Genomic DNA, 69,830 nt, shown 5'->3' on the forward strand with positions numbered 1-69,830 from the left:
TAGAAATAAATTAAAAAAAAAAAAAACAACGTTCTAAATATTAATTGATTTTTTTAAAAAACAGCTATTGCTATAACTCAACCCACTCAACTTTATTTTGTATAATTTTATTAATTTCTGCTTTTATCTTAATGTTCAGGCTTTTTTGTTTGCTAGCGCATTCAAGGTGGTACATTTTCTTGAGAGCACTGCTTTGCATCGCACAAGATACGCAGTGTATTCATAGTGACCCTGTTAATAATTGAAGCAATGATGCATATAAGGAGCTTGGCGCAGTGCTCAGTAATGGCTGGCTGCTTTAACCTTATCCTGCACACTGAGGCCAGTCTATTTGACATTGGTAAGCAGTTGCTTAGCAAACCCACCTTCTGCGCCTTTCGTGTCACTCCTCCCAGCCCGTCACGGGGCGGGGCCAGATATTCACGCCCCTGACCCCACCCCCGCCACGTTCCCTTGACAGCGCGTGCGTGCTCCACGGGCTATAATCCTGTCTCCTTCCGCTTTCTAAAAGAGGCTCTGGAACTAGGATGAGAAAAATAGTCCCTTGACAACAATCTTCCTTCAACAAGGAGGCGGGAAGGGGGCGGGGCTTAAGAGCGGAAGGGACAGGAAGTCCGTGAGTCTTGTGGTGGGATTGGGTCCCGCGCGCTCAGGAGGCGGGTCATGTGGGCGGAGGGATCCATTTTACACGGCAGACTCCATTTAAGGCGGGGAGAGGAGCGCGGGCGGCAGTTGCTGTGGTTTCCCGGTTGCGGTTCTTGTGTCTTTTGGGAGCTGAGACTAGCGGACGTAGTGTCTTGCGACCAACTTTACCCGCAAGTGACTACAGATCAGGCGGTCGGGAGCTCAGCGTCTCTTCCTCCGACCAGGCTCGGCCCTTGTTTTCCCTTCACCACTTGGTGCCCATATCTAGGTCGGCTCCGGCGCGGCTGAGAAGGCCGCGGGCGAGATGTTCAAAAACACGTTCCAGAGCGGCTTCCTCTCCATCCTCTACAGCATTGGCAGCAAACCCCTGCAGATCTGGGACAAAAAGGTCAGGAGTTGAGGACAGCCGCTGGGCTGGGTGCAGGGGCCGCGCTTCCTCCTCGTCCGGGGTCTGGGGACGGGGTGGCGGGTAGTCCTGTAGAGTTGGGGGCCCAGGGGAGGCGGGGCGGGCGCTGCTGTGACTGTCCCCAGGCCGGCGTGACTGAGGTGCAAGGTAGGGGCATCGTGTAAGCAGATGGGGGTGCATGTGGGGTGGGCGTGGCTGGGGTTTAAGTGTCCAGCGGCCATGGTGTGGTAAGGACAGCGGCCCCTCTCCGCAGTCTTAACGCGCTCAGTCAATTCTTCAGGAGCCTCGCTCTCCCCATTTATATGGTGGGATTGATCCTACCCGTGTCCTAGCGTGAAATGCATACACTTACTTGAGGTTTCTTTGGGAACATGCAGATGAAAGAAGCAGCTGTTTACTGATGTCACAAATATTTACTGATACTCTGTTTTGTGCCAGGCACTGTGCTGGGCACAAGACACAGAGCTTTTGTTCCAGGCATGGTGATAGAGGCACAGCCAGAAGGCAGTTATGTTTGGGTTTCATTCATTTGCTCCTCTCCTTCCAGGAATCTCAATCAAGGCAGCGTCCGGTGGCCTTTGGCACCTGCTCCACATTCAGTGCTACTTGGGGTCTGTACTGTGCCTTCTGTGCTTGGTTTCTACATCAGGAAAACTGCAAAATGGTGACAAAATTTTGTTTGGATTAATAAGTTCAGAGCCAGGTACAAGCCCCATTATGTTTATTCAAGTATCCGCTGGATAATACTTTGACCCCAGGAGATGGTGACCCTGGCCATGTTTTGGAGATGTTGAGTAGGGGGCACGTGTGTCTAGCACGCTGTGCGTTGGTCACGTCTTATTACTTTGTTATTTCATTTCTCATGCCAGTTCCCAGTGAGTTGTACCCGTTTTCAGGGTAAGTTGAGGGAGGCACTCTTGTGGAAGACGGGTGATTCCTCGGGAGAGCGCAGAGAAGTGGTATGTTGGATGGGGTTTGATAGGGATGAAGGTGGAATAGTGTCAGTAAGCAGTTTATGGGGAAGGAAGCCAAGAGCCTTGGAGCTCATCTCAGAACAACTGTCTTCCTCATCCGCACGCATGCGTCAGGGGCCACACAGAGACTGGTAGGGACATCGATAGCCTTCTGCCTGTCACCACCAGGGAGTTCTGCATTTTGAAAGCAGCTCTGAGAGTGGTGTGTTCCTCATGTCACTTTTATAAGACCGTCGGGAGATCTGGATGTCAGGAGCTGTCTGGGCCTATGCGTGCGTGAAGCATCGGCGTCTCCTCTTCGACGCTGCATCTGACCACACGCTTAGGCTCCTACCGACTATTGCACAGGAGAGCATTTCCTTAGCTTTCTTCCCTACGTCATCGAGGGTCTCCGTTGCGTGGTTCTCTTCACATTGGAATAAACATTGAAAACTGAAACCGCAGCTGTGCAAAGAGAACCTGGCCTGAATGTACCTGGGGACTTTGTGAGGATGGCTTCCCAGCTGTGGCTGCACTGATGGGCTGTGTGCCCGTTGGACATGGAATTATAACACAAAGGTCAACATAAGGCACTTGAGGTAGAATATGGGACTTGATCTAGGAGACGTTTCTAGAGCAGGTCACAGACCTTAGTAACGCTGAAAGAATTGCAGCGGTAGGGAGGCCTCAGCATTTCCATTAGGTGAAACTTATCAGAGTTGTCCATTTTAACCCTCGAGGCTTGATCTTTTTGTGTGTGTGTTTTATTTTTCAAATGCAACTTTTTAACTAGTCAACATGTTTACATATGGAATATAAAAGCAAAGTAACCATGGTGCACTGTGTCCCTTAACAACGCCGCTAGAGGTGGATGGTACCCTAATGACATAACGTGTGTGAAAACATTATTAGAACGCCTGGCAGGGTTACTTGGAGTAAATTAAACAGTCATTTTGGCAAAGAAAATGAGAATAACCCTCATTTTAAGCAAAATTCTTATAATATTAAAAGTTAATTATGTTTCTACTTTTTTTGCATTTTTTTAAGGTTATTTGTTTTTGAGAGAGAGAGCGTGTGTGGGAAGGGCAGAAAGAGAAGGAGAGACAGAATACCAAGCAGACTATTCTGTCAGCATGGCTCCCTACATGGGGCTCGAACCCACGAACTTTGAGATCATGACCTGAGCCAAAATTGAGTCAGACGCTTAACCAACTGAGCCACCCAGGTGTCCTACTTTTTGTATTTAGACTCAAAAGGGTTTCGGGGTGAATCTTTTCCCTTGGAGCAAGGGAAGGAATGGGAGGAAAAAGACAAGTTTGGGGTCAGATCCATAGGCTTTGTTGCATATGTGCCTTTTCTTAACTGTATTACAAAGTCCTCAAGGAAGTGTTGGGAATCCGACCCAGTTGGAGAAATACTGGGAATTGATATACTTATCAAAGATTTATTGAGCAAGAGTTAAATCACAGGCATTGTGTAGATTTGGGGAGATAAAAAGTTAGAAGACATTTTTCCTGCTCTCAGGAAGTAAGGCAAAGTTGTAGTAAAGGTAAAGTCTGAGGGATGGGCCATCCACATTGATCTAGAAATGATCTTGAACTCTGCTGGTAGTACGTAAGGCTATTTTTATTACTATTTTGATTTCACAAACTTTACTGAGCTTATGGAGAAGAATTTCTATAATTTGTTTTCTGTAAAGAATAATCTTGGAAAAATTAGGTTTGGCTTCTGTTTGGGCTGTGTGTCTCCTAATGAACGTGAAGAGTGAATGCCATATTCATACTAGTGAATTGACAGACTCCATTTTTGTGGGTGTGCTTACTAACATCTGTAACACCTGCGTTTATCTGACACCCTCTGAAGTTCAGAGCTCCTGCCCCCCATCTCTTCCTTCAAATCTCAACTTAAACATTTCATTGGGAGCTTCAGTTAGGTCTCCTGTGTATTCCTGTGGTCCTCTACTTCACACTGTATGGTAGGTGCCTCTTTATTGTGTATTTCCCACTAGACTACAAATTCCTTTAGGGGAAGAAAAGTATTTTACCTTGAAACCCGAGGGCTGGGGTTGGGACAGTGTGGATGTGCACCCTGGCACTGTCCTATGTCCTGTGTTGTGTAACATTGGGCAAGCACTCACCTGCCCAGTTTTCTTACTTTGTAATGATGCGACCTCCTTCCATGATTATGGAGATTAAATGAAGGTTTATCTAAAATGTGTGGCAACAGAGTTATGGCAGACAGTATCAAATAGGGCAGAAAACGCAGGAATTTGCTCAGGAGTAAATAAGTTGACAGTTAGTGCCTAGGAATAGGAAATCCAGTAAAGCCAGACTTCCGAAATTAGAAGAATTTCGCCATTGTAACATGGCTTTCCCAGTCCAAAACCCTTAACGTGATTCTAAGGCCACACAGCGCAGGGCGGGGTGCCTGCCTCGCCAGCTCTGCAGGCTGGCCCTTGCCAGGCTCCCCTCGGAGCAGTGACCTCCTGCTGTGTTCTCTCACCTTTAGGCTGTACCTGTCTCTCTGCTGGGACCCACCCCGCCACTTCTTAGTCTCCAGGTTACAACCCAAAGGCACTTCCTCAGGTCAAGTTAGTTTATATCCACGTGCCCCTCCAGGTTAAGTTCATTTATACCCCCTTATAGAGCCTCTACTTCCTTTTCATCCGACTCCTCATTCTTGACATTTATTTTTGAAATTAGCTTCTTAGAATCTGTATTCCTTGCTAGACTACAGTCTTCCTGATAAAGGCCTCTGTGTTTATCAAACCAACGGCTTAGGATAAATTAGGGATTTCTTAATGTTGCCTTAACTTCTGGGACCGCAAATTACATTTATTAAAGGATTAGTATGTTTAATGTAGACATTACTTCTGGTTTGTAGAGGAAATACCAGAATGTTCTGTTCCCACTTATGCCTGTATAAAACATAAAATTTTCATATTTCAAAATATGTTTAATATCCTAAAAGTCTACTAGATGAATGTGAATTCATACACATTTCTGTCTTCCTCACCTCTCACCTATCTTTCAGCTGCTGCTGATCCTCACCTATTCTGAAACTATTAGAGCAGAACTTTTTGTGGTTGTTGCTGGATAGTATTAGATTCTCATTCCCTTTTCCTAATTTTAAAAATGAATAGTCTCTCTCCAGAAAAGTAGTTTCCACACCCTCGTTTTTAATTAGCAAACTTTACTGGTACATGTTAAACTACTGTGTTCCCAGTAGTAGAATCAAGGGCATTGGACGTGAAGGTAGTACAGCTGTTTGTTTTTTCCAGACTTTCCCTGGATCAGCCTAATGATGTTTATATTGTTCTGAGTAATAGCTTTTACTATAATTGGGCAGAGGCATGGGTTTAGTTGTATTTGCCCTTGCAAGACATCGCTAGGAAGAGACCAGTTAGCACTGCACTTATAATTGCCTTTACTGTAACCAACGGGTTGTTTGTATGTGCCCAGAGCTGCCCGGGTGCTAATCTGGAGAGTCCCTCTTAAGTGTAGCAAAGGGAGGGAAGCTTTTGACCCATTGGAGCCTGCAAGGCCTAGGCCTGGAGACAGAGCTATGCCCAGCTCTCCCCACAGAGGTCTCCCTCCGCCTGCTTTCTGACTTACATCCCAGCCCCTAGCTGCAGGCGAAACTTTCCTGCTGATATGGACAGCTCTAATGGCTTAATGTAAATTGGAACATGTGTCATTAAGACTAGGATGCCAGATGGCTGCAGGCTCAGCTGTCTGCCAGGATAAGTGGGTGGAGCCAGAAAAATGGAAGGTGGGGGTAGGGAATGCATACAACTCATGTGTTATTTTTAAAACACTTGAAGAAATATGGAGAATTGGCTAGCTTCCTCCCTATCCCAGTAGTACTTTTTTCCCCTCAGCCTGACCCTCCTCCCTGGAGCTTACATTGAAAAAAAAAAAAAATCAGTGTTCTTTATTAGTTGCCCCAGCGACCATGGAAAGCCTGGGAGAGTGATTGTAAGAAGAGCGTGAAGGTTCCTTTCCTGGTATGTGCAGAGGCTGAGAACCCTTCTGATTTGTAATAGCCAGCAACCTGGGTTCTGCAGCTCCCAGGGGACCTCCAGCTCATAGCTCTGAGGGTGGCAGGAGGGCGGGGATAGGGAGTTCATGAACAAAAATGTAAGACGGGCTCTGTTTATTTTCTGGAGGAATAAAACACGTGTAGCCTACACCTTGATAGCAGGACTGTGTCATGGAATAAAAAAGAAGTAAAAAGTCAAGAACAATTGGCACTTTCTCATTTAGAGAGGGAAGTAAGCTAAAACCTATTTCCACCGTAAGCAATCAATGCTGACCAGTTCATTTAATCTTCATTTCAAAGCCAAGCCTGCTTAGCGACCTCTGAACTGGAAGGCGCTAAGGAAAGGAAGTCGATGCTTTCTGAGGTCGTGTATCTTGTTATATGTGTTTGTCAGAAGCTGGACTGAGGAGGGGGTTGCTTCCTGCAAGACCTTTACAATTTAAGGCAGTGACAGCCAGACTGCCAAGGTGGTTGAAGGGCCTTGCCCCAATTGTCCACCTGCTTTTCCCTTGATCCTAGTTTTAGAGCCTATCTCTTTGGGGAGGTTTCCTTTAAGTGCTCATCTCTCTGATTAATTGTACCCCCACCCTCTTTCCCAATGAGTTTCAATTTGCAGCTCTGTGAACTTTAAATAAAGGAGAAAAATCATAATTCATAACAAATCAACTTAATTTGATTTCAGAGCTCTGGCAGTTGGTGATAGGAGAATACTTAAAACTCCAGAGAGACGGGTGGGCATTCCTTTGACAAAGCTGCCTTTTTTTCCCTGAGTTCTCCTGGTTTATGGACTACATTAATTAATTATGTAAGAATTAAGTCCGGGAGTGTGGTGGTTGATGTGTTGCGAGAGAGACTTCTCTTTAGGAAGTTTTTGAAAGTCTAGCTAAAAATGAGCTTGCCTCTGGGGTAGAGGCGGAAGAATACACAGTCTCTTTTGGCTTCCAGTCTGTAGGCTTCTGCGTGCTTTGTAAGGCATTGTTTTCTTCTGTAAAGGCTTGAATAGTCGCATTTGCTGGAGTGAAGTAATCGGCTAGAAACTTTGAGATGGGCAGAAGCAAGTTCCCTAACATTTCCTCCCTGTGAAAGCTTTCTGGAGCTGACAGAGTATTCTTGCTGGGCTCTGAGAGACGTTTGGGGATGTAAGATTTGAGCCCATGCTTTCAAGCAGTATTGGATAAATTGCAACACATTGCCTTTTAGAAATAATTAATTGATCCTTTCAGGTTAACCTTGTGTTTGATCGTTGTATTATGTATTCTTTAAAGAAAGAATGAAGGTACAAAGAATAATTAGCTGTACGTTATCAAATTAGTATTTGCGTCTTGTTGGAATACTGGCAGCTCTTAGCAACGTGACTGCATCACATTATTTGGAAATAATTTCTCATCTGACTCCTCCTTCACCAGCAAGTCAGTCTGATATTCCACAGCAGCTGTGGGCTAGCAAATCGAGGAGGAATATTGCCATTTGGTCCTAAGTGTTTATGTGGGGAATGAGGGGGGCAGCGTTGGCATGTGCTGCACAGGCCCAAGCCTTTGTGCGCTTAATCTCCCTGGGAAAGCGGCCCAGAGCGCGAAGCAGGAGGGCAGCGAGTGTCGCCAGCTTTGTTTGAGGAGCACTTCAATGTGACGCTTGTGTCTTAAGAACCCAAGAAACGCTGCATTGGCAGAGATCTGGGGCCCATCCGCCCTGCATTCTGTCTCTGATAATGGGCACCAGGGGCTGATTTGTGGGAAAGCATTCTTCGTGCTGGCAGCCTCCCTGGCTTTGTGATAGACCCCAGGCTCTCGGGCCTCCTTTAATAGTCCATGGTGGATATGTTATCCAGGAATTTTTTTTAAATCCTCCTTGAATCTATTCACCCTTGCCAACTCTCAGGGTGACAAATTCCAGAAGTCAGCAAATATTTGAATGCTTAGTTTATGCCTAGCATAGTACTAAGCTTTGTAGAAGATACAAATGATGCTTAATATTTGATCCCTACCCTTGAGCTTATAGTTTTGTGAGGAGACAAGACTCAGTTGCATCTGGAAGAAAACTATGGACAGTAATATCAAATGTCCCATGGGAACACGAAGCACACCAGAGGTAGACCACATTCACAGTACCGGAGGTCAGAGACTGATGCCTAAAAACAAAATGCCGTGTTATTAATAATAAAAAGACCACATGCTTTTGGTGCATCCTGTACTAAATCTGATTGATTTTTTTCATGTGTTAATACATTCAGCCCTAATAGTCCAGCCCTGTGTCAAAAATGCCTTTGCATATCTCTGCTCTGTCCATTTTAGGTGCTTAAACACTCACTGCTTGAAGGTAATTGTGCTTTCCTAAATATTTTGAGAGGGGAAATCCATAGTGAATATTGATCCCTCTTCATATTGTACCTCTTGCGTGTGCAGCAGACGATCCAGAGCCATGTAGGGTGAAGGGCTAACTTACGTAGTCTAGGCTACATGAGCCAGACGAACAAACCAGAAAGAAGAAAGGTCGGTGTGGGCTGAAATGCTGAAGAAGGCTTCTGTGTGTGGCACAGATGAGACTTGAATTCCTTAAAAATTTGAAATTTAGGGAAAAGAAGATAAGGAAACAAGAAGTAGGAGCATAGTAGTAGGTGCTGTAGAAGATAAAAATGATGCTTGATGCTGGGGGAATAGTGCTCTCGTTTTCTGGTTGCCGCCCTCCCAGTGGAGGTGCCCTTCTCAGTGGCACCCAACCTTGGGCCTTTTTGGCTGAAGAAGTATATGAGGCAGTGTGGAAAGCCTGGTCGTTAATCCTGACTCTCACTTAGAGTCCTCACTCGCACTGTCTAGGTGTCAGTGTCCACATGTGTAAAATACCACCTACCTTATGATTTTTGTTACGATTAAGTCAGAGAATGTATATGAATGTTCCTAGTACATCGTAGGCACTGAGTAATTGTTAGCTGAATCAAGTTGATTCCTTTTTTTTTTTTTTTAATGTTTATTTTTTGAGAGAGAGAGAAAGAGAGATTAACAAGTAGGCTCCATGCTGCCAGCACAGAGCCCAACATGGGGCTCGAACTCACGAACTGTGAGATCATGACCTGAGCCAAAACCGAGAGTCAGGCACTTAACCGGCTGAGCCACCCAAGTGCCCCTCGAGTAGATTTCTTTGGAAAGAAATTGATCCTAATTTATAGATGGCCAAGTCACCTGCAGTTCCTGTGGTGGTTGTGGGACCTCGTATGGAGGTAACATTGTGGCCTACTTACAGATAAGCTCAGTATACCGTGTCCCAGAGTTCTGCGTTGTGCCCCAAGGGCTGTTGTGGTTTTCTTTAAATGGTCCCATTCAGCCTTCAAAATCTTGACACAGTTGTTGCCAAATATTTCAGTCCTAATTGGTTTAATTTTCTTTGTTGTAGGTGCGGAATGGCCACATCAAAAGAATCACTGATAATGACATCCAGTCCCTGGTGCTAGAGATCGAAGGAACGAATGTGAGGTAGGTGGCCCCTCTGTTCACCCAGAGACACAGGACACCAGGGAGGCAGAAGGTCATAGAGGTTAATAAGCACAGACTGTGGGACCAGGCGCCTGGTGTGGTTCCAGCTCGCTGCTTCCAGCTTACCCTGGGCAAGTTACTTAACCCCGGGCCTTCATTTCCTCATCTGTAAAATAGGGATAATAACAGGACACCTTCCTTAGAGGGTTGTTGTGAAGATCAAGTAAGCGAATTGTGTACAAACTCCTTAAAACCTGCTCAGCACATAGTAAGTGCTGTGTGTTAGCTATATTATTATTAATAAGTACCCAAGGTGTGTGGGTGTGGGTGGAGGGATGGCACTGATCATCCAGTGGGTGGCGTGTGCCACTGTATGGTTCTCTGCGCCACGGTAGTCTTAGTTTGGGTTTTCAATCACTTGATGGTTCTCTTAGAGCAGAATTGAGTCTTCTCTCACTGGAGAAAATTCCTCAGGTCACTGGCCTGGCTTCGTTTTTCAGGTTATTTTGTTGTTGATGTCTAGCCATGTTCAGCTTTTGTTTCAGAGTCCAGTGTTGTGTTTTTTTTAAAGCATCAGCTGATTTAAGGATTGAGGATTGGGTGAGGTATCTGGATCTTTTAGATCTGCTTTCCAACTTACCTCTCGGACCAAGTGTTTTTGCCGCGTATACCACAAAGGAAGCACTTACAGTATCTCCTCTCTCTGCAGCACCACGTACATCACCTGTCCTGCAGACCCAAAAAAGACATTGGGGATTAAACTTCCCTTCTTCGTCATGATAATCAAAAATTTGAAGAAATACTTTACCTTTGAAGTACAGGTTAGTATATACATGTGAGTGTGCACATGGTCAGCTATACCATAGGGACAGCCTGTCAACTTGCAGGAAAAAAAGTGGCTCTAGGAAAGTATCTTTAGTCTTTTGTGTGTATTTTTTTTAAGTTTATTTATTTATTTTGAGAGAGAGAAAGCCTGAGTCAGGGAGAAGAGAGAGAGAATCCCAAGCAGGCACTGTGATGTCAGCACAGAGCCTGACGCAGGGCCCAACCCCACAAACTGTGAGAGCCTGACCAGAGCCAAAGTCCGACGCCTAACTGACTGAGCCACCCAGGCGCCCTCGTATGTATTCTTTTCTCCCTCTACTACACACTTGATGTGGCCGTTGTTATTACGACATAAATTTGGTATTCGTAGTCAAACTTTAATGCCACGTTTTTTTTAATTTTTTTTTTATGTTTTTTTATTTTTATTTCTAGGAGGGAGAGAGAGAGAGAGAGACAGACAGCGTGAGCAGGGGAGGGTCAGAGAGAGAGGGAGTCACAGACTGAAANCTCCAGGCTCTGAGCTGGCAGTCAGCACAGAGCCCGACGCGGGGCTCGAACCCACGAACCGCGAGATCATGACCTAAGCGAAAGTCGGACGCTTAACCGACTAAGCCACCCAGGCGCCCCAAATGCCACGTTTTTAAAGAAGCAGTAAACACCTAGGAAATCTGAAAACAGCTATAACGTTTCAAAGCTTAAAGGTTAGAGTAGTGTCCATTCAATAGTGGTTATTGTTGGCCTCTGTTCGAGTATTTTTGATTTTTCAAATGGAAGAATGTTTATGAAATCATTCTATGGTCTGTGGGCCCTCGGGTGTGTCACATGTCATAAGCAGCTGGCGTTGTCTTGGCAACGGACAAGATAAACTTGCTACTTCCGGGCCATCTGCATCCAGTATGACCTGTGTCTGGTCTGTTTATTCTCCCTTGGGTCTCAGCCTTGGGAAACTGGGCTGTGGGAGTTCAGGCCCTTGTCTTCTACCCAGGTTGCTTCTTCCAAGGTGGAGTTCACGTGATTCTTTTTCTATATGTCATAGGTACTGGATGACAAGAATGTGCGTCGGCGGTTTCGGGCAAGTAACTACCAGAGCACCACCCGAGTCAAACCCTTCATCTGTACCATGCCCATGCGGCTGGATGACGGCTGGAACCAGATTCAGTTCAACCTGGCCGACTTCACACGGCGGGCGTATGGCACCAATTACATCGAGACCCTGAGAGTGCAGGTACTGGCTCCTTTTCCAGTGGAACGCCGAATGGGAGAGGGGAGCGTGCCCTGCCTGATCCTGGCCTGTGGCCCCGGTGACAGAACAGTGTGGGGTTTTGGCTAAGGTGCCCAGGTCACGGCCCAGAGGGCTGAGAGAGGCCCGGGCCTTATTCAGGTGTCTGTTCAGATACAGTAGGAAAACACAGCGAGCAAAATATCCCTCTTGCCAGAGTCCACTCCCAAGCCGTGCTAAGGAGATGCCAAACTGAGGAAGCTTTGACAGCCTCGTGGGAGGGGCTCTCGGTGAATCGGGAAAAGAGGAAGGACAATCCTGTTTTGTCTCCTAAAATAAGTCTTGCACCCACAGATTCACGCAAACTGTCGCATCCGACGGGTTTACTTCTCAGACAGACTCTACTCAGAAGATGAGTTGCCAGCCGAGTTCAAATTGTATCTCCCAGTTCAGAACAAAGCCAAGGTAAGCCAGCCTCCTCAGGAAGGCCAGACGGTGAGTTGGGGGAGCTGGAAAGTGCTCTGTTCTAGCCTCTCAGTGCTGACCTGGGGTCTGGAGTACCTTTCGTTGTAAGATCCCGGGTCTTCTCCCAACACCAGCACTGAATCAGGATCGCTCCTGGGAAAGGCTCTGGGACCGTTGTCTCCACCTCCACAAGGTGGTCCTGCCTCACGCGGGATGGTGTCCTGCCACTCCGTGTCTTCCATCCGAACCTCTTTATCGGCCCCAAATTCCTGTCAGCCCACCGGTCTCCTCTGGCACGATGCTGGTGCTTCCTCCCTGCCTGCCCGCTGCTGACATTACTCATTTCTGCCCAGCCCAGCGTCCCCTCCAGTGTCCCCAGAAAGGGGAAGCGCCTCAGTGGCACCGACCATCTATTTTTCTGATAACTTAAACTGATGCCTCTTCTGTTTGTTTCTTTTTCTCCAGCAATAACTAGAATGCACCTTGAGGGATGTCAGACCCTGGACATGGCTCTTAGTTTGAAAAGGAAACTATCTGGAGGACAATGCAAAAAACAAATATTTCTATTAGTTTACTGTGCTGTGGTTCTTTTATCTACCACTTGGTGTCCCTTGTTGCAGACACCAGCGACCATGGCAGGATGCCGTCGTCACATTGCAGGTGCTGTGGGGGGTAGGCCGGGCTCTGGGGCACCAGTGCTGGACTTTACCCAGCAGCCTGCCCCAGTGTGTGGAGACACATTTACCGCCAGAACTACAGAACTAAAGATGTTCCCTAAAGCAATTTCAGACCAATATTTCTTCCTATGGTTTGTTCATTGTTTTATATATTATCTAAATATATGTATATGCTGTGTAATACTCATAATCTGGAAATGAATAAAATGCTATATTCTTGGTTTGTAAATTTGTTTTTCGTTTGTGTTTTTAGATGGAGAGAGAACATGAGTGGGGCTGGGGAGGGGCGAGTCGAGGAGGAGAGGGCATCTTAAGCAGCATGGCGCCCAACGTGGGGTATGATCCCATGACCCTGAGATCATAACCTGACCCGAAATCAAGGGTTGCACGTTCAACCGACTGAGCCACCCAGGCGCCCCAGTAAATTTGTTCTTAGTTTATTTTTTAAATGATATTTTCCTTTCCTTTTTGATAGGAACATAGAGCTCTTTCCAAAGAACATCCCATCCACTCATGCTGTGAAATACCTCACAGTAAGCACTTCTAGAACAAGACGTCTGTACAGATACTGATTTATAACAACTCCAGGCTACGCTAACTGGGAAAAAATGTGAACAGCATATGATCAGAAGAATCATCTTACTGGGAATTAGGGCCCAAGTGAAGCTTAAGACAAAATGACATCTAGACCAGATTGCTCTTAATTCCCTTAGGAAGTTGTCACATTGGAGCCCCACGTGCTCTTTTGTAACAGCACACCTACTGTTACTCAGCGTTGGAGCCCATCACCGTTTCCCTGTCCGAGCTCCAGATGAAGTCTTTCCTTGAATTTAGGGACTTCCAGGAAAAGCATTTCTTTAAACACTCGAATCACCCGAGGGAGATGAAAGCTTACCCTCACCACCACCCCCCATCCTGCTTCTTGGGCATATGCTCTGTTAGTGGGATGACAGACCCTGGTACAAACAGTTACATTCACAGAAGTTACACGCTTCCCTGAGGCACCTCTGCCCTGTGTGACATTGCTGGGGACAGAGAAGGACATGTGCAGACATGCCTGGGTCTTCAAGGATACAGATGAACCAGTAGAGTGGCTACATCTGGAGAGGATGGGTATTGTGTTATTTGTAGACTTTGTGTACTATAAATATTTTTTTTGGAAAGTAATATGTAAGAATCCCAAAGTCAAGAAAAAGCCGTCCTACATACAGGGCTCTCCCAGGAAACGCCCCCTGGGTCTGGTCCCATGCCCCAGGGATGACGCTGGGAGTGTGGGCACCCGCCATTTAGATTCCAGTGAGAGGTGAAAACTGCGCTGGATCCACTGTTGCCGTCGCGCCTTCTGTTAGGTTAAGTGGCGAGAAGCACTCCTCTCCCACGTGCTTACCGTCCAGGTGCGCTGCGTAAGCCCCGGACCGCTGGGGCGGCGGGGGCCAGGGTCTGGGGGGAAAGGTGCGCCACTGCCCCCTCGTGTGACTTGCGAGTTGGCTTTTCCCCCACAGTTGTCGAGTGCCTGACACTCAGGTGGGCTCCGTCAGGACAGCTCTGCCCTTTCTTTTCCTTCATCTGTGTCATGGATGCTGCCCCTCTGACGGAGTCAGCACGCAGAGGGCCGTCAGCCCAGGTGACAGGGCCAGCCCCCTTGTCCGTTCTTAAACATCTTAGCATTGCCGTTGTTAGAGGCCTTGGGCCTGTCCCCTGAACCTTCAGGGTTATAGTTGGAACCCTCAGAGGTGGGTGGCAGTGGGGTGGCCAGGGACGTCAGCAGAGCTCTGGTCACTGGACGCTGAAATCTTCCCTCCAACATGGTGTCTATTGTGGCATGAAAGAAAGATGCTTTTGTGGAGGCGAGAAAACCCGGTTAGCTTTTCATCTCTCTCCAGTGCCAGGCCATCAGTGAAGTGCTCCTGGAAGTCCAGAGAAACACAGTAACACACTCTCCTCCACACAGAGCCCCTTTCACCCCGAGGCACTTGTCGGACTATGTGTGGGGATTACCTCACCTCCCTCTTTGGGGTGGAAGGCGGCAGCTGTCGACTTCCCACATGCTTTGCATATTCATCCGAGGGGAAGTGAGGGGGCGTTGGGGGTGATGGGGTGTATTATCTAAGCTGGACCCAGGCCAGTGTGAATTGTGGCACCAATGAGTGCATACCCCTTTGCCCTCAGCTTTGCAGCTCACCAAGAAGATGGCGACAGCCAGTTAGGAGGCTGAGGGCAGGAAGAAGGACAGGCTGTGGGGGTTAGCGGCCTCCTCCTTGGAGCTGGGGCCAGAGTGACCTTACACTGGGGAAATTAAAGCTGTCAGAGTCACGTTATCAGGCTCCTTGGAAGTAGTCATGGTGTGTTTTAGAAGGAATTGCCTTCCAAGTGAGAGTATTAGTTAATTGTCATGAACTTGGGGGGAACAGGTGGTCCACCATTCCCAGCAGGATTCATCTTCGGTAAGAACAGATCCACTGTGGCCCTTTTTTGCCACTGGCCCACTGACTGATTTTCCTCTAGCCAGGCTGGCCTCCTCAGGAAAGTCAGGCATGCCAGAGGACACCAGGGGACAAGCCTCCAAGCCCATTTCCCCAGCACCTCAGCAGCTGTAGCCAAAAGCCTCACTGAGAAGTCACTGAAAAGATCTTGGTGCTCTCCTTGTCCGAGCCCTCTCTCCCCTTCCTCCATGTTACTGATGAGCACGCCACAGCCCAGGGAGAAGCAGGCCAGCCCCTCTAATAGTGGAAGGGTGGTTCGAGGACCCGGATCACCCGGATACCTGACCAGAGTCACATGCCGTCCCTGTCTTCCTTGCGTGGGTGCCCCCCCTTCCTGTGTATCTGGCTGTGCCCTTTTTATAGAGGGCAGTGAGAGGTGAGAGGATGTCCCCCTTGGTGGCTGGGCGAGGCCAGACCCTGCTGCTGGAGAGAGCTCAAGGCCAGGCTCAAGGCCAGGCTCGGATCCGCCTCTACAGTGAGGCCTGGCCTGCTCGTCCCCTCATGGCTGCGTGTTAGCTGACCTTCAGCGACCGAGGGAAGCGCGAAGAGCTTGTAGGGCAAAGGCTTGTGTTTCACTAATGGATCATAAAAGTAACCTATATTCATGGGACATGTAAACCACAAGAAGAATATAAAGTCAGACAGAAGCCCTGATTCCCACTAACGAACTGAAAGAACTTGAAGGGGCCAGGCCAAGTGCTACCCGCTTCACAGTATTTATCTTACTGGGTTATCGCAGCACTGAGACAGGGACCATTCTCGTTTTCCAGATGAGAACATCAAGGCACAGAGATGAGCACACCTGAGCGCCCCCAGTGATGCCCCCATTGGCGGAAGCGGATTCCAAACTCGGGCTGAGGAACCCACGCACTGGGCTCTTACATCACTTGACTTCTCTGACCTGCGGTTTCCTCCTCAGCAAAATCAGCCTGATGGGAAAACACCTGAAACGTGCGTCAGATCTGGGCCGGAAGAGATGCCCATGAACGAGGCGTGTTATTTTCACAAAACAAAAAACTATACAACAATGAAAAGGGACAAATCTCAGCTACGGGTGCAGCAGCAGCAGAGGCACGCCCCCGCCCCCCCAGCCCCCACATGCACAGTGAAGACAGCAAGGTACAGTTTATTAAGGGTGATTCCTTTCCTGTATGATCTTTAAAAAATTGTTTATTTTTGAGAGAGCAAGCATGAGCAGGGGAGGGTCAGAGAGAGAGGGAGATACAGAATCTGAAACAGACTCCAAGCTCTGAGCTGTCAGCACAGAGCCCGATGCAGGGCTCACACCACAAACTGTGAGATCATGACCTGAGCTGAAGTCGGACGTTTAACTGACTGAGCCACCCAGACGCCCCTCCATTTCTATATGACTTTTAGATAAGCAAAACAGTATTGTCCAGGATGCATTTATAAATGACAAGCCGTAGGGACAGCCAGGGGACTGGGTATCTCAGAACTCAGGACATTGTTTCACCCAGACATGGTGGGTGCAGGTGAGGGACTGGGAGCGGGAGTGACAGGAGAGGGGCTTCAGGGGACTTCCAAGGTCCACCAGTGCTTTATCTCCCAACCTGCGGGGTGTTTATACATGGATGTTTGCTTCATTACAATTTGAATTACATTGTGGAATATATTCTTCTGATTATATTTCTCAAAAAAAAAAACAAACCCGTCAAATTTCAATTACTTAGCCCTGGCCTATTAAAATGCAGACTCTTGGGGCCCAGCTCATTAAGATGCAGATTTTCTTTCAGGAGATCTAAATCTGGCAGACAAATCTGCATGTTAACACCTTCCCCTGGTGATTTGTGGTGCTTCTGGCACTTGAGAAGCTGCTCCAAGAGTAAGGATTGGTGCGGTACCTGCAGAGAGGCCAGGTGCTGGGAAGAAAGGAAAGCATAAAGCAAAGCCCCTCTCAGACTTCAAGTTCCTCTGATACAAAATTCTAGTCTGGAACTTCCATGTCTGCACCTTTTCCAGAACCTGCAAACACGGGGTCCTGTAATGCAGACCACGAGTGCCTCCGAGCTTGGTAGACACGCTCCAAATTGTAATTCCACAAGGCATCGAACATCTGGATGGCACGAGCCTTGGAAAAATTGTGCCTCTTGGTATCCATGGAGTCTGAAGCAAAGCAAAACAGTCTGTGAAGGGTGGGATACGGAAACACAGCGGCCGGAGCCCCTTATTACGGGGTGTCGAATGTCACCGAGAGTCGCTGCTCTTTTCCTGCATGAGGGTAATAACTGAGAACCGGGACTCTCACGAGTTCTCTCATCACTTGGGTCTCCCCCAGCTCTCTTCCATAAAGTCTTGGGTTGTGAGCCCACCCGGCCACTGGGAGGGAGTACAGTAAATTCAGTCAGTACTAGAATAGGCCTGCACACACCGTAGCCCCCAGGTTCCAAGGCCGCCTCCAAAGCTGCCCCGCTCCAAGGCTGCCCTCATGTGCACTTGAACTCTAAAAACAGAATCCTGGGGCGCCTGGGTGGCTCAGTCGGTTGAGCATCCAACTTCAGCTCAGGTCATGATCTCAGTTTGTGGGTTCGAGCCCCACATCGGGCTCTGTGCTGATGGCTCAGCCTGTTTCAGATTCTGTGTCTCCCTCTCTCTCCGCCCCTTCCCCACTCATTCTCTGTCTCTCAAAACTGAATAAATGCTAAAAAAAATTAAAAAATAAAATAAATAAAAAAATAATAAAAACAGAATCCTTCTGAGCCTCTCTTCTTGGGATTGGAAACCTACCTACGCCAGCATGTCAGGTTCTTGGTGACCGTCAGGAACTGCTACCTATGAGAGGTGGTGGGAAGCAGCAGTTCTTCCCCTCCGCGCTGGCTACCAGAAGGTGTGCTGCTGGGAAAGCACATCTCGGACCCCATGTGCGACATCCACTAGTGAACGTGTGAGACTCATGCCGCCAAAAGCTTGGTGGAGCCTCTCTGCAGTGGAGGCACTGCCATGGGGGACAGGGGGATGGGTGGCAGGGATTGCACAGGAATCCTCTGCTAAGCGTGTACGGGTGGGAGCAGCCTGAGTGTAGGCCATAGAGGAGTTCCAGACTCAAACATTCTGCAAATCTTAGGTGGCTGGGCCTGCTGGATTCTCATGCCCCATTCTACTGGGGACGGAGGTACCTGGATAACGTTTCTGGCCACTCACATATCTGGACTTGACTCATTTCACCAATGACTAGGTTATGATGACAGGGAGTAGAGATTCATTCCCGGAGGTTGTGCTCACTTGGGTCCGTGTGCAGGCAGAGGGGTGGGGGAGCAGAGATGCTCAACACAGGTTCCTTACCAGCCCTGTCCCAGCCCAGGGCACCCCAGCAAGCCCGAATAAGGGAAATGAAGAACCTTAAGCTTCTTTAGGCAGCTGAACCCCACGGGGCCCACCAGCCTTTGCTGTGGGAAAAGGGCATTAGCTGTCCCCTTGAGCCCCACTTGCTTGGGAAGCTGTTGAAGCCTGAACGGGGCTTCAGGGCACCTCCCGTTCCCCAGAAGGCTGAGCTCACATGGTGTGGGGAACCCAGGGTGGCTGCTTTCCTCCCACTGGGGGCTCCGTGAGCCTGAGAGACACCACCATCTGGAAGCTCTCCAAACCTCATACTTCAGGCATTTTTATGGAGGCCTTATCATGGGGATGAACCCAGGGGAAGGGTTGGGGGGAGTGCTGAAAATCCCAGGCTTTTTTTTTTTCTTTTCTTTTCTTTTTAAATCCCAGGCTTTTGACCATGCTTGGTCTTTCAGGTCACCAGCCTCTGTGCTGAAGCTACCCCAGAGCCTGCCAAGAGTCACTTAATTAGAGGGTGCCTGGGTGGCTCAGTTAGTTAAGTGTCCAACTTCGGCTCAGGTCATGATCTCATGGTTCGTGGGTTCGAGCCCCGCATCGGGCTCTGTGCTGACAGCTAGCTCAGAGCCTGGAGCCTGATTCTGTTTCTCCCTCTCATTCTGCCCCTCCCCCACTCACACTCTGTCTCTGTCTCAAAAATAAACAAAAACAAACAAACAAAAAAAAGAGTCACTTCATTAGACTAAAAGATGCTCCCATCACCCAGGAAACTCCAAGGTATTAGGGGCTCTGTGTCAGGAACCAAGGTCAAAGAAGAGATGCTCCTAGCACCTTAACGGAATAGGAAATTACAGAGATTTTAGGAGTTCTGGCCAGAAGCTGGGCTCAGACACCAAAATATATACTTCTCCTGCTATTATAACATCGCATTGTAACAAGGAGCTCACGGCTGTGCAAATGCCCTGGGGATGAAGAGAGCCCCGCTGCAATTTACTATGTGCATAGGCCTTTAAAAAATGAAGAAGACTTACAATTCGTACTAATACAGTAACAGGAAGCTTCTAGTGATCTGTGGGTATTTAAAAGACATTTTAATTAATTTAAATGTAAATTAAAACTCAGTTCGTTTGTCGTACCAGCCACCTTTCAAGTGCTCTGTAGCTGGCTAATAGCCACCATATTGGACAGTGCAGATAAAGAAAATTTTAATTGGACAATGCTCTTTTAAATTCTTTCATTAAAACAAAATAAGATGTTATCACCACCAAATTAAAAATAGGTTCAATGTTGTATAATCGTGTTTTTAAGAACAGATTTGAACAGGCTTCCCAAATGTAATTGTGCATAAAAATCATCTGGGGAATCATGTTAAAATTCAAGTTCTGATTCAGCAGGTCTGGGTGATGCTCTAGATTCTGCATTTCTAACAAGCCCACAGGCCGTGCTAATGCTGCCAGCCTGTGGACCACCCTGTTGGGCCCTGAGGAATCCCTGGATTAAGTAAAAACACTTAGGGTGCATTTTAGTGATGAGCCTTGGGAATGGGATGCAAGTTCAAAATCGCATCATGAATGATGAGCGCCATCTTCTCTCACTCCTGGTCGGATACCTTGGCCACTGTCAACTTCATTCAGACCCTATGCTTCAAGCCTAAATTTCAGGCCTGTTGGAAGGCCCAGACCAAAGGCCCATTTCCCAGAGTGACAGGCCCTGGTGTCAGAAACAGCTTCCCTGTTAGGGCCCCATCAGGGCCAGAGGCCCTGACTCCCTGGAAATCAAGGGGGACTTGCCGTGACAGCTGTCAGGGACAGCTCCTCTCAGAACAGTGAACTGGCTACCTCCTCTCAGCCTCTCCTTTATTTCTTGTCTTTTTCTCAAATGTAAAAACAGAAAAACTCAAAGCACCCATATTCCCACCACCCCAAATTACCACCATTACAACTTGTCACATATTCCTTCCAGTGTGTCCCGTGTGTGTCGTTAATTCAGGGGCCTGCAACGAGTGTAGTGACCGAGTGTTCACGCCTCGTGTGGCTCTGGCCCCCATGACGCATAACTGCGGGATGTGGCGAGGGTGACGCTGTGCCAGCTCTGAGGCCACGCCCTAAGGAAGCCTAGCAGTTTCTGCGTTTTCGGTGTTGGAAGCCCTTTGCGCCGGCCACTCTGCTGGAGCGGCCACACTGGCGACTGCGTGGAGAGACAGTAGACAGGACTGGCCGGGTGGCCCAGACGACACGCAGACGCGAGGCCTCGGCTTGCAGCTGAGTGAGGCCACCCAGGGCGCTCCTGGCAAGACCAGCCAAGGAGCTGCCCAGATTGCTCGGCCACAGTGGAAGAACGAGGAGCAAATAAAACGGTGGTGGTTTGGGGGCGCCGGGGGAGTTCAGTCGGCTGAGCATCTGACTCTTGATTTGGGCTCAGGTCATGATCTCAGGGTTGTTGGATCAAGCCCGAAGTCAGGCTCCATGCTGAGCTCAGGATTCTCTCTCTCTCTCTCTCTCTCTCTCTCTCTCTCTCTCTCTCCCCCTCTCCTTCAGCCCCTCCCCTGCTTATGCTCTCTCTAAAATAAAATAAAAATTAAACAGGGGCGCCTGGGTGGCTCAGTTGGTTAAGCGTCCGACTTCAGCTCAGGTCATGATCTCACGGTTCGTGGGTTCAAGCCCCGCATCGGGCTCTGTGCTGAGGAATAGCTCAGAGCCTGGAGTCTGTTTCAGATTCTGTGTCTCCCTCTCTCTCTGACCCTCCCCTGCTCACGCTGTCTCTCTCTCAAAAATAAATAAAATACTAAAAAAAAAATTAAACAAAAGTACCTTGGTTGTTTTAAGCCAGGAGGTTTTGGGGTGGTTCCTAGGTGGCCACAGTTTACCGGAACCTAAGTGACACAGGATACAGGTGATGGAAGTGTAGCCTGTAGTACCTGCCCCTTCCCTGTGCTGCCCCCCGCCCTCCCCCATCCTCAGCCCGCAAGAGCCTCCAGGCAAGGGTAGCAAAGGATTAAATGAATCCACAGGAGAGAGCAGGTAATATTTACTTGCTAACATATATCTCATCTCAGTCCCAAAACGTACATGAGGTGTCTTATCAAAAATACACGTAATGGAAGATTGTCTTCAAAATTCTCAGGGTGAGGCTGGGGAAAAAGGCCAAGGGTGGGGGTGGGGGAGGGAATGCCACCTGCCAGGTGAAGGTCTGTGAAGACATGCGGCTCTCGTGTTTGGGCAGGGTGGGGGCTCTGAATGCGGCCTCGAGAGGGATTGTGACCAAGGTCTGGAGGAAGAAAGCAATGATCAGGCCTCCCCCAGGAAAGGGATGACAGGGACGGGGCCAGGGATGGGCCGGAGACCGGACGGTGGGTGTGCGGAGCTGCAGGGGGAGTGGGCCGCGAGGGTGGCTCCAGGGCAGGATGGTAAGGTGAGGCCAGACTCTGGCTCCAGCTCAGCACTGAGGAGCCCCCCTGAGAGAACAGAGGCAGCCCAGCGGGTAGTGAGGGCCCTCTTCCCGCAAAGATGCTCCTGAGGTGGGCACTGCAGTGACAGAGCCCGGCCTTGGGGACTCGGCTCTGAGCATCCGGGGGCCCTCCCAGCCCAGTCATGCCTCCCCTTGTCCTTCCGCCCGAGCTGGCCCTGGGCGAGAGGTCACTGCTTAAAGTGAGGCCTGGCCAGTCCAGTTCACCCGTGGGGTCCAAACGAGCCCCCATCTCCTCCAGCCAAGGGTGGTTCTGCCATTTCACTGTCATCCTTGCCAGGCATCTGTTCCCGTGAGAAATACCATTAGGGATGGAGTGCGGTCAGGTAGAGGCTGTAATTTCCAGCCTTTGAATTTTGTTAGGGGGTTGGGAGCTCAAGGAAGGCTCTGTGGAGGAGGCCTTGAGGGGCTAGGAGGTGGGGACCTGGGCTGTAAAGGGAAGGGCGATACAGGTGGAGGGAACAGCAGATGCAAAGGCCCAGAAGTGGGCACTCCAGCCTCCTGTGTGGCCAGAGCATGCAGTTCCTCCACATCCGACTTCCAGGCAGCAGCCTGAGGCTTGGGGGTCCGCCCAGGATTGGCCACAGGTACGAGGCTGCTGCCCTGAATTTAGCTCCCCTGGAAGAGGACTTTGTTGTGGGGGCGGGGGGAGAAGGCAGCCCTGGACACTGGAGCGGGTGTGCTCCTCACCCCCACGCCTGTTGCTCCGGCCTCTAGCTCTGTGGGTTTGGGCCTGGGTGTAGGGCTGAGGGTGGGGGGCTCTCTGGTTCTGTTCCCCACCCCTAATCCCTTGCAGCTGTTGTCCCTCCCAAGAAGGACAGTTGTGTTGGAGGGAAGGGAAATAGTTATTTTGAGTTGGTCACTGGCTTCTGACCAGGGGACACGGATGGCTGTGTTGGGGCCTGGCAACAGGGTGGGCTTGAGGGGCCAGAGCTGGGCCTGACGCAGAGGGCAGCCCTGCGTCATGATAAATTACAGGGGTGCTGGGGAGCAGGACGCCATCCTCTCTGAGGCCAGGGCTGTAGAGGCCAGTGAGGAAACAGGCTAGAGATGGGGGATGCCCAGCGTGGAGCCGGTGTCCTGAGTGTGGCCAGGGAGGGAGGGGGGGGGGGGGGGGGGGGAGGTGGACACAGCCTCCCCATATTGGTCCCTGTGCTACTGGCAACAGTGGAGAGAAAAAGAGGCCCCTGTGACAGAGCCCGGGACTGGGGTGGGGGGAGGGGAGGCTGTGGGGGGCTGCCTGTGAGGGGCTAGGCTGGCCAGGCAGCCTGTGGTCACTGTGCCCCCCATCCAGGCAGACCTCCTCAGCACCTCCCTCCCAGCAGAAACCAAATTTGGTGGAGACCATACCCTCTGGTGGCATCTGCCCTTCTTGCCTGTGGAGCAGATGAGAGCACTCTGGGGTGGGAGGGGCCCCCCCTTCCCTCTAGGGCTTACCAACGTGGGCTCGAATCCTGGCTCTACTGCTTACCAGCCCTGTGAACTCAGGCCATAAGGTGGACCTCCCTGAGCCTTCACATTTATAGAAACAGGGATTACAATAGTGATAAGCCCCTCATAGGGCTTTGGTGGGGATCCCCGGAAACGGATGGACGGTGCTTAGGGCAGGACCCGCAGCTGGGGGTGTTGTCATGGTGACTGTTCTTGCCCTGTTTCATCGTCCTCACAGATGTCGTCAGGGCTGGCCTCCCTCTAGGGGATCTGTGTGCCTGCCTTCACAGAGGGCTCCAGGAGGGGTTTCACGAGGAGGAGGAAGGAAGAAATCCTCACCAGGGAGGAAGGTGGAGGTTCCCAGAAGGGCAGGGAGGAGGGAGGAGCCCACTGAACTGTAAGCCCCAAGGGGGCAGGGCCTGCGTCCATTTCTTCCCTTCTGTATCCCCAACACCGAGGACAGTGCCTACCACAGATTTGGCGCTCAAGGCACATTTTTTTGAATGAATGAATAGACTTCCAAGAGAATCACTGCCTCCCTGGAGTGTAAACCTGCTCTGGGCTTCTGGCTGGAGATGATTGGGTGATGAATTGTTGACTGGTTGGTGATGCAGGACTCAGCCTTCAAATTCCTGTGCCTGGAGTCTGAACATGGAGATACAGACAGGAGGGGGCAGTTGGCAGCAGGGGCTCAGGGAGCAGAAATGAGAAATGGGGTGGAGTTGGCCCTTCCAAGGGTGAGGCAACCCAGGTACCCTGGGGGAGAGCGGCCCTTCCAGCTCCCAGGCACCCCTCTATCTCCCCAGCTACTTAAGTGGTCAGAGGAGGGAAGAGAGAGGGAGGAGCAGAGCGCCCCCCCATCCAAGAGACCCTCCACTACAGGGAGCCCCTTCCCCTTTATCTGCAGGCCCCTCACTGAGCCCTGCTGTGCACTGGCCTCAGCACTGGGGTCTGGGGCTGAACCGCAGCCCTTCAGAGTGGCCTCTGTGGTTGGTAGGAATCCAGGCAGGGCAAGAGGAGAGGAAGCACTTCATGGAAGAGTCCATGTCTACTGTCTGCACTGGTTGCTGAAGGGTTGAAAAAGTTGGCCGGGGAAGATAAAAGGCAATGACTTTCAAGGCAGAAGGAACAAAGTGGGCAAAGGCCAGGAGCCTGGAGAGGGCCTGGCCAGTTTGGGGAATGGCAGGACGTTCCATGTGGCCAGACCACGAGTGGGGACGGGGGTGGTGAGAGATGGGGCGAGAGGGGACACTGGGGGGAATCTCCACTCCCGAGTCAGAGCCTGCCGGTGCTGGAGCATCCAACCCAGCACTGAGAGGGGCAGCTGCACTTGAGCGACCTGTCCTCCGAGCAGAGCCAAGTGCAGGCCTCGGGGCTCAGCTCTGCCACTGCTGGTTGTGTGACCCAGGCAGCTGGGATGACTCCCCCCATCTGCACAGTGAAGGGGCTGCTGCGGTGTTCCCTAAGGCCCTGTCCCTGGCTCAGAGGGTCCCTAGGTTGACGGGGGGGGGGGGGCACTGTGGGCTTCTGGACCTGGGCAGCAGGATGCAGGGAGGGTGGCCTTTGTCAGGAGGCTCCGTCCCAAGGGCCAGCGCCATCCAGCAGGTGCAGCCAGCATTCACTCCAGGTCCCGGGATCAGGCTCAGAAGACACACATCCCAATGGCTCCTGGCTGGGTGGCTTTGCTCTTCCCTGGGGAGGCCCTCTTACCCACCCAACCACAGAGGAGGTCTGGGCTCCGTGGTGCCAGGCCCTGGGCTGCCTGGCTTTTCAGGGATGGCTGATTCATGGCTGTGGCAGCCCTGGCTCAGCCTTTTCCTCCAGCTGAGGGCCGAGGGGGACTGGACCTTTCTCTGGCATCCTTCCCACCCCCAGCTTCCTGCCAGGTTCAGGCCTTTGCAGATGCGGCGAGGGTCATGTTTTTATCTGGGGCCTTGCTGTCCGGGTCCCAGGAGCCCTTTCCTGTACATTTTCACCTGTGCTCCTCACAGATGCACCTGCCAGACAGGTGTTACTGTCCCACTTAGGTGTGGGGAGCAGGGCACGGAAGTCCCAGAGGGATCAGGAGCCCTGTCTGATGATACATAGCTGGGCAGTGTCAGACTTGCAGCTATGAGGTGTAGAGAGCAGCTGAGCTGCCCCCCATTCTCACAGGGAGGGTGAGGACCCCACGTTGGATCCCATCCAACCTGCAAAGGAGGGATTGGGTCACCGGAACTCCAGAGCTGCCTCCCAAGGGCATCCTCCAGAATGTTCCTTAAGGGCTAAGCCTTTCTCTCCTGGGGATCCCACCAGGCAGGGGCAGGGGAGTAGGGAGCACATGGGTTAAACGCGTGGCTTTTGGGGTCCACCAGCCTTGACTCTAAATCCCCAATTCTACCCCTTCCTCAGCGTGTAACCTGAGGAAGATGCCTGCGTCCCAGGACAGAATCACTGTGCTTCCCTCGCAGGGTAGGAGGAAGGGTAACTGAAAGGAATCTATTCGTGCGCCCACAGAAGTGTTCGGCGTCCACCCAGCGTGTGCCAGGGGCAAGGTAAGGAAAGAAATGAGCAGGAGTCCTTCACTGAACTTCCCGTCTAGCTCAGGAGACCGGCAGCAAAATGCAGACACGACAAAGGACGAGGCAGGCGGGAGGGTGAGCAGGTGGGGAAGGGCAGGTAGAGCGGGGAGACAAGGCTCTCAGAGAAAGAGGCCGCAGTGTGGGCTCCCCCGGAAGAGCATTCGAGGCGGAACGAAGGCATCACGAAGTCCCGGGTGGGCTGCCCAGCCGTTCAGAAGCCGTGAAAGCAGAGCAGGTGAGGAAGCGCTTCGCGGTCAGCGGTCAGCGGGGCGGGGAGGCTGCCCTGCCCTGTGACGTCAGTGAAGAGGGGAGGCCGCCCTGCCCTGTGACGTCAGCGAGGAGGGGAGGCCGCCCTGCCCTGTGACGGTTCCGCAGGAAGTCGACCCGGACAGCTGCGCGGGGTCAGGGCCTGTGTGGACACAGAACGTGGCAACTGTAAGTCCGCTTCCGACCGCCGCAGTTTGAGTATGGCCTTTCTCCTTTCCTGCCACCACTCGGCCTCTGCCTCAGGTCCTTGAGCCTTGAGGCCTCCCCCACTGTGGCCTGTGACCCCCTCCCCCGGGCCACAGCACCCCTGCCCCCCAGCTGCCCTCCACTGCCTCCTACTCCGGGCGGGCTGTGCGTCTGCTCTGGCCGGTCTCGGGGGACTTCACAAAGGCTTCTTTCACCAGAGGGCATCACAGGGGGACTGGGCGGGGATGTGGTGCCCTCCTGCCCGTGGGCATAAAGACCCTCTTTCTCTTCTGCTGCGCCAGCCTCTCGTCTGGCGTGCGGAGGGGCCGGTGCAGGGAGATTCTTGTCCTTCCCTTTTAAAGTATGGGTGAGACTGGGGCCAGGCAGACAATGGTGGTGATTTACAGTCTGCTGGGCCCGGCCGCCTGCGGGGTGGCACTGATCAGCCAGCAGCGCCCTAGAGTGAAGAGCAAGATCTGGAGGTCCCTGCCTGGGACCCCACAGAGGGGGCCTGCCCCACCGGCTGGAAAGTGAAAGGTCTGGGCTTATAGTTTCAGAGCGAGCGCCCCCCATCCTGCACCCCCACAGCTCTGCCTCAACTGGCCTGTTAGGGATTCCTCCTGGCTAGCATGCCCCTGGATTTCCCACCCCTAAGCCACGTCAGGTCTCTCTCAGCTTTGACAGTCTGTGCCGGGTAGACACTTGCCTTCAGAGGGAGCTGGGCAGGAAATGGGGGGCACATGAGGGACCACATGGAGACCATGAAAACCCAGGGGGTGGGGAGGGGTCCCAGTCTGGAAGTGACTTGGAAATGAGTTGGGGGCGGGGCATATGGCTTTGCAGGTGGAGGGGACAAATGCAAAGGCCCAGAGGAAGGAGAAGCCCTCAGCAGGAGTGGGTGAAGGCGCTCGGCCATGAGGGCAGAGCCAGCAAGTCTGGTACCAGAGAAGGGACTTTATCAGGAAAGCCATGGGCCCTCCTCAGTGGGGCTGAAGTGAGCCTGAAGGAGGGGACCACAGGGGAAGAGAGAAGCCGGGAGATGGGCAAGGAGCAAGGCAGGCTGGAAAGGAGCCAGTGGGGACCAGGGGGGTGGTGGTGAGGATGAGGCCCAGCAACTGACCCAGCACAAACAAGAGGGAGAAGGGGACAAGAAGAGAAGGAGAAAGCAGGGAAAGGGAAGGTGAGATCCCGCACCAGAAGAGAGGCACCCGGAGAGAGGGACATGCTGAGTGAGGAGAGAGTGGGGGAAATGGACAGAAGTGGAGGGGAGAGGGAGGAGCATAGGTAGCAGGAGAGAAAGCAAGAGGCAGAGGGGGAATGAGGGGGAGAGAGAAAGATCTAGGCCATTGCCACACAGAGGGCCAGAAGGCCTTACTGACCTAGACCTTCCCCTGCCGGTGCTGCCCATGCGCTATACCCCCAGCCCAGGCCTTGATGGCCAGAGAAGGAGGCGGGGGCTAGTCTGTTCTCCAGTGCACAGAGGAGGAAATGGGGATGATATGGTGGGACATAAACAACATAAACAATAACTTCTTTTTTTAATTTAATTTTTAAATGTTTACTTATTTATTCTGAGAGAGACAGAGAGAGTAAGAGCAGGGGAGGGGCAGAGAGAGGGAGAGAGGATCCCAAGCAGGCTCCACACTGTCAGCACAGAGCCCTATGCTGGGCTTGGTCTCACGAACCAAAAGATCACGACCGGAGCCAAAATCAAGAGTCGGATGCTTAACAGACTCAGCCACACAGGAGCCTGAATAAGCAGTTCTTGATTACACAACAGAGCAGGCACACAGGGAACTGGTCCCCTCATTGGATCCCTGGCCTTCCCAAGGCAGGGGACTGGTCACCATGACCCCTTGAAAGACATGGAGTGAACCATGTTCCTCTGGGTTGACAGGACCCAGTTGTGGAGGCAGGTGGTTTTCAGATCGTCTGCCTCGGTTTCCCTCACTGAGGCAGAGGCGTCCTTAGGAGCCTGGGTTCGACGATGGGCTGGGGGCAGGGGTTCTGGAGCCAAAGCTGGGCTGGTGACATGACTGCGTGTGCATCCAGGTGGGCCTTGGGAACTTCTCCACTCCAAGCCTTTATTCCAGGAAAAGGGAGAGGGGTGGAAGGCAGGACTCCACTGAGTGTTTCCAGGGAAAAACTGATCCTTCCAGAGAACAGGCGGCCATGCCACCTCCCCTCCCCCCTGCCCCCCTCCACTCCCTTCCATTCCTTCCTCCCTCACTTTCTGGCAGAAGGATCCCAGCAGCTGGAAAAACCATGCTCTGCTCTGGGCTCCCACCCTTAGTTGAGCTGAGCCCCAGCAGCCCTGCAGAGGGTGCGTGTGTGTGTGTGTGTGTGTGTGTGTGTGTGGTGCAGCCCAAGTACAGGTGGGAAGTGGAGGAGCCTGGCCATCATCACCTGCAGCCTCGGGGTGGGAGAGGCAGGGTGCATCCGTGGGGGAGAGCAAGCCTGAGCTCACTCCCCAGAGCATCAGTTTTGTCATCTGCGACATGGGCATGACACTTGCCCTGCTTTCCTAATAGGGCTGGTGTGAGGATCACAGAAGCCAAAGTGGAAGAGCAGGACCATGTGCCTGAGCTCCCTGGACACTGCTTGTCCTCACACCAACCTTTGAGGCAGGTGCTGTTACTGTCCCCATTTGCCAGCAAGGATCCCGAGGCCCTTGGGGAGTCTGCTGCCTAAGGTTGCAAAGCACATCTGAGGCAGAGCTGGATTCCAGCTTCCTGCCTGGTGGTCTAGGCGGTGGCCTGTTTTTCTCTCTTCCTTCCTCCAAGCTTGAACTGAACCGGTTCCTGGAGGAGCTATCAGCACAGGCATACTCCCCTTCCTCTGTCTTCTGCCTCATCCAAACTCTACCACAATTCCCCTGCCCGCCCCACATAGGTCGCTCAGTGAGCGACACCCCTCCAGCCCCCACCCTTTTTCTGGGCATGGAGCCCTCCTCCTATAGTCTGCTCAAAGGGACCCAGCCCTTCCCCAGACCCCCTCTCTGCACCCTGACCCCCCTCTTCCCAGTGTAAACACCATTGCCTTGTGGCTGGATGACCTGGGTCCCAGAGATCAGCCCCTCGGTTGGTCAGGCTGGAGACCTAACCACCACCACCAGGGGGCAGAAAACAGCAGGAATGGTGACCACTCCCCAGCATCACCTCTTCCCTGAGCAGTTCACCACCTGCCCCCCCCCCCCCCCCCCCCCCCCCCCCCCCCCCCCCCCCCCCCCCCCCCCCCCCCCGTCTCCAGACACCTGTTCATCCTTATCTCCTCCTCCCTCCATACTGATACGCTGCCCAAATTGTGGGGTTGGGGTACCAGGAATCCTGATTCTGCCATTTATTTGTGACCTTGAGCAAGTGATATTACCTCTTGGAACCCCATTTTCTCTATTTGTGAGACAGGTACTTATCCATTCATTCACATCCACCCATTCATCCATCCATCCACCCACCCATCTACATATCTACCCAACTACCCATCCAACCAACTACCCACCTATCCACCCAACTACCTATCAATCCATCCATCCACCCACCAACTCACCCACCCATCCACCCAACTACCCATCCATCTATCCACCCACCCATCTACCCATCTACACAACTATACATCTATCCATCCACTCACCCACCCATCTACCCAACTACTCAACTGCCTATCCACCCAACTACGCACCCATCCACCAACTACTGACCTAATATAACTGACCTATACACCCAACATCCATCCGTCCATCCATCCATTGACATGTATGGAATGCCAGGTCCTGGTACAGGTTGTGGGGGACTAAATGGCTGCATGAAGTATAGATTTGTTATCAGTTAGCCCCTGTTTCCATAAATAACCTTATTTCTGAATGTTAGAGACCTTGATTTCCAATGAGCACAGCAAGCATAGAAAGGCAAAGCTTAGGCCAATACATAGACGCGCTTAGTGTCACGCAGCCTGTCAGCAGTGGGCACCCACCCAAGCCCATGATAACCGATCAGCACACACTCAGGGTATCAGAGGACTGGCTGTTGGAACATTGCTGCCACCACCTGACACAGGCCATCAAGACCATCAGCACGGCCCCCACCACCCAGGCAGGCCAGCCACAACCTTACACCACCGCAGCCTGTCTGTCTTTGTGGAGGTATGGTTGTGAAAATGGGTGATCTTAAAAAACTCCTTTTCAAAAGGCTCTTTTGAAGCTTTTGATATTTAGGCTCTTGCACAGGCCATCTTCTATCATGTAAATCTCAAGGTTGTCTTTAGGGTGGGGAGTAGAGCTGTGAGGCCTCTGGGCTGGGCTGGGGGCAAGTCTGAGGAGGTTTCCAGGAGGAGGAGGCCTTAGGGATCCTGCTTGCCAGTCTAGAGGAGACTGGTATAGGGCTGATGCCCAAGCCAGGGAGAGGAGTGGAAGGTGGATGGAGCTGGGGACAAGTCCAGAGCATCCTCTACACAGACGTGATGGCCTTCCCAGAGCCTGCTGGACATCCAGCCAGGCTGAGTAACCCAACCGCGGGGAGGGAGGTGGGACAAAAACGAAGGAGATGGGGCCCCGGGGCGTAGACACCGGGCCTGCTGGGAAGGCACTGGGGCAGGGGTGGCCCCCATTGGCCTAGGCTCAGGCCATGGACCCAGGCTTAGTCTGTCAGATGCTCAGTGCTCTCTGGTGCCAGTTCTGAGCTCTGTGGTGCCTCAAATGCCACCCCTACCCTGGGGAGCTCACACGTGGCCTGGGTGCTGGACGCTCATTGTGGCAGGTGCAGCTCATGTCCACCTAAGTCCCAAGGCTGGTGCCCCTTCCTTCAGCTGCTGTGCCATTGGCTGCTCTCTGCTCACCCCCATCCAGAGGCGGCCCTTGGCTGATGGGCATCGCATGACCTGGAGATGCCCGGGAGGTTATGAGCAATGGCTGACACGGGTGTATAGCAGCCCAGCCCCCATGCCTCTGGAGCCCACAACCCGTCTGGTGCCATTCAGGCTCTGGAGTTCCCTGGGGGATCCGGGGGAAGCAAGCTTTCTTGAAACTGCATCTCACTCAGCGCCCTCTTCCGCCCTATTCTGCTTCCCTCACTCTCCCCGGGATGGAGGCTCTCAGTAAGCCACTTTCAAGAGAAATCCCCCCTCAGGCTCTGCTTCTAGAGACTGTGACTTAAGATACACACAAAACTGCTCTGGTGGCCTCTCCTTTAGAATCGTATCAGCGTTCGGTGGGGATGTGGCCCAGACTTGGGGCCATAGGAGAGCCTTCCAGAAGAGGTGACCTTTGAAATGGGGCCTTAAAGGTTGAGTAAGAACTGTTGAACTGAACAGCTAACTGGGGCTGAATGCTCCCTTTGATAAATCTTTCCTGATTTAATTGTTCAGGGTGAATGAGGGTGTGAGAGGCCAGAGGAGCAATTTGAGCAAAGGCCCTGGGGCAGAAGAAGGCAGGGTGTGTTCAAAGGAGAGAGGACCTGTGGCTGGAGGGGAGGAGCATGGAAGGGAGGTAGGAGATGAGACTAGAAGGCAAGCTGGGCCACAGCAGAGGGTTGCCGTCACCAGGCGGTAAGCCCAAGTCACTCAACACCACACAGTGGTCACGGTGGAGGGACTGTCATACTCTCTCTTGCTGAGTCCAGAAACAGCCCCAGGATCCTCACCCTGCACCTGGCAGGCTCAATCAGTCTGAAGTAACATCTGAGGGGACCCCCACTTGCCATTCTTGCCCCCGAGCAAGCCCAGGCTGGGCCTATGATGTGACAAGTGGGCCAAGTCCAGAGGCCCGGAGAGGATGGGCTCAAGTACAGTAGAGGCCTCCCCAGGGAAGCAGCCATTGTGGCCCATAAATAGGTTAGGCGGTCAGGAAACGGGAAATCCTGACAACACAATGAGGCCTGGGGCGCAGGGGTTTCCTCCAGGCTGAGGGCTGGACGGAGGCTGCTTCTTGGGCCAAAAGCCTTGCAGAAGCAGGACTCCTCGCTTGCTGGCTGCAGATGCCCGGCTCTTCCCACAGTCCTCAGGGGGACTCAGGGCCCAGCCGGGGCAGCTCAGGACAGGGAGGACAAGCCAGGACAGGCAGCAGAGCCCTGGGGGAGAGCCATAGTGGGCTCGCCTCCCGGCTGAGCCCGGCCGCAGGCGGTGGGGGGACAGCCAGATGGTGGGGGGTGGGCAGGGGACTGGGGAGGCTCCAGGACCAATGGGTGCCTGTGCCAGGCCCCCTGACCCTCAGGAGCCCGCATACCTCTAACATCTGTGTCGGTGGACCAATCCATGGCCGGGGTTCCCTATGGGCATAGCAAGTACCAGGCTGACCCTACCTGGACCCCAACAATGGAGAAATAATGTGGTCCCTCATTAAAGAAATAGGCAACCTGTAAAACCACGTCCCAGAAGAATTTTAAGAAAATCAAGTCATAAAACACGATGCCCTATAGGATCCTTATTTTGCTAAAATGCACCCAATCATAAAAATCTGCATGGATGTGCGTGTGTGTGCCCAGGCATCTGCCCAGAAGAAGCAGGGAAGGGTCAACACGTGGCCAAGTGGTAGATTTTCAGGGGATTTTATTTTCTTCTTTGTTCTTTTTCTGTATATCCTAATTTTTCTACAGTGAACTTTGTAATCATAAAGAGACAAAAAACAAAAAACAAAACACCCAAACCCTGCAATGCCTCTTTTCTTTTAAGTACAATGTTTACAAAGACTGTTTAAAGAAGTTGGGGAATGTTGATAATCTAAGGCTGAAGAGAAAACAGGATACAACATTGTATACATTGTATGTAAAGGACGAGCCACTGGGGAAGGAAGGGGACAGGAAGGAAGCTCACAGGGTACCCAGGCCAGTGGCTTTGGCAGGGGCACCGTCATAGTGTGATCCATCTAGAGTAGATGAGAATCCCCACGCCCTCACATACACACTGGGGAATCACTAGTCTTGAACAATTTTGCAACCAGTGCTTGGAAGACAGTCTCATAATTTGATCCTATAGGTGGAAGATAAGGTGTCATAATCTGCACATCTCTGATCATTGAGCCTCTTTGCCTCCTAAAACATTTATTATGAAAATTTCATCATATAAAAAGGTAGGAGGAATTGTACAACGAACACCCATTTACCCACCATGTAGTTCTGCAATTAACGTTTTACGAGGCTTGCTTTAGCACATATTGATCTATCCATCCATTAATTCTTATTTTTTTGGACACATTTCAAAGTAAGTTACAGGCATCTGTACACTTCATCCCTAAATGCCGGGCGTGCATATCATTACCTGGAGTTCAATATTTGCTTAGGATTCTTTTTTTTCTGCTTTCTGTAAAATTCACATAGGGTAATGCAAAAATCTTAAGCGTATCATTTGATTAGTTGTGACAATGCATACATTCGTGTAACCCAGATCTCTAGCATGATACAGAACGCGACCCCCAGAAAATTCCCTCCTTGTGCCTAACTAGTCAGTCTCTGCACCCATCCTCCCCAGGCAGCCACAGCACTTCCGTTTCCATCACAGATTAGTTTTGTCTATTCTGGAACTTCCTATCAATGGGATCCTAAAGTGTGCACTTGCTTGTGTCTGGCTTCTTTCACCCCGTATTATTTCTGTGAGATTTTTCTGGGTCGTTGCAATAGTTAATTCTTGAATGGTGTTGAATAAACTCAGCATTTATTGCTTTATTATTGAATAGCCTATTCAATATCCATTGTATGGCTATCCACATATATATTCTCTTGTTGATGAATACCTGGGCTGCTTACATTTTTGCTTATGAATAAAGCTACTATAAATATTCATAGGCAAGTCTTTTTGAGACCCATTGCTTTCATTTCTCCTGGGTGAATACCTAGGAGAGCAACTGAGCCAGTCTCTTCCTATGTTTCCTAAAATTGAATTTTTCTTTTGCCAATGTTTGGTCTTTTCCTTATTGATCTGTAGGCCAGGAAAAGCCAGGACAGGCATGGTTAGTGTTGAACCCTAGGGATGCAAAAATATTTAAGACAGAGCCCCTACTCTCATGTCTCTCATAGTTCAGCAGCCTAGACAGACATAGACATGACCGGGATGTGATATGGTGGCTGCTGTGCATTCATTTATTCCTTCGTTTATTTAAGCTGTAAGTCCAGTCACGTCAGTCCTCTGCTCGAACACTCTCTTGGCTCCATCTCACTCAAGGTGAAAGCCAACAGAGCATAACATACTCTCATGATCCCATCCCCTAAACCTCTGGCCTCCCCTCCCGCTGCACTGCCCCGTTCAGTGTGCTCCAGCTGCTCTGGCGCCTTTCTCCTTCACACACCCACCAAGCCTGGTCCTTGCCTCAGAGCCCTTGTCCCTGAGCTTCTTTCTTTCTGGAACATTCTTCCCCAGATTCCCACACGCTTTATTTCCTGTATGTTTCCTAGGGCTGCTATAGCAAATTGACACAGATTTGGTGACCTAACAACAGAGATGCCTTCTCTACCAATTCTGCAAAAACCTTTTCCCAAATAAGATTACATCCACAAGCTCTGGGGACTAGGACATGGACATATATTTTGGGGGCACCATTCAATCTATGATACTTCCCATTCCCCTTCAGGCCTTTGCTTTGATGCTATGTTTGCAGAAAGACTTTTTCTGGCCACATTCCAGCTCTCGCTCTCTCCTCCTTTCCTGCTTGATTTTTCTTTCTAGTACTTACTCTCAGGTTACCATGTGTAGTTCATCAATTTACTGATTTTTACTGTCTGACCCCCTCTTAGGATGTAAGCTCCAGGATGACCGACTGTGGCCTGTATTGTCCTTTGCTGTATTCCTAGTGCACAAAACTGTGCTGTAAGCACAGAAGATGCTGAGTACAGAACATTGTAAGAATGAGTGACTAAATGATCATACTGAGCACCAAGCTCTGCTTTATTTACTTTTTAAAATTTTTTTAATGTTTGCTTTTGAGAGAGAGAAAGAGAGACAGAGCGTGAGCAAGGGAAGGGCTGAGAGAGACAGAGACACAGAATCTGAAGCAGCCCCCAGGCTCTGAGTTGTCAGCACAGAACCCGATGTGGGCCTCGAATCCACAAAGTGTGAGATGGTAACTTGAGCTGAAGTCCTTCGCTTAACTGACTGAGCCACTCAGGAGGTCCCAAGCTCTGCTTTAAATAGTAGGAGCACAGGAGGAGAGGAAAAAGCATTTTGTCTGGAGTCTTGTCCAGGCAGGCCTTACAAAAATGGGAATATTTGAGCTGGGTCAGGTGGGAATGGGGAGGTGTGGGGATCCCCAGGAAGGGCAGGATCAAGACCCAGAACGTGAGTGGGAAAGGGCAAGGAGCCTGGTGTGGCCAGGTGTGGAGAAGGAAGGAGGGAGCTGAGAAAGCATGGTGCCCACGAGGCAGGAGCCTCTTTAGCCTGTGTCTCCCACCTTTGCTGTCCTGGCTCCCTTGATGAAGAAAATACCTCACTGGGAGACCCAGATTGGTGTCCTCCCCAAAACGTGTGGGCAAGAGAAGCCCCACTATTATTCTCAATGACATTTGTCAAGGTGCCTTGGCACCCTGGTTAGCACTCTGTTGGCTGTGAGCAATAGAAGCCCATCTCAAACTGGCTTAAGCCACTAAGAGCACTTAATTTGCCCTGGTGTCTGAACGGCCCCAGCTGGATCTTACTTTAGGCCCGACCACATCCCGGGCTCAAGGTGTCACCAATAATCAGTCTCTACTTCTCTGCGGGGTTTTCCCGGAGTGGCTCTCAGGCAACAACCATTGACACACACACACCTCCTCATGACAGGAGAGTGGCCAGCAGCTCCACACCCACAAGCCCAGAAGGAAAAAAGCCCCCACCCCCACCCCCACCCCCTTCCCAGAAGCAGCAGCCAAAGTCTAGAGAAGACCTTCAGGGGGGCTCTTTGCATTATCTGATGATCTCAGAACCAATTTCATTTGCCAGCAGAATGGTATCTGCTGATTGGCCAGGCCAGAATCACGTGACTGGCCATTATCTGAGGGGTGGGGCCAACTCCAGGGGCAACCGAAGGGACTGAGGATGGGGCGTGGGCTGGGATTCCTCCGAGGAGAATCCAGAAGCTGTTATAAAGAGAAGGCAGAGGGGCGCCTGGGTGGCTTAGTCGGTTGGGTGGGTTGGGTGTCCGACTTTCGCTTAGGTCATGATCTCGGGGTTCGTGGGTTCGAGCCCCGCGTCGGGCTCTGTGCTGACTGCCAGCTCAGAGCCTGGAGCCTGTTTCAGTCTGTGACTCCCTCTCTCTCTGACCCTCCCCTGCTCACGCTGTCTCTCTCTCTCTCTCTCTCCTAGAAATAAATAAAAACATTAAAAAAAAAGAGAGAGAAGGCAGAATGAGTTGTGGAAAGGCACTAGGTCTGTGGCTACAACAAGAATGAACAGCTGGGGTACAAATTTCCCTGCACCAGTTGCAACTCTTGCCTTATCTTATTCACTCAAGAGGACACAATGGGGAGACACAATTCTAGGGTGTAGCCGAGGCTGTCATCCCCTGGCCTTTTCCTGGTCTAGGCAAGCAAGGCCTGGTTTAGGCAATGCGGGCTGCCGGCTCTTACTCCTCTTTACCTGAGAACTTCCCGGGGCGCTGCCTGTGCACACGGTTAAGTCAGAGCTGCCCTCAGCCAGTTGTCCGTGGGTGATGGTGCATAGTCCCCATCTCCTCACCTCCCAGGTGGGGTGACTGACCGAGTGTGCTACCCTGGACCCCAGAGTCCTCCAGGGAGATGAGCTCTGGTTAACCCACATTGGTAAACTAGCTTGATGACATGCCCTTTACTTTGTCTTCCTTTCCCTGTCCTTTCTTGCTCCCGGGCTTGTGCTCCTGGATGACCAGTGATAGACCACAGTACTTTCCCTGGAATCCCAGTCTCCGGCTCACTTCCGGGGGAGCCCAGACCAAGACACTGGTTTCATCTGCTGCTTTCATCAATATTCAAAAGCAAATCACTGCCGAACTCCCGTGGAGAATGCAGCACAACGACAGTGACATGGAGTCCCCGAAGAGTTCCAAGCCTGGGGAGCGGCTGTTTGAGAGAATCTTCCCTGCTGCCTGTGTGGAGGCTGGTGTGGAGGAGAGGCGGATACTCGGGAGGGGAGTCTCAAAACAAGGGTCTGTGGGGCAGTGGCTGGTGGCCGCTGTGGCAGACCAGGGGCACTGCTAGCTGGGAAGTCAGTAGACTACTTGATCACATGCCGGGATGGTGCGGGAGTGGGAAATGGGCAGTATGAACTGGGGCAACCTCTAGAAGAGCAATTTGGTGACTTTAAAAATGCACACATCCTTTGATCCAGAAATTTCACTTCTAGGACATTATCCCCAAGATAGGCATGCTTGCACATGTTGTTAGGAAATAGCATAGGACTCGAATAGATGACAGTCTTCTATTTCCCAAAGAGAACAAAAACAGAAATAACAGCCCATCTATTAAGATGGCTGTAGTCAAAACTCAGAAAATGACAAGTGTTGGTGAGGACATGGAGAAATTGGAACCCTGTGCAGTATGGGTGGGCACGGGGTGCTATTAATGTGAAAAAAGTGTGGGGTTCCTCAAAAAGTTAAAAACAGTCACCAGGGACACCTGGACCAAGGACACCTGAGTGACTCAATCAGTTAAGTGTCTGACTCTTGACTTCAGCTCGGGTCATGATCTCGAAGTTCATGAGTTCAAGTCCAATGTAGGGCTCTGTGTTGGCAGTGTGGCGACTGCTTGAGGTTCTCTCTCTCTCTCTCTCTCTCTCTCTCCTTTCCCCCCTACCCCTCCGCACCCCTCTCTCAAAATAAATAAATAAACTTAAAAAATAGAGTTGGGGCACCTGGGTGGCTCAGTCAGTTAAGTGTCTGACTTCAGCTCAGGTCATGATCTCACAGCTTGTGGGTTCAAGCCCTACATGGGGCTCTGTGTTGACAGCCTAGAGCCTGGAGCCTGCTTTGGATTCTGTGTCTCCCTCTCTCTGTCCCTCCTCTGCTTGAACTCTGTTTCTCTAAAATGAATAAATGTTAAAAAACAAATAAGGGGCACCTGGGTGGCTCAGTCAGTTAAGCTTTGGAATTCCGCTCAGGTCATGATCTCATGGTTCATGGGTTCAAGCCCCACGTTGGGCTCTGTGCTGACAGCTCAGAGCCTGGAGCCTGCTTTGGATTCTGCGTTTCCCTCTCTCTCTGACCCTCCCCCTGCTCGCTTGCTCACTCTCTCTCTCAAAAATAAACAAAAATAAATAAATAAATAAATAAATAAAATAAAGTTACCATATGACCCAGTGATTCCGCTTGTGGATATAGACACCCAACATAACTGAAGCCAGGGTCTCAAAAAGTTATTTGTACACCCATGTTCATAGCAGCATTAATCATAATACCTAAAATGTGGAAGCAACTCAAACGCCCATTAATGGATGAATGGATAAGCAAAATGTAGTAGATCCACACAATGGAGTGTTATTCAGTATTTAAACAGGGATTTAGGGGTGCCTGGGTGGCTCAGTCAGCATCTGACTTCAGCTCAGATCATGTTCTCAGGGCTCTGAGTTCGAGCCCCAGCACAGAGCCTCCTTCTGATTCTCTGTCTCCCTCTCTCTCTCTGCCCCTCCCTCTCTCATGCTCTCTCTCAAAAACAAATAAACGTCAAAAAAATTTGTTTTTAAAAAATGGGGAGATGTGGATACATGCTACAAAACGGTTGAAAGTTGAGAATGTAAGTTGTAAGTGAAGTAAGTCACAAAAAGATGATTACTCTATGGTTGCACTTATATGAGGTACAGAGAGCATCAAATCCATAGAGACAGAAGAAGAATGGTGATGGCCAGGGGCTAGGGGTGGGGGGGGACTTATTGGGCAATGCCATAGACCTTCAATTTTACAAGATGAACTGTGTTGTGAAGATGGATGGCAGTGACAGTTGTACAACCAAGCAAATGAACTTCATACCACTAAACGGCCCACTTAAAAATGGTTATGATGGTACATTTTATGCTATGCATATTTTACCACAATTTAAAATAATAAAAAGAAATGAAAACAGGCCAACCACAGGTTTGTGGACCAGCTTAGATCTGTAACTTTTAGGTATGTAGGTTAAACATTCAAATACTTATAATGTATTCACTTAGCTATACACCTATATTTTTAAATCACATATTAGCTAAACTAATACATCACTTTAGAAATGTAGCTTTGTCTGCTCTGTCTTATTTCATTAAATAATTGTGTTCTACTTTCTACATTACACTTCCACCCAGACATCTCGGTCATTTATCATTGTGCTGTGATAGCTCTTTGCGTGTCCCCCTCACTTTCCAGTGTGACTGCCATCTAAAAGTGTTTGCATCAGGCCCCTATGACCGTGTTCCCGAGGTTTAGCCCAGGTCCTGGCTAGCCATCTACAAAATATTAGATCTTGCAGGTACATTTCATTGCTTCATATGCATACAGAAAAACACACAAATATTTCAGTAATTTTTCACAAAAAGTTCCCATCCATGTAACCAGCATCTAGATTTAGAAACAGAACACACCCAACCCACCAGAATCCCCCTGACTCTCCTCTGGCCCACTGTCTCCCACCCACGCGGAACCACTGGCCTGATTTCTAATGCCAGAGGTTGGTTTGGCCTGGGGATTTTTTTGTTCATTTGTTTTAAACATTTTATTTTTTATTTTTAGAGAGAGAGAGCAAGTAGGGGAGAGTGGCAGATGGGGGTAGGGAAGAGAGAGAATGAGAGAGAGAGGGAGAGCAGGCTCCATGCTCCGCACAAAGCTGGACCCAGGGATGCAGGGCTCGATCCCACCACCCTGGGATCATGACCTTAGGGGAAATCAAGAGTCCAATACTCAACTGACTGAGCCACCCATGCACCCTTGGAGTGTTTTTTGTTTTGTTTCGTTTTTCTTTGTTTTGTTTATCATTCCTCTTAACTTCATTTCTTTATTTGCAATATACAGATTGGGTTTATTTTTTTTTTTAAATCTTATTTATTGTGGTAACATATATTTGGAAAGGTTGCCACTGAAACCATTTTGAGATGTACATTCAGTGACATTAATTACATTCATGACACTGTGTGACCATCACCACTGTTTCCAGAGCTTTCCCATCACCCTGAACAGACCCTTTAAGCATAAAACAATAACTCCTTATTTCCCCATCACCCCCAGCCCCTGGTAACCTCTAATCTCCTTGTAAATATTTCATGTAAGTGGAATCATCCAGTATTTGTCCTTTTGTGACCAGCTTACTTCACTGAGCATAATGGTTTTGAGGTTTATCCATGCTGTAGCCCAGGTCAGAACTCCATTCCTTTTATGGTGAGTAATGTTCCACCAAAGAATATATATATGGATGTACCACATTTTGTTTATCTGTGCATCTGTTGTTCCCACCTGTTGGCCTGCCTTTGAATTTTATTTAAATGGAATCATATTTTATGTCTAGCTCCCTTGATTCAACTTTTTGAGATTCTTCTATGCCTTTACCTGTAGTTATGGTTCATTCATTTTCAATAGTCTATAGCATTTGTATGTTTATACCACAATTACCCATTGTGCTGTTGATGGACACTTGGTTTGTCTGGCTATCACAAATAGTACCTAAAAGAGTACTTAATAGTACTAATTCTGTTATGTGTGGTTTTTTTTCAACACCACTAAGTAGTTAACTTAATTCTGATACCATCTACCTGGAGATAGCAGCAGATCCCAAGAATTAAGGGCTCAGTCCTGCAAGACCGCCCTTCTCCACCCCCTGAGATACTCACCTGTGCTTCTGATCCATAGGCTATAGATCAGGTTCTAACAACCCCTTCCCTGGGTTAGATTAATTTGCTAGAGCCACTTACAGACCTCGGAGAAACATTTTATCTCCCAGATTGCCAGTTTATTATAAAAGTATATAACTCAGGGACAGAGGGAAGAGATGCATACAGCAAGGCTTGCGGAAGGAACAAACCTTCACACGTTCACCAACAAGGGAGCACTCAGAACCCTGACCTGGGTTTTGTGGAGGCTTCATTACATATGCATGGTACATTAAACCATTGGCAATTGGTGATTGAACCCAATCTCTAGCCCTTCTTCCTTTGCAGGAGGTTGGAGGTTGGGGGAGGGTGGTGGAACTAAATTTTCCAACCCTCCAATCTCTGATTGGGTCCCCTGGCAAAAAGCCCCCACCCATAGGTCACCTGGGGGCTTTCCAAAAGTCACCTTGTGGACATAACAAAAAACACTTTATAGCTCCCACCACTTAGGAAATTCCAAGGGTCTTAGAAGTTGTGTGCCAGGAACCTTGAAGAAAATCAAGCACATATTTCTTATTATAAATCAGTGCTGCTAGGAATATGTGTACACATGTCTTTTCATGAACAGGTGTATGCATATCTGGTCAATGCTTGATACGCTTGATAGTGTTTTCTTCTTCTTCTTCTTCTTCTTCTTCTTCTTCTTCTTCTTCTTCTTCTTTCATTTCAGCCCTTCTGGTGGGTAAATAGTGGTATTGCATTGTTGTGTTACTTTATTTCATTTTATTTATTTTGAGAGACAGAGAGAGAGAGCGAGTGTGAGCAGGGGAGGGACAGAGAGGGAGGTAGAGATTGAATCTCAAGCAGGCACCTCACTGCCAGCACCAAAGCCCAACTCGGGGCTCAATCTCACGACCATGAGATCATGACCTGAGCCAAAACCAAGAGTCAGTTGCTTAATTGACTGAGCCACCCAAGGCACTCCTGGGGTTTCCTTTTTTAATGAAGTGCTGACCAAGTCATTTATCCATTTTTCTTTGGATCAAATGCTTTTATTTTTTTTCCTTATTATTTTGTAGGAGTTCTTTATCTATTTTGGATACAAGTCTTTTGTTGGACATGTGGATTGCAAGTATCTTCCACTCTGAGGCTTCCTGTTTATTCTCTTAATGGTATCTGGTGAATGGGTGCTCTTAATTTTAAAGCATTGCTTTCTAAAGTAAATTTTGAGAAGATTTGTTTACAGTGTTATTTAACACTTACAATCGTGAAGTCATATCCCCAGGAAAAATACTAAATCTGTGTTAAATGTCTTTGCCTCCTTTTCTCCCCCTCCAAACTAATTCTGTTGGGTGTCCGCCATAAACATCCGAAATTAGAATTCACTGAGGTCATTTCAGGCTATTGTGTCTTCTGCAAATAGTACTTCCTTGTTTAAAATAAAGGAATCAGAAAGCTTCAGGTAATGGGAGAGCCTTAATCAAAACTTGTATATAAAGAGACGCCTTTTCTGAGAGATTTGTTTGAAAGGAAAAAATGTATTCAGGCATGGCTGGTCTTTGCAGAAGTATTTGTGGTTCCACTGCTGTAAAAGAAAAATATTGAAAATACCCAAATGTCCTAATTATGGTACCTCCATTCAATGGAATACCAAAGAGCCATTCAACAAAGGCAAGATGAATTTATGCATAAGAATATGGACCTAAGGAGGAAAAAGGCAGTGAGCAGAACGGCGTGTGTGATAAAACATCTGGATGCGTCCCTTGTACACACAGTCTGCTGGGAAGGAATGACACCGGGGGTAGGAAGGGAGTTGAGGGGTGCAGAGGTGGGAGGGAGGGTCATATTCCTTTGAAAACTATTTGGGACGTTCAAAATATTTTTTTTTAACTCGTGGCCATCTATTATTTATTCCAAAAAAAAAACCTATTTAAAAATTTGCAAAATACAAAATATAGAAACTTGAAAAGAAATAAATACTTCTATCCTAAGAAATACATGTAGTCGTTTTTGTCTGAGTCCCAAATGGTTTCCTTCCAACCCATCAAACTTCTCCCCGCCCCCTTACTACTAGAAGGAAGACCAAGGAGAGGGTTAAATATAGGGTTGTCTCCCTTTGGGTCACCGGCAATTGTCTCTCAGCAATGAGGGACCCCACATGTGGCAAACTCAGGACTAACTTCTCCATGAGGCATTATGGATACAGTGCCTGGGGTCCACAATTGTTCTAGAGGCCCATGGGAAATGTTTTAATAATTTAAAATCACTAGAAAAAAGAGAGAATACAATCCAGCCTGGATTATAGTTTTCTTTATACCAATACAGTCATCAAATAGAATTTTGTACAATTATATGTATATAACTTTTACTTTTTTACAAGGAAGGGGCTCATGATGGCATAAAAGTGCCTAGAAAGTCATATGTGGCCCTAGGTACATAGTAAATACTTTGGGTTTGGGGGCCAGATGGTGTCTGATGTGACCGAGCCCTGCCCGTGCAGCAGAAAGCAGCCATAGACAATACAATCCCCCACCCCTTACCTGCGGGAGGATATATATGAAGACCCCCAGTGGGGGCCTGAAATCACAGATAGAACTGAATCTGTATATACTATATTTTTTTCTATACATATATAACTATGATAAAGTTTAATTTATACATTATGCATAGTAGGAGATTAACAATAATAACTGATGATAAATAAACAATTATAGCAATACACTGTAATACACGTTATGTGAATGCAGTCTCTCTCTCCTCTCACACCTTCTTGTACTGTACACAACCTTCTTCTCATGATGAGGCGAGATGATGAAATGCCTGCGTGATGAGATGGAGTGAGGTGAATGACCCAGCATTGAGATATAGCAGGGGGTAGGCTGCCGTTGACCTTCTAATAATTCCAGAGGGAGGATCATCTACTTCCGGACCACGGTTGACCCGGGGTAACTGAGGCTGCAGAAAGCGAAACTGCAGATAAGGAGGGGACGGCTGTACACAGCCGGCAAAGGGTGGCTGTGTTCCAACAAAACTTTATTTACAAAAACAGGTTGGGGGCAGGGTTTGGTCAAGGGCCAGCCCTCTGCTGTGAGTGCCCAGTATGGTTTCTCATTTGTTAATGAGTAAATGGGCTGAAGAGGGGGATTGCTATGAGGCCTGACCCCTGTATGATGGTTGAGTTCGGGTGGCTGGGTGGGGTTGGATCCTAGCCTGGGGATCACTTTTCCTGTCCCCTGCACCCCGGCCCCTAATCTGTGTTGTGACCTTGAGCAAACTGCTGTCCCTTGCCGGGCCCCTGTCTGTAAGATGGAGGCAGTGTCTCCCATTTGCTGGCCTATGAGGAGACAATGAAATGGTACAGAGGACATGGAAGAGCCTGGAGTCTGGACTAAGAAAAGGAGATTCCCACTGGGCAGCTCAGGGCAGGAACTGCCAGCTTCCTGGCAGCCTGGCAGCCTAGGGGACATACTTTGGCAGAGGAAAGAAGGAGGTGGGGGCAGCCAACAGCGTGACCCGAAACACAAACAGTCCCCAAAGAGGCCGAAACTCTCAGGTTGGTGAAAACACGCTTGTCAGGTTTTTGTCCAGCCTCTGAGAGGGAGGAGGTGGCGGGGGGGTGGGCGGGGGCTGCATCCAGGCTGGTCTCCACTGACAGTGGCCAGTAGTGGCTGGCAGGGACGTGTGTCCAGCCAGAGGTTCCCTGGGTGCACCGCGTGCAGCTGGTGATCAGCCAGGACGCTGGCTTCAGACCTGGAGCCCACACCTCCGCGGCCAGGTGCCCCGCCCCAGGGAGCGTCTCCTCGTCCCCATGTCTCTGCAGGGCCGCCCAGTGGCCTGGCCAGGCAGGTTCTAAAGTGACCTGGAAGGGACATTTGTAAGCATGTATCAAAACGGACAACACAGGGGTGCCTGGGTGGCCAGCGTCTGACTTCTGATCTCACAGTTTGTGAGTCTGAGCCCCACATGGGGCTCTGCACTGACAATGCAGAACCTGCTTGGGATTCTCTCTCTCTCTCAAATAATAAATAAATAAACTTTAAAAACATAAAATAAGGGTACCTGGGGTGGCTCAGCCAGTTAAGCATCCAACTTCAGTCAGGTCATGATCTTACAGTTTGTGAGTTCGAGCCTGCCTCAGGCTCTGTGCTCTGCACTGACAATGCGGAACCTGCTTGAGATTCTCTCTCTCTCTCTCAAATAATAAATAAATAAACTTTAAAAACATAAAATAAGGGTACCTGGGTGGTTCAGTCGGTTGAGTGTCCGACTTTGGCTCAGGTCATGATCCTGAAATTTGTGAGTTCGAGCCCCGCATCAGGCTCTCTGTTGTCACCACAGAGCCCTCTTCGGATCTTCTGTTCCCCTCTCTCTGTTCCTCCCCTGCACCCATTTTCTCTCTCTCAAAAATAAATAAAACATTAAAAAATAAAGTAAAATAATAAAATAAAAACACTCATTTCCGGGGATCTGAGAATTTGGCCTTCTCTCCAGTGCGTCAGAGCCCTGGCAGAATACAGAATTAACTCCAGACAGGCCAAGCAAAATGTAGAGTTTTCATGACCTACAGAGGTGTGGTCGGGGTCACTGGACCCTTCGAGGAAAGCTGAGGTACCAGACTAGCCCAGTGGGTTGACATTGCCACCCTTGGCCTAGATGGCCAGGGAAGGAGGACATTACCAGAGGCGTGCCTGAGGGTCTGCCTGCCAGAAGCCGTGTGCTCCTGCCAGAGACTGACAGGAAGCAGACGCAGGGCGAGGGGCGATGGACCCTGAGTCCTCTCTCCCCCGCTTCAGACGGCTGCAAGCATCTTCTGTCTGCAACGGAACCAGAGGCCGGAGGGCGAGTGAGCCTGCTGGGGGTACAGTCGGGGCCCCGCTCCCAGGGCAGCTGGAGCGGGGCAGAGATACATGTCCAGGGGCAGATGGAGACCAGCCTAGAGAAAGGCTCTCGAGAATGCACAACGAGGCATGTATGGAAACATTCACCCGCACCGTTGTCTGTAATACAAACATAGTAGCAGCAACTTCTCTGTGGAGGGAATTGTTCCGAAAATCGATTATGCCCAAGCTGTCAGTCAGTCAGGGCGGGGACCATGAAGCTGCAGAACTACCTTCACCCTTACATCTTCACAGATTAACACGCACAGTCGTGTTCTGCTCAGCCTGTGTGGCCAGTGCAGGTCTGGGGCTCAGGGGGTGGGGGGTGGCCAGTGCTCTGCTCCACACAGTCACTCGGTGACTCAGGCTGCCGGCGGAAGCCCTTCTGTGTGAGCTGCCTCTCACCAGCAGTCACACTGGCCACTTGTACTAACAACCCTCAGCACCCAGGGGGTGGGGCTGCCTTCCTGCCCACTCAGGGAGGGCAGGGGAACTTGCCACCCTTATCTCTGGTAACCTCTTCTGCACAAAATGGATAGCAATGAAAAAGAATGAGGTTGATCTGCACGTGCTGATGTGGAAAGGTGCCAGGACATAATATAGGATGAAAAAAGTTGTAGGACATTTGCGCGCAATGTAACATTTCTGTTAAGCAAACAAATCAGTCCTGCAACAAATACCACCTCGGTTATGAAGATATTAAGTATAGAGTATAAATGCGCAGAAGTGGTGCGGGAGGATGACACCACCCTGAAGGGGCTGTTACCTCTGAGCAGTGAGAAGGATCTGGATTCTCACCTGAGCTGCAATGTTTTCACTTTATGCCCAGAGAATGAATGCATATAGTGCACACGAGTAACTGAGTGAGGGCTGGGACCTCTACCTTCCCCCAGGGACCACAGGACCAGGTCTGAGAACATTTGTGTGCACAAAGGTTTTCTCATGTTTTGAAAATAGACTTCCTGGGGCACCTGGGTGAGTTCGAGCCCTGCCTCTGGCTCTGTACTGACACTGCGGAACCTGCTTGGGATTCTTTCCCTCTCCCCGTCTCTCTCTGCCCTCCGCCCCCCACTCGCACTCTCTCTCTTTCAAAATAAATAAACTCAAAAAAAGAAGGAAAATAGACTTCCTTAGTATTGATTCTCAAACTGCTCAATGCATTTATGAAACTAAACAAGATCACGTGTTTGCAAAGCCCTTTGTTAACTTTCGAGTTCATACAGATTTGAGGGAGGGGTGTGGGGTGACCTGGCAGGCCTTGGTGAGCAGCACTTTGTGGCTGGGGATGGGTTTTCTGGGCTTCTAGAGCTTTTACTCTGTTTCTAGGTTTTAAGTGACCTGAGGCCAAGTCTGTCCTCACTGAGCCCCAGACTTTGGTGACAAAGAACTTGATTAAGAGACAGTTGTGTTTTATTTCTCTCAGTTACAAATCATGGAAATTCCAGCTTAAATGATTGACTGAAGAGAGTTTTTATTGGCTCTCATAAAAAAGTAAGGGTATTGATTGACACCAGGTCTGGCTATATCCTGGGGTTCAAACCATGTTGCCTTTCTGTCTTGGGTCTCTGTTTCCTTGTGTGCCTCTCCTCTCCACCCAGGCTGTTCCCATGCAAGGGCAAAGGCCAGAGATGACTTGGACCACTGCCCATCCCTAGTAGGAATGCAGGTGGGGACAGGGCTGCTTCTCACCTGTCCCTACAGCTGGGGGGAAGGGCAGCCTTTCTGCAAGTTGTAAACGGAGAGTGGGAGAGGGCTGGCTTTCTAGAGGAAGATCAAGGTGTGCAGCCCCAAGAAATAGGTGGGTGGGCACTGAGGGGAGGGGAGAGGCAGCCAACAGCACTGATGCCGCAGCAGTAAGCAGGGCCTCTTGGTTGCCCATATGTAAGTCCACTGTTGAGCTGAATTCCCATCTTACAGCAAGGGCTGAGAGCTGATGGACGTTGCCAGACAGAGCTGGGCTCCGAGCCCTGATCTAGGACTTTTTCCTAATTCACCGCACTACCCCTTCTCAGATGCCCTTTTAAAATGTTCTCAGGACAGCGCCTGCTGTCCCCACAGCCCAGAGCAGACTGCTGGTGCAGGGTGTCTCTGTGGCTAGCCTCCCAATAAAATTATGGGTCCCCTCCTGGTATCTGAGGACAAGGGGAGGACAGGAGCACAGCCCCCTCACCCCCAACGCCCCACCCCACCCAGGAAACTAAGTTCTGTTCTGTGGGACCCGTTCCTCCAGGGGTGATATCATCTGCACAGAGAGCCCCTCATCTGCTGAATGTCTTCCTTTCCATTAGGAGCTGAGTAAGAGGCTCTGGTGGGGAGATGAGGGTGAGGACAAAGGACTTTATACATATCAGGAGGGGCTGGAGGGGGGTTCTCTTTGAGCAGTGAGCACAGCCGGCATGGGCATCCTCCTGGAACCAGCATGGTTCTTCAGTTCTACAGAACTGAGAGCACTGACTAGGGCCAGGACCTATTTTCCCCAGGCCTCAGTTTACCTACTCATCTGTACAAGAGGGGCTCAGGCTGAGAACTTCATAGCCCTAAAATTCATTGTTTAACAAAGGGCCAATTTCCTCACAATATAAGGAGTTCCTACAAATCAATAAGAAGAAACACCCCAAAAGAAAGCTGGGCAATGGGCATGAGCAGGCAATCCTCCCCTCCCCTAAAAAAACTCCCAAATTGTGCAAATTCTGCAGCAATCAAAGGACCACAAGTGAAACCAACAAAGTAATATTACTTTCACCAATCATGGTGATAAAGATGATCTCATACCTAGTGTGTGCTGGGGGTGTGGGGACAGGGAGATGGGCCCTCTTACTTGAGGGAAGAGTAGAGACTGGTGCTACTTTCTGGAAAGTAATTTGTCAGTATGTGATAAAAGTCTTAGAATATTGTGGGCTGGTGATTCCACTTTTTGAACTCTCTCTGAAGCCAAGAATCCTGGATATTCGTAAAGGTAGTTGATCAAAATATGTAGTAGCCAGAGAAATACGTTACAGTCAGACATCATGCCACCTTTCTCCCTACTGCTTAAATAATTCCAAAGCTTTCTTGTCAGGCTTAGAATAAATCCAACCCTTGACTCCATTGCCTGGACCTGCTCTGCTCCCCTCCCCCCACCACCTCCTCTTTGTCAGGCTTTGTGTTCCTTAAACACACCAGGTCTGGTCCAGCCTCAGGATCTTTGCACAGCCTATCCCCTCTGCCTGGGATGCTCATCCCCCTCAAATGTGAACTCCATGAGGGAGGGTCTCTGTGTTATTTACTGCTGGATCCTTGGCCCAGCTCCTGACACCAGCAGACATTTCCTGAATAACTGAATGGATTCAGAAGCAAGTGGGGGCTTGAGCTCATCACTGATTAGCTGTGTGACCTTGAGCAAATTCCTCCACCTCTCTGAGCCTTGTGCTCTTCTGGTATGAAGTGCAAACAGAAGAATTACCCCATGGGGCTTCTTATTCGGATTAACTACAATAAAGCATATAATGGCTGGTGCAGTATGAGCCCTTGAGAACTGTTTGCGATAGTTCTGGATGTTTCTAAAATACTATCTGTAACTCTCTTGCCACAGGTTGAGGAAACTCCTCTGGGGCATCCATAGAATGCATGCACCAAAAGAAAACCATCTGTGGACACAAAAAGGGGGTCAAGACAGACTGTTTACTCACTTATTTCATGATTACGGCATATAACGCATACTCATAAAAATTCAAGGAACAAATAAAGTGAAAGTTTTCTGTATCTTAACTTTTCTCATCCAAAGCTCATGCTATATTCAATGGGAAAAGCAGGTAAAAAACAACATGCCTGGTATGAACTTACGTTTTAAAAATAAAATATGTTAATATATACTCATAAGGGAGCGCCTAGAGGGTTTACGTTCAAATGTTAGGGTTGTTTGGCAGGAGAGTAGAAATTGCTGACATTTTTCATAGTCATCTTTGCCATTTCTGTGGTTTCCTTACTGTCCTCGATGGCTGACTATGCATTACCTTTTGCAATCTGGAAAAGCCCACATAACAGTTAACTGCGGCTCCCCCCTCCCCTCCCCTGCCACCATCTGGCTACTTGATTCCCAGGGACTCGTGAAGACTCAGGTGTCCCACGTTGTCTTAGGCAGCGTTACTGAGGCTGGGGGGTTGTGTCGGAGAGCAGAGAGAGCCCTGGTTCTCAGTAAACAGTCAAGGGTTGAAGAGATGGGTGCCTTGTGGTCATGGTGTTTGGCGCTATCCTAAAAAGACTCCTAGATGGTCAAAAAGAATGTGTTAAGCTAAGCACAAGTTTGGAACTCAAGTTTGGAACCCTGGGCATCAGTCAGGGCAAAAATTTTAAAAACTAAAACCCAAACATCTCACCATGTCTTAAAAAATAAAGGGAGTTTACTGATACATGTAACCAAAAGCCTAGAGCCCTAGAGCTTCAGGCATGGCTGGATCCAGGTACTCAAATGCTGCCTTCCAGAATCTTCAAGACATGATTTTCCTCTGCACTGTCTCTGTTCTGAGTCAGGCTGTCTGCATGTGGTGGCAAGATAACCCATCGGGGGCTCCAGGTTCCAGTTCTAGTAGCTCAGCAATCCTAGCAGACACAGGGCCTCTCTCTCCCAGGGGCTCCAGAAAAAGTCACAGGGAGGCCCTGATTGGCCAGGCATGGCTGTTCTGCCCACCCCTGAACCATGAGCCAGGGTGCTGATTGGCTGGTTCTGGGTCATGAGATCATCTGGCCACCAAGGGGCTGGGGTCAGCTCTACCAGAATCTGAGGCCCGGGAGGGAGGGAGGGGTTGTTCTCCCAGGACAATGAGGGGCTATTTGCCGAGGGCAGAGCTCCTCTCCATGAGCTGTGCTACATGAAGTGCAGAAATGCCCTTTATCAGGAAGGCAGGATTAATCAGAGCACCCTACCCTCAGCTCTCCCAAAGAGCAGACAGGGAGGCCCCACATGGGGCTGGAACAGGGGCAGGGAGAGGAAAAAAGAGTGGCAGGAGGGGTGGGGTGGGAAGGTGGTGGAGGGGAGTCCTGTCCTACCTGAAGACCAGAAGACAGCTGAGAGTCGGTGAGGGACTGTGGCCAAATCAGCCCCTTCCAGACCTCAGTATCCCCCCGGGTACAGAGAGGTTGATCTGATTGAAGCTGACAGGTTTTAGGAGGGTGCTGTGTATTTTTGGATGAAATTATCGGGGAATAGCTGCCTCTCCGTTTCCAGTGACTCGCAATTTCTTAATGGGATCTAGTTTATCGCTGTGATCAATGCTGGCAGGGAATGATGCCGTTTTTTTCCAGGAGGGGCCTTTTAGCTTGGCCGTATATGATGGGGAGTTTGGAGGCTATTTCTGGCAAAGACTGCGGTGGGCGAACAGTGTGGGGGTGGGAGATGTCAGGAGCCCATGGGGAGAAACCTCAGTCACCGTCTGGGAAGAAGGGCTGGTGCCGAGGGGGAGGGGGCTCAGCAGCTGGGAGGGGAGCTGGTGGGACAGGAATGTCCCTCCTCCCAGCACCTGTCCCTAGCCTTGGAGAACTTTGACCCCATTCCACAAACACTCCTGGAGAGAAAGGCAAGGAGGGAAGCCTCCTCAGTGCCCATCAGGTACCTGCACCTAAAATAGGGATGTTAGTAGCAAACTATCAAGAATCTCCATGGGCTGGGGGCTTTTCTGAGTGTGTCCAAGGCTTCGCTCAGTCAGGCCTCACAAGTGTATGGAACAGGCATGGCTAGCAGCCCCGTTCTACAAATGGGGAATCTGGGCTCAGAGACTTGAAGCGCCTCCCTCAAGGACACACAGCTGGTGAGCAATGGAGCCGCTATCAACAACTGGGTGGGTGCCTGTAAGGGTGGGCAAGCTAGGCTTGGAGACAAGCAATGGTCAGGACACGAGTGCTGGTGAGCCAGCCGAGGAAGGAAACTCAACTCCCTGGAGGAGGGAGGGTGGGAATCTGGAGAAGGCAAGCCTTTATCTGAGCCTTGAAGGATCTACACAATTTAGACAGGATAAAATGTGCGAGGAAGGGTTTTCCAGAAGGAGGGAACAGCATAAACAAAGTCACAGAGGCAAGCAAGTGCAGGGGACATTTGGGACAGGACAAACAGCCCAGCAGGGTCCCCACCAGTGCTTTGGGGGCACAAAGCCACTTGAGCAGTGGGAGGAGGGTGGTATTACTGTGCCCTGATGCCCAGAATCGCCAGCATTGGGGGGAATAACTGAGGGGTGGCTCTCCCCAAACCACGGGTAGTTTCAACCCGTGAAGCCACACAAGGAGGCCAGGGGGTGAAGCCTGACAGCCTTGGGCCCCAGAGACAGGACTGGCGGGTGTGCAGGCATAGAAAGCCTTGCTCCTCTTGAACCTACGTGGAGGAGGCGGCTGCAGTCTGGGAGGCTATGGATGGACAGGAAGCCGGCCATTCCTTCCGTGAGCCAGAGAATGGCCTCTGTGTGAGCCACAACAAAAAGGCTTTTCTGCCAAGTTGGAGGGGGAGGAAGAGGCCAGTTGGCCCCTGCCCCAGCCTGAAAGGGGGCTCTGTTGGTGGCCCTGGGGTCTTCGATGCCTAGAATGTGTGGGGAGGGAAGGCCAGGGTGGGCAGGGGCCTCCTATCCCTCTCTCTGTTCTCCAGCAGCACCAGGGTGAGCTGGGCCTGAGCTGCTGTGCAACACAGTCTGTCTGGGTTCTTCTCCCAGCACGGCCTTCCCTAGCTGTGTGACATTAGCCAAGTCACTTGACTTCTCTGAACCCCGCTCTTCTCACAAGTAAAATGTAAGTGGGGGAGGAGTGTGCCTGTCACCGAGCAGTTGCCGAGTGCCAGGCACCATTGCCAGCCCTGTCCGGCCACCCATCCTCCATTCATTCCCCCAGCGACCCCTGGGCCATCATGGCACCCCCTCCACTGAGGTGCAAGCACCTTCAGCAGCCGGCTGACGTCCAGGATGTTCTAGACTCAAACTCCAAGCTGTGCAGATGCAGAGGCAAGAAGTCTGGAAGGAACATGCCTCACTGTCGACATTGGCCTGGGGGACTGGGAGACTGACATGTTGCTTCCTTTTGTGTATCTCTTAAGTCGTAATTATCTTACTTGGGAATTAGCTAAATGGGGGCTGTGCGGCCCAGGGTGAGTTTAGGCACAGCCACATTAAACAAAACCAATTTAAAGATGCAGGTTCCTTTTAATCCTGGTGGGGGAGGGGTGTCAAACTGCACCGCGGGGCTCTCTGAAGTCAAGTCAGAGACCTTCACACTCCTGAGCCCCAGAAAGACAATAAACGGGGCTCCCCAGAAGAGCTGTTCCTTCAGCCATTGGGTTTCTTTGAGATTTTACCAGGGAGCTCAGGGTGGAAGTCTCCTGAGGCAATTTCCTGAGGAGCTGAGGTCTGCCAAGTCCCTTCCCCGGCCTGCGCCCTGAGGAAGAGGTCATGCATCCTCTCCTTTTTCACCCCTGTGCCCCCACCCCTCCACCTGCCTGGTGACCTCTGGGCTTCTGGGTGACCCTAAGGCTTCAGGTTTCGGGCAGACCTGGGTGGGGTCCTGTGGCTTCTGCCACAGCAAAGCCAATGGGATGGCGTCTGCCCTGGCCCCCATGCTGACTGCCAAGGCCGCTGTGGTGGGGGAGCTCCCAGGCCATTTCCTAGCTGAGCCTGAGAGGCCTTTGGGGCTCCTGAGGCCCAGCATTTCCTACTCTCCTCAGCCAGTTTCCAACACAAAGGGAGGAAAGGGTGGAATCCAGGGGGCTGGGGAGGAGGTGGGCAGCAGAGGGGAGGGGGGGGCCTGCAACACGTTGATAGACCCTGCCCGAGTGTCATGGAGGCCGGGCCTGCTCCATGGCTGGGGTGGAACCCCGCTGGAGCTGACCATTGCATTTCCGGGGGTGCGGGCCGGTACCTGATAGCTTGACCCAGAGGGTGGACTTGGGGTCCGAGGCTTGCCAGCCACGCTCAGACCTGAGGGGCAGCGACCCTTCCGTCTCCTGCCCTCCTGGGCATCATCCGCAGCCTGCCCCAAGTGAGATTTTCTGCTTCTTCTAAGATGACAAGGGCAGATCTTGGGTGCCCCCCCCCCCCCCCCCCGCCGAGCTGAGCAGGTGGTGAGGGGAGCTTTTCAGTCCGAGGCGGCACCATTCCCATCTCTTTCCTCCAGGCTGAGTCTTCGGGCCGCCCAGAACCCTGTCTGGATGGGTGGAAGGGCTGAGTGGCCTGGCATGGCTTTTCCACCCCTCCTGGACACCCAGAGTGTGTGGGAAGCCGCGATGCCCTTTCTCACCATGAATAAATGTCAAGTAAATTCTGTGCTTTCTCTTTTCCACCCCGGCAGGGCTAACCCCTGTCCCCTGCCTCACCTCCATGCAAGGCAGCCACCCCCTCACGCTTCCTCTGACCTCTGCCCCTCCCAAGGTCACTGGGAAGGAGCCACCATAGGCCTGGGAACAAGGTCCCTTCAGCGTGGAGGGCAAGTTCCCTAATCCCAGCCTGGACTCACTCATGTCACCCACAGCCCCTCCCACTGTAAGGTCCAGCCCAGGGCCTCTCACAAAGGAGGCCACACTTGCCGGCTGTACAATTTAATCAGTGCAGATTATTTACAGAAAGAAATGTATGAGGGTGGACACTGACCCCCACCCTCCATCCCTTGGCTGGCTCTCCGGTTCTGAGGATAGAGGGGGGAGCAAGCCGCTGGACCTGTGATCCAGGTCAGCCTGTGAGAAGCCCCTCCCTCCAGGGGCCTTGGGGATCTGGGTGGCAGACCCGCGTGCCCCGGGCTGAGGGGAAGCAGAGGGGACAGGGCCGGCTGTACAGTACCATTTCCACAGCAGCTTTGCCGCCTGCTTACTTTGGGAAGGAGAAGAAGGAGGAAGTGCCTCTGCCCTTAGGGCTGAGCCGAGAAGGAGAGTCTCCAAGGTCACAATGGGCTCCTCTGGGGGCTCCCCGGCCACATCCCAGTCTGTGTGAGGGATTGAGCTGCTGGCCTCTCTCCACAGTGGTGTACCCCTCCCGGTGCCCTGGGCGACAGGGAGTGGAGGGGAGGGACCCCGGAGCCCGGTGTGTGGTGGGCTGTGGGCACCCATCAGCCTCCTGCCTCCCTGGGGCAGCTGGGACCCCGGCAGCTGGTGCCTGAGGCCCGTGGGGTTCTGAGACCCCGAGGACGGTGCTGTAGGTGAGGGTGGGTGGGAGGAGGCCCAAGGAAGGAGCCCAAGTGGGTCATAGCTCAGAGAGGAGTGGCCGGGGGCTGGAAGCCCAGCCTTTGGGTGGGGGGCGAGGCTCTGGGTGGAGGGGCCTCAGCAGACCCCCTTTGGTCCTTGGTAAGGCAGGCCAGGAGGTACGGGCTCAAGCGGTATGTGGGAGCTGGGCACTGCAGGCCCCTTGGCTGGCCGGGGGTGGGGTGGGTGTCTTAGACTCGAGAAGCCTGGATTACCGGGATTGAGAGAGGTGGGCTGGGAAGGAGCCAAAACTCAGTATGACTCATGGACAGCAGGCCACCTCACTCTTCTGTCCCTGTGGCCTGGGGCTGCCCCTGGGAGTAAGCTCTTCCTAAGGCAGAGATTCAGGTGGGTGGAGACTAGTCAGCACTCCTTCCCCCCGCCCCCCCCCCCGAGTCTCCAGAGCCCACTCGGATTGAGGAGGGCACCTTGGAAACCCTTCAGCTACTTGCCAAACTGGGCCTCTGACCCTCAGCTCCTGTGGTTGTGGCGGAGCCAGAGGTGGGGGGGGGGGGCGGGGGACGGCGCAGGGAGGTAACCCCCTGTCCAAGGCAGAACTACATTTGGAAAACTCTAACCCCTGCCCTGATGGACTGCTGCTCCTAGTTGGGGAAAGTAGAAACAAATACTCAATTAGTGTGCAAAAAAAAAAAAGAAAGAAAGAAAGAAAGAAAGAAAGAAAGAAAGGAACAAAGGAAGAAAGAAAGGAAGGAAGGAAGAAAGAAAGAGAACCCTGGGCATAAATAAACAATGGGGCAGGGCTGGCAGGGATGTTGGAGGGGCCTGGAGGGGCCCCCACCCAAGGGCTGAGGGAGCCACGGAAGGCTCGAGCCGCGCCCCCAGGAGCATCTCGGAACCACAGGCGCCGCCAGCCCGGGGCCGTTAGCACCGTGAGGAGCAGGCCGGCGGGGTCACACCCACTCCTGCAGAGAGCGCTTGCAGTAGAGCAGCATGCGCGGGGCGCCCTTGCGCTGCATCTGCACCAGCGCGTAGGTGAGGCCCAGGATGCAGAGGAGCAGCAGCAGCGGCGGCACCAGCACCATCACCATGTTCACTGTCCGCGTGACCTCCTCCATCTGCACCACCACTCGGCTGCCCCCGTCCTCATCTGTCCCTTCCCCAAAGTCCCCCTCTCCACCACCTGCGCCGGCCTCGCGGCCCGCATCCCCCTCCTCGCTGTCTCCGCCCGCCCCGGGCTCTGCACCCCCGTCGGGGTTGAAGGGCTGACGGGCCACATCGGGCCATCGGGGTCCTGTGTCCACGTGCTCTTGGCAGCCCATGAAGTCCCGCAGGATGGATTTGGGGTAGCCCGGCTCCATTCGCAGGCGCTCGTTGTCAAACTTCCAGTACTTGGTGCCCTTGTAGAAGTACGTGTAGGCTGCGGGGCAAGCAGGGAGTGGCGTCAGGCCGGGCCCCACCGGCAAGCGGGCCAGGTGACCCTCCAAGACCAGCTTGAAAACACCCACCCTGGGGGCGCCTGGGTGGCTCAGGTCCTGATCGCAGGGTTGGTGAGTCAGAGCCCCACCTGCGGCTCTCTGCTGTCAGCACAGAGCCTGCTGGGGATCCTGTCCCCCCCGCCCCTCCCCCTCTCTGCCCTGCGTGCATGCTTTCTCTGTCTCTCTCAAAATAAATAAAAACTTAAAATAAAATACCCTCCTTCTCACCTGCTTGCCTGAGCATTTTCAAATCTGCCCCCTCTCAACTTATAGGGGCCAGACCTGGCTCAGAGAGGGGCAGGGTTTGGGGAACGGGCCTGACTCTTTCCTGGCTGGGGCAGCCCACGGAAGGGTCTTGCAGGGTCTCGCAGCCTGCCACATAAGGGCTAAGGGGGGGGGGGGGCTGCTACCTTGTCCCACGACTGGCTCCACCCCACACCAGAGGGGCCAGTGTCTTGCTCAAGGCCACACAGCCAGCCTGCAGTGGACTTGGAGCAGAGCCTAACATCGCCTTGGATGAGCTCTGTGGCCTTGGGCGCTTTGCCCATGTCCCATCAGCCTTGCGAAAGGCCGAGTCTGAACTATGATTGAGTCTATACTCTGCTGATCACAATGACATCAGAGCAGTTGCATAGCGACGCTGGAGCACACAGACGCCCCGTGAGCTGCCGAAGCACTGGCACAGCCAGTGGGGTCTCCCCTGAGCCTATGAATCCGGAACCTGAGAACCAAGACTAATGGTTTTTCTCAAGTTTCCCAGAGACCCTGCTGGAGAAATAAAAGCCATGGCTCCCTGGGGCTCAGTTCTATGACAGAGGTCAAGCTTCCTTTCCAGGCCAGGTAGGTGGGCACCCTGGTAGGACTCTCGCCCCCCACTGCTCTGAGCCAAGCTAACCCCCTCTCAGGCTTCCAGCTCCCTGTGGGTCGCCCCGGAGGGAACAGGGTAGTTCCAAGTGCCCCCTCTGGACACAGGCAGACCTGGGCTGGACTCTTGATTCCCCCCAACTTTCTAGCTGTGGCATCTGGGGCCCTTTACTCAAGCTCTCTGGTTAATGTGACCGTCTGTAAAAAGGGGATAGAGATGGGGCAGGAAGGACCAGGAGAGTCATGCTCTGGAAGCCCAACCCAGGGCCTGCCACAGCTGCTCCCCCACACCTGCCAGCAAGGCCGGGGGACTGCCGTGTGTGGAGGAGGGGATGGCGGGGGCTGGGCAGGCTGCAGGGGGTTGGCCCAGTACCTGCATCGCTGCTCAGGAAGGCCCCTTTAGGGGAGGTAGGGATCCCCTGCCACACACTGATGGGCTTAGGGTAGCCAGGGTCTCCACGCTGCGTGTCCTCATTGAAGCGCCAGTACCTGTGACCAGAAGCACCAGCTGTGGGCCCTCTCCAGGTAGGGGGGGTTTGGCTGGAGCCTCCTCCCTTTGAGGGGGGGTGGTGCTCACCTGTCCTCTTGGAAGAAGAAGGTGTGACCTGTGGGTTCCCACCAGATGGCCGTGTCGATGCGGTCGTAGGGGATGCCCAGGCCATAGCTGGTCAGCGGCTGTGGGTAGCCAGGCTCCAGGTTGGCTTCTCGGAAGAGCCAGTAGCGATCGCCTGCAGGAGGAGGGGGCTGTGGGTGAGGGCAGGACTGGCGCAGAGGGGTGTGTGAGGGAGGGGACACAGGGAGTGCTGTCCTGGGCTTACACATCCACACACATCCACTGCCACACTTATCACACACACACACACACACATGCACAATCACACTTACACCTTTATACACAGGACAGGCACTGACCCCAACACACACGCCATGCAACTCATTTGCACGTCACACACACTCAGTACTCATGGGCACCTGCAACATAACTCATTTGCACACATACAAGTCACTCACACCTGTACCCACACCACATGGTCACACTATAAATGGTCTGCCTTCCCATCCACCCCACCGCCCCCATACACAGTTCTTGTACAGAGGGAGGAAAGAGGGGGAGCCCTGCCTGGCCTCTGGGCCCTGGGGGCTTTAAGTGTGGGCTCAGGCCAGCTGGGCTAGGGACACAGCTCATCCACGGGGGGGCAGGGGGAAGTGCCGCCCTTGAGGCCCTCCCCAGGGAGGCAGGCCCCAGAGGGAGGGCTGGTGACAGGGGGCTCCATTGTCCCTGCAGACAGACCACAGAAATCTTGTCTGGGTGGGCTGGGGGGCTCTTGCCTTATGCGGAGGGGCTGCAGGAGGCTCAAGACACAAGGAGTCACGTGTGGAGCCTCTGTGCTCCAGAAAATGGACGCTCAGCTCCAGTCAGAGCAGCAGCTGGCCCCCGGGGGCCCAGCTGCCCGTTGCCACATTTCTATCTCCCCTGCCCCACCCCTGCCTTGACTCGTCTCCCCCCAGTGTGGACATGCAGTGTAGCCCTTTGCTTTCACTGGGGCAGAGGCGAGGCCAGACGTCAGGGAAGGAAGGCTGCCCAGCCCTCCCGCCCACCCTGGCGTACCTTTAAAAAAGACAAAACGTCCATCTTGGCGCTCGTAGGCGGCACTGATGTCACTGGGCAGACCACGCCAGAAGTGCCCAATGGGCATGGGATAGTTGTCCAGGACGCGGTTGTGCCGGACCCGCCAGAACCAGCGGCCCTGGGGGGGCGTCAGTGTAAGGGGGACAGCAAACTCGCTCCCTCACACGGGGGGGCGGGGTTCCTCCAGCCGCCCCTTCCCAGGTCAGGGAGACCCACAGGGCTGGCTCGGAAAGCCAGGGCGGCACAGGTCAGTGGACCCCAGGCGGGTCGTGGACCCCTGCACTCGTGGTGTAACCCTGAGCAAGTCCCCTGTCCCCTGGGCTGGTTTCTTCTTGTCTCGGGTCAGAGGGCTCCCCAGGGGCTGCTCAGTGAGGCAGGGGTGGGGGTGCTTGGGCAGCCAGGTGGGGCAAGGCTCCAGGGGTGGGGTGTGGGGGCTGCTCTCCGGCTCTGAGACTGGGCCAAGGGGAGACAGGGGCAGGGGCAGGGGCCAGACCTTGAACACGAACATCTCCCCACGCAGCATGGCTACTGTGTCAAAGTCCCCGTCGCAGATGTTAGGGCCATACTGGTCAGGCCGTTCCGTGGCTCGGGGCTGCACTGGCGGGCCTGGCTTTGGGGGCCGCTCTGGCTTCCCGCCTGGGGGCGGTGGCTGAGGGGGTCTGGGAGGCCGATGGTCTGGCCGGCCCGGTCGCCGGGGAGTCACAGTGGGGAGAGGCCGGGTGGGCTGTGGCTGACCATCTGGGGTGCCTGCAGAGCGGGGTGGGGGGAGTGGGAGGTCAGAAGGTAGCCCCTACTCAGAACCAGAGGACTCTGGGGCACCCAGCCTGGAGAGACATGTGCCTCGGCCTTGGAGCCTGCCCCTTGTCTGTCCACAGCCGCCCCCTCCCCCATACCTGCCACCTCCTCAGGAGAACCTCTGTCCTCCTCCAAACAGCTCTCTCCCTCACCTCCCCACTCTGGACCCCTGAGGCTGCCCCTTCCCCCACTTCCCCTTGGGGACATTTCCCTCAGGACGAAGAACATGGCTCTGACCTCTGCCAAGGGCCCATCTTCTTACCAAGTTGCCGGGGACAGAGTGAGGGAGTGTCTGTCACGTCCTCAGCAAGGCAAGCACCGCCAGCCCTAACGAGGGGCTCAGTGTGATGCTGAGTGCGAGCCTGGGCCCACAGAACCTGTCCTCAGCCCTCACCACTGGAGGTCTTCTCGGGTGGGGCCCGGGCTGATGCCAGCCTCCAAGCCACTGGGAGGTGAAAGCCAATGACACTCGCTGGCAGGCCTGGGGCAGGCTTGTGTTGGGAGCCACAGGAGGAGGACCCCAGGGCATCTTCTGTCTAATAAGAGAATCACTGACACTGAGGAGGAAAGGAGGGGTCAGCCAGGGGCCTTGGAGACCCCAGCCTGGAACCACATGAGGGCCCTGGGGTCGGCCAGCCCTGCCCGTGACTTCCAGCGCCACCACTCACTCACTGAGTGAAGTGGACAAGTCGCTAATCCTCTCTGGGCCTGCTTCCTCATCTACACAACAGAGAGAGCAGTGGCGCCTATGCCTCTCAGGGCTGGGAGCAGGGAGCTGGTGTGCAGCGCCCGCCGGCCGTGCCCAGCTGCCCGCTCACCATAGAGCTGCTGGATGCCCCGGAGGTCGTCCTCGGGCAGCTGGAAGCTGTCGGTGTCCATCCACTGGTAGAATGGTGCCATGATGGCACTGGGGTTGCTGGAGTGCTCCAGCCCCAGCGCGTGGCCCAGCTCATGCACAGCCACCAGGAAGAGGCTGTTCCCTGCAGAGGAGGCGGGTGGCACAGTCAGCTCTGGCCTGGCCCAGGCCCTGTGGGCTGAGGCCATCAGAGGCCGCTCTTAGCAGAGGCTGGGCTGCTCTGACTGCTAGGCCTCAAACTTTCCCATCTGAGAAGTGGGTACAACGCTCCCTCCCTTTCCCTACCACCCACTGGAGATCATGGGACAACAGCCTGAGACACTGAGGGTCAGTGTTCTGGAGAACTGCACAGGATGAAGCTCTCCCCTCCCAACCCTGTCGCTGCTGAACCTGACCAGAGGGCAATGCCCAGCTCCGGCTCTGCCACTCCCCTGCCCTGCCCTTCCCTGGCAAGGTGTTCTCACCATGCAGGTCGGTGCTGGAGAAGGTCCAGGGCTCATCTGCATCGAAATGGGTATCCCCACCCAATCCAGGGCCAGGGAAATAGGCATGGGCCAGAAAGCCCCCCGTGCCATCAAATGGTGAGCTGTCGCCGTGGAAGCCAGAGGCAAAGAGTACCATGATGTCAGCCTCCTTCTGCCTCCGCAGCCGGATGTCTTCATAGGGTACCTCCTGGAAGACCAGGGGCGTGGCCTGCTCCCACACGCGGAAGGCCCTCCGCACTGCCTCCAGCGAGTGGTACCATCCCAGCTTCTCTGTGTAGTTCTGGATGCTGCAGTGGGCAAGGCGACAAGGGAGTGAACCTGGGGCCCACTGGGGTCCACTGTCCACTGCTAGCACCCTCCAGATGGGGATGAGGGCACATGGTCGTAAGATCTGAGCTGGTTTGTGGACAATACCTGTCAATATCAACCACTAGTTTATTCTGATGTGAATTTAAGAAAGAGAGCTAACATGCCAAACCCAGACGTTCATTAGGATATGGCTAAACGAGGTTGCATTGTATCCAATTCGTTTAAATAAGAAAACCACTAATAAAAGGACAGGTGCTACGAAGCTAAGAGAAAGAACTAGACAGTTGGATACAAATAGCTGAAGTTTAGGAGACACAGGCCAAATGGTTCTGGTTATTGCAGGGTCAAGCTGTCCTGAGTTCAAGGCTGGGCTCTAACGTAATTGATGTGACCTTGGGCAAGTGATTTAAGTGTTTCTGAATTTGAGTTTGTCTGTAAAACGGGGGAAAGGAGAGTAGTGCTGTCATCTTAGATTAAATGAATTAGCTCGCGTGGAACATGGGCCCTGAGTCTGCATGTGATAAAAGCATGAGGAGGCCTGTTATTACCCACATAAATCAGATTCAGCTTCCGTGTGCTGGACAGATCTCCTCCCTCAAAAGCTGGTGGGGCCATGAATTCACTCTGGGGTCCTGGGGTCTAAGTGGCCGCAGGAGCGGCTCTTCCTTAGGAGACAGAGCTGCAAGTGGGGCCGTGGCTGGACTAAAACAGGGAGGGGAGCCCTTGGGGATTGCCACATGGCCCAGGGCTTAGGAGGCTTTCTTGCCACAGGACTCAGCAAAAGGAGGAAGGTGCCTGAACTGGGGTTTTGCAGGGGGCTTGCTGCCTGCCCACCTGACAGATGCCTGGATTCCAGCACCTTGCCCACGCCCCGCCCCCCCTTAGATGCCAGAAGCCCCGTGCCCTACACTGTGGAGGCCCCCAGTTTGTACTGGTATAGGAACTCAGCTGTGAGGGCTGCTGGCGGATGGGGAGCGGGGAGGGAAGGAGGATAGAGCGGAAACAGCTCCAAGGGTCCTGACCTTCCTGGGGGAAGACTCCCCAGGGTGTGCGGCTGATCTTGTCAGCGTGGGAGCAGGGTCGGACTGTCTATGCTGGGCACCCCGGGGTGGGCTTCTGGGAAAGGAAGCCTTCCAGACAAGCCCACTGGGACGCCTGAGGCCTCAGCCTGGGACAGGGGAGGAAGGAGTGGTCTCTGGGCAATGCCGTGGGAGGGAGGCTTCCCTGGACAGCCGCAGTCCCTACCTGAAGGTCAGGTGGTGGTTATTCCACTTCCTCCCGGTGAGGGCGTAACGTTTCCGCCGACGTCGCAGATTGGCTTTCACGCGCACCCCAAACTGGTCTGGCACCCCACAGCGGGGTCGCTTCATCCACCTGGGTCGTAGGCGTGGAGGGGTCAGCCCAGAGCCTGCCCACATCGGCTCTGCCTCTTCCAGGCAGTCCACCCTCCTTCCACCCTTTGGCCTTGAGCCTCCAGCCGCCCTTTGTATGGGTGTGGTGGGCGTGGGAGACACTCTGCGCTTCAGTCTCCTCATCAGAAAACCAGGCGCACTGACCTCAGACTGGAAGACAGAGTGCCCAACAGGGGCTCACCTTCGTGGGGTATCACCAGAATCACCCAGGAATGGGGGAGTTACCCCTGAGGCCCTGTCCTTGCTATGTTATGCTCAGTGTGTGCTCAAGGATGTGGCTTTGAGTCCCATCACCCCACCAGATTCAGAGCAGAGCTGAGGCCTCGTGAGATGTCCCATCCAGGGCACATGCTGCTCACCCTCCCCATTCCTGTGCCTGTGGCAGACATCACTAATCAATCTCATGCTGCTCGCTGACCAGCCACATTCACCTCCGGAGCTTCCACAACATGAGGTGTCAGGCGGCTGCTCCCAACCAGTCCGAACTAGCATGGAAGACCAGACCACCTGCCATCTCTTATCTAGGTCACTCGATTCTGGAAACTCCACCTGCCAAACCCTTTCCGGAGCAAGCCAGAAAGCAGGCAGGCGCCAGTGGGCTCGGGGAAGGGCCCCCTGGAGGGACTCACGCCTTGGTTTCTTCATCAAGCACACCAGTGACGGGAATCCCATAGAAGCGTTGCATCTCGGCGAGGGCTGAGGCCAGAATCTGGGCGGAGCGCATGGTGGACATGTGGCGGCTGGGCTGGGGCAGGTAGCCATAGAGCCTCAGCCAGTTCTGTGAAGGAAAGGCCACACTCAGTCCGCATGTCTAGCACTGCTACCTCCAAACACGCACGGCCTGTGTCCGCCCACTGCCCGCCACCTGCACCATCGCCCTGTCGGAGCCGCCACCGCCTCCTGCGACAGTGGCCGTGTGAGCTTCTGTGCCGCTCTCTCTGCTTCCACCTCCTACGGTCTGTTCTCACACAAGGAGCCAGAACAAAAGGCCTTTACAAGTCAGGTCTGGTCAATCTTCTGCTTAGAATCCTCCCAAAACTTCCCAGCTCAGAATAAAAGCCAGTTCTTACAGGAGCTGCCAGGCCCCTCACCCCCTGCCCCTGCCTCAGCTCTTAGACCTCACTCTTCCCACCCGCCACAGGCAGGCATACTCCTGCCTCAGGGCCTTTGCACTTGCTGTTCCTGCTGCCCAAGTGCTCTGTATGGCTCGCACCCCCATTTTCTCCATCTGTGCTGCAACCTCACCTTACTGGAGGGGTGTTCTCTGACAACAGAATGTTGAAAGAAGACCCCCATCTGCTATACCCTTGACCCCTTCCCTTTCCCTGTACTTGTGACCATCTGACACATTATATATCTCACTTAGGTGTTTATTGTTTGTCCATGAGGGCAGTCCACAGTAGCTGTCCTTGACTGGCCACTCCAGGGTGGGCCCCCTACCACTCCTGACAGACTGGGGGGTTAGGGGTTCGGAACCTCTTAGGCCCCACCAAGTAGGAAAACCAGCCCCTTGGCACTACTCCCTGGTAGACCCTAAGTCTCCTAGAAGCATAGCAGATGGATTCAGGCAGCCCATACGGGCCCAATAGGGTGGGCCAGAAGGCCTGAAGTCCAGTCCCTGCTTTGCCACAAAGGCTTCGTTCTCTCTGGGCCTGAGTTTCTCAGGGGACAATGGGGTTACCGGGGTCATGACATTTGAGAGAGACAGATCTGGGAAAAGCAGCTGGCACACAGTGGGGGCACCTGTCCCCTTCCAGAGTTTGCTGGGCAAGTCTTGTCTTCTCCTCCATCTGTCTGTCCATCCATCCACCCACCCTGCCAAGTCTTTCTTATGTGCCGGGTACCATGCCAGCTGGAGGCTGTGGAGGACCACGGGAGAGGGGTGCTGACCTCCGGGTTCACAGGCTCCCTGGAGAGACCCGGTGTGCCCAGAGAGGGAGGGATTCACATCTGCAAGTCTGTGAGCAGATAGGATGGTCACAGTTGCAGCTGGATGATGGGATCCCCAAGGAGCCAAGCTGAACTGGGATAAGACTTTACCCTGGCTGTGAGAGCATAGTGACCTTCATGGGAGACTGGTAAGCACAGAGGCCAGGGACTGCGTGAGCCTTGACCACATGGAAGTGTCCTTTGCACCTTTCCTGGCCCACCCTGGGGCCTCTGGGACCTCTACCCACTGAGTGAGGGCACCTGAGGCCTGCTCTCTGAGAGGCTCCAGAAGATTAAAACTACACATCAAAGCCCCATAAGGCAGGATGATGGCCAGATGTGGTGGCTGCTGTGGACCACTAGCTGGCCAGGGCCACGCCCATATCTGCCTGCCACCGGTGGCACGTCCAGCTCCTCAAGCACTTGCTCCTCAGTGCCCCCCACCAGCCCCCGGCACGGCTGGGTTGCCCACACAGCCAGCGCCACAGTGCCCAGGTTACCGCTGGAGGGCATGGCTCTGGGTCCAGCTTCCGGCCTCCCAGGGCCTGGGGACCCGCCACAGAACAAGGAGGCAGAGACACGGAGCTGGCAAACAACCGTCTGCTCTGGTGGCAGATCTGGGGACAAATTGTGCCCCCGCCACTTCTGAGGTGTGGCCGCGTGCCTCCCGTGCTTCGGCCGTGGTCAGTGAACGCGGGTGCTGTGCTAGGCCCTGCCTCATCTCCTGGGTTTCTGTGAGGGTTCAGCTGGGAGTCCACATGACTGCTTGGCAACGTGCCGGGTAGGGAAAGTGCTCAGTAAATGTATTATTAATGACAGAGGCCTGTCTGGTTGTCCGTGGAGCGGCAGGCTTCTGCCTCGACCAACGGAGTTGGAGGGTCCAGGCTCCAGCAGGGCCTAAGTGCCAGGCAGCCTCAAGTGAGGGCAAAGCGGTGGCCTCCCCCACCAGCCCTCCTCACTCACCCCTCTGGCCCAGGGCTCCTTCCCTCAGCTCCACCGGACACTGGCCGTGCTGCGGACACCCTCCCTGTTCTTCCCAAGCAGGGCAAACCTCTCCCGGAGCCCTGTGTGTGTGTGTGTGTGTGTGTGTGAGGGGCAGGGCGGGAGGTCCACCGCCCATAATGGACAGTTTCCCTGAAGAGGCGTGGAGGGATCTGGAAGGCAAGGCCAGGACGCTAGCCCGGCTCTGGCAGTGCGAGGAGGTGGGGGGAGAGGTGGAGCTGCCTGCTGACGGATGAGGGCGCCTCTACATCACCTATTTGCATAAGGTAAAAATATCTCACTGGAGCGCAATCACAGGCCACCAAGGGGCTGATTAGCGGTGTCTGCAGAGTGACAGAGGGAGGGCAGGCAGGGGAGGCTCAGGCTGGGGCCCTGGGGAGGGAGAAGGAGGGGGCTGGGCCTGTCTGCAGGGAATAGCTCTGGAGCCCAGCAGAGCCCATGGGGCTGAAGGGTCCCTTTCACCCCGGAGGCAGCTCAGGGGATGCCGGGAAGGTCCCAAGGGGGCCTGTGGACCCTCCTTCCCACAGACAAGCACCCTCTGTGTCTTAGGGAAGCCAAGAGCTCCCATCTCAGTACTGGCCAAGCCTTGAACCCTCAATGCCCTTGGCCCCGGCCAGGATGAGAAGCCAGGCTGAGAACTAATGGCTTGTGAGGGAGGCTCAGCAGATCTGTCTCCCTCGCCTGGGCCCAGAGCAGCAGAGCCCCAGATGACAAGGCGAAGAAGCTGCTGGAGCCTGCCTGACTGGCAAACTTGTGCTCAGGGCTGACTGCCAAGTGCTGATCAGTCTAGAGCCCCTGGAAGGCTGTGGGCTTCTCCTCTGCCCTGTGTCTGGGAGGATGTTTCTCTCCACCCTACTCCTACTGCTGGACTCCATGCGACAAGTCCAGGAGGTGAGGACACGCAGGGAAGAGGGCATGAGACAGGGGTGCACAGGTGGGTGGCAGGGGCTGCTTGTGCCCCTCAAGGCCCAGCTTGCTGGCAGCCTCTGCCACCACAGGCCAAACATGGGTAGCGATTCCCAGGCTCGTGACCGGCGTCCCAGTCTCAAAGTTGGGGAGAGGCTGTGTTCACGCCCTTGCTGCCCCTACTGGTGACTGTAAAGACCATCCTTTATACAGGTTGCCTCCTTTCCTTCCTTGTTACCTTGATTCTCACAGGTGGGGTAAGCCAAGCAGGTGAAGCTTTGTTTCTCAGGTGGGGAAACTGAGGCTCGGATGGGTGGGGAAGCAGCAAAGTAGCGGACCTCCTCCATGAAAGCCGCCGAGCAGCTGCTCTCCATGAGAGCCACAGGGTCCATGCAGAGAGACCCCATCCACCCGAGTTCTTCCTTGAGCTCCAGACCCCATCCCATGAGTATGCATAGATGCTTTAGGTGCTGTCTAGCCCCAGGTGCGGAAACGTGGGGCCATCAGGAGTGGAAGTGGGGAGATTCCTGGCCCCCTGGCTCCTAGGTGAGCCTGTAAATGCAGTAGCAGAAGGCTGGGAACCTGCGGTGGGCCGGGCAGCCTACTCTTATCGACCCATTCAGTGCTCACAAGTACCCCATTCTCATTATACAAACAGTGAGGTTCTGAGATGGGGAGTGGCCCACGCCGGGTCACAAAGCTGGTCTGGCCAGAACTGGAGTCCATAAGCAGTGCTACTGGCCAGCTGTCTGTGAGGTAGCACCAGCTCCTCTCAGCCGAGAAGCAGGGCCCAGGGTAGCAGTGGGGGAGGGCATCTGTCCTCCCCACACCCCCATCTCTGGCTGGGGCTGGGCGCTGGGCCATGTCAGCAGGGCTGCCCACCAGGACTGCTGAGACAATGCCAAGGTAGGCCCGCAGGGAGGGTATGTCTGCGAAGGAGCCGCGGATCGATACTGTGCATTAAGCGGCTGTGGGGGGCAGGGTGAGCTCCCCGCTCCGCTCCGCTGCCACCACAGCACCTCCCTCGGACTCAGATGGCTGGGGCCCCTCCCACCCAGCCTTATCGGACCCTGGGCGATAACGGCCAATCTCTGCTGCGCTCTGCCCTGCTCCTGTCACCCACGGCTCTCTCTGTAGTCCAGGCCAACCCTGGCAGGGTCGCCAGCCAGGCACAAAGGCATCTTGTCAGGGCTGCCAGCGACGGACCCAGACCTTCCACGGTGTGAGGTCCTCATCGAGCCATCTCCCTTACCCTGGATCCTGGGCTGTGGGCTCTTGGGAGCAGGCCAAGGCCTTGCTTGGCTCCACGCTCTCTCCACACTCCCAGCCTTGGGCACAGAGCCAGTGCTGAAAGACATCTGTAGTCCTGGGGACCCTGCAGACCAGAGCATGCACCCTGGGCCCATCGGGCCCACCCTCTGGGGATCTGACCTAGGAGCCCATTCGCCATCTAGGTGACCCAACCCAGCCCTAGACTCACCCAGCCTGAGACTGGAGGGGACCTCAAGGCCATCAAGTCCAGCTACATCCTGGAAGCCTTTAAGGCCCATAGCTGGGCCCATGACTCAACCAGCCTAGGAGAGATGGGGTGCCCACTGCCACCGAGGTAGCCCATTCTGTCTTTGGGCATCAGTGACTACTGGAAAGCTCCTCCTCAGGCTGAGCAGAAATCTGCCTCCTGGTGACACCTGTCCCTTGGTCCTGACTGCTTGTCCATGTAACAGGCCTTCAAGTGATGAAGGGGGACTGATTAAGCTTCTCGGAGCTCCCCATTTTGTTCCTTCCTTGCAAAATGGGGTTGACATTATCACTCCCCACTGCCACCCAGGGATGACAGCACAGATGACATAGACCCAAGGCCAGTGAAGAGAGGGGGCACCACACCCCCTGTGCTTGGTGGATCCTTTACCTTTCGAGGCAGCACGATCCGTACTTAAGCAGTTCCAGAGGAACACACTTGCTTATTTGGGGCTCAGGCTGATCCCCTCCCCCACTATGTGAAAGCTGCAGTTGGGGAAGGGGCTCTGGGTGGCTGGGAGAGTAGGAGGGCTGGGGGACTGTCCCGCCAGGCAAGCAGGAAGGAGTGGTCACAGGAGTCCCTGCGCTTCTTCACCCTGCCCCTTCCCAGCCTGCCCCTGCAATCCTTAACCTGGAGGAAAAACCAGATAGGTCCTTTGGCCAGTGGGCGGGGTGAAAGAGCCCTGTTTGCTAGTGGTTTTGGGGCTGGCTGGGAGCCAGGTCCTGGGGCCTCACCTGGAAACTTTCCTGTAGATGTTGTCCATGTAGATAGGGCTGTAGATAGGGCTGCTCACGGGGCAAAGCCTGGGTGGCTGGATTGGCAGGGAAGGGGAGGGCTAACGGCATGTCTGGCCCCATTTTCCACCCTCCTTCCCACCTGGCTCCAGCCCAGCGGGCTCCCCATGGTATGGCACCTCGCAGCCATTAACCCAGTATGTGGCCTGGGGGCTCAGCTCCAAGCCAGACCAACTGGGTTCAAAGCCCAGCTCTGCCACCCCCTGGCTGGGGAATTTGGGGCAACTTTTCTCACCCCCTAGTCTCAGTTTCCTCTTCTATACAGTGGGGTAATAATAATCCCTATACTTGCAGAGGTAATAGCAGGATTAAATGTGAAAATGCTTACAGAACACCCACAGGCCATGCCTAGGATATAACCAAGTAGGTTGAAGGTGCTCAAAAATGACACCTGATCCTCACTGGGCCTCATATGAGGACCACTGGGCACAGCGTTCAGCATTTTACACACAAATGTACTGGATCTCCCCAGTAACTGCATCCAGTAGATGCATATTAATATTCTCATCTGTAGATAAACAGAAGCTCAGAGAGGTTTTCTAACTCGCCCAACAGCAAATGCCATTTGCTTCTCATTGTTACTGTGTTTGGCTACCATTTTGCAAGCGCTTCTTTCATGCCCAGTGCCATGCTCATAAATGCTCAGCGTGAAGCTGGGCTTTCACCGCTCCTGGTGGCAGTCACTCCTGGGAGGACAAGATAGTTCTCGGGGCTAAGGGCCAGCAGGGAGAGCTGACCTGCACCCTGGTTTCCCAATTCTGG

At 52.6% G+C, this 69,830-nt stretch overlaps 2 protein-coding genes across 2 annotated transcripts in view; one reads left to right on the top strand and one right to left on the bottom strand.

The window, feature by feature from the left end:
* The first annotated feature begins 704 nt into the window (after positions 1–704).
* On the top strand, positions 705–12,902 carry CFAP20 (cilia and flagella associated protein 20). The gene is made up of 6 exons (XM_039232565.1): positions 705–1,033; positions 9,433–9,512; positions 10,222–10,333; positions 11,374–11,562; positions 11,911–12,021; positions 12,487–12,902. The coding sequence occupies exons 1-6, from the start codon at positions 950–952 to the stop codon at positions 12,490–12,492; spliced, it is 582 nt and encodes a 193-aa protein (XP_039088496.1). The 5' UTR covers positions 705–949; the 3' UTR covers positions 12,493–12,902.
* A 41,585-nt stretch (positions 12,903–54,487) lies between these two features.
* The window catches only part of MMP15 (matrix metallopeptidase 15), a 20,828-nt gene continuing 5,485 nt past the window's right edge, over positions 54,488–69,830 (bottom strand). The window contains exons 2-10 of the mRNA XM_039232696.1: positions 63,548–63,696; positions 62,752–62,880; positions 61,177–61,484; positions 60,675–60,836; positions 59,555–59,808; positions 59,041–59,179; positions 58,009–58,159; positions 57,805–57,920; positions 54,488–56,509 (exon numbers count right to left, since the gene is read on the bottom strand). Of these exons, the coding sequence (XP_039088627.1) occupies positions 56,043–56,509; positions 57,805–57,920; positions 58,009–58,159; positions 59,041–59,179; positions 59,555–59,808; positions 60,675–60,836; positions 61,177–61,484; positions 62,752–62,880; positions 63,548–63,696 (1,875 nt within the window). The 3' untranslated portion in view covers positions 54,488–56,042. The remainder of the gene's footprint in view (positions 56,510–57,804; positions 57,921–58,008; positions 58,160–59,040; positions 59,180–59,554; positions 59,809–60,674; positions 60,837–61,176; positions 61,485–62,751; positions 62,881–63,547; positions 63,697–69,830) is intronic.

Source organism: Hyaena hyaena, unplaced genomic scaffold (assembly GCF_003009895.1).
Source record: "Hyaena hyaena isolate Hyena2069 unplaced genomic scaffold, ASM300989v1 scaffold_68, whole genome shotgun sequence".
Taxonomy (NCBI): domain Eukaryota; kingdom Metazoa; phylum Chordata; class Mammalia; order Carnivora; family Hyaenidae; genus Hyaena; species Hyaena hyaena.

Bases quoted from the DNA above. Each gene is read 5' to 3' on its own strand.
- CFAP20 (XM_039232565.1), top strand. From the start codon at position 950: ATGTTCAAAAACACGTTCCAGAGCGGCTTCCTCTCCATCCTCTACAGC. The intron at 1,034-9,432 runs GTCAGGAGTTGA...TCTTTGTTGTAG, and splicing joins TGCAGATCTGGGACAAAAAG to GTGCGGAATGGCCACATCAA. The intron at 9,513-10,221 runs GTAGGTGGCCCC...CTCTCTCTGCAG, and splicing joins ATCGAAGGAACGAATGTGAG to CACCACGTACATCACCTGTC.